The sequence below is a fragment of the Ascidiella aspersa genome, chromosome 4, assembly GCF_963924565.1.
Source record: "Ascidiella aspersa chromosome 4, kaAscAspe10.2, whole genome shotgun sequence".
Taxonomy (NCBI): domain Eukaryota; kingdom Metazoa; phylum Chordata; class Ascidiacea; order Phlebobranchia; family Ascidiidae; genus Ascidiella; species Ascidiella aspersa.
The window spans coordinates 7,563,768-7,623,043 of NC_139450.1; the positions used below are offsets into that span (position 1 = coordinate 7,563,768).

At 38.8% G+C, this 59,276-nt stretch overlaps 3 protein-coding genes and 1 non-coding gene across 4 annotated transcripts in view; 2 read left to right on the top strand and 2 right to left on the bottom strand.

Moving 5' to 3' along the window:
- LOC146146936 (uncharacterized) overlaps nucleotides 1-17 on the bottom strand; it is a 25,053-nt gene extending 25,036 nt beyond the window's left edge. Inside the window, exon 1 of the mRNA XM_083387879.1 lies at nucleotides 1-17. This exon is cut by the window's left edge and continues 41 nt beyond it. The gene's annotated coding sequence lies outside the window, so the exon portion shown is untranslated.
- Nucleotides 18-23,579: 23,562 nt separating this feature from the next.
- LOC146146937 (uncharacterized) lies at nucleotides 23,580-47,426 on the top strand. The gene is made up of 16 exons (XM_083387711.1): nucleotides 23,580-23,736; nucleotides 25,440-25,568; nucleotides 26,354-26,460; nucleotides 28,399-28,546; nucleotides 30,333-30,567; nucleotides 31,513-31,746; nucleotides 32,349-32,473; nucleotides 34,144-34,288; nucleotides 34,949-35,133; nucleotides 36,019-36,190; nucleotides 37,483-37,603; nucleotides 37,820-38,070; nucleotides 38,746-38,887; nucleotides 40,148-40,252; nucleotides 41,209-41,396; nucleotides 47,037-47,426. The coding sequence occupies exons 1-16, from the start codon at nucleotides 23,647-23,649 to the stop codon at nucleotides 47,096-47,098; spliced, it is 2,439 nt and encodes an 812-aa protein (XP_083243837.1). The 5' UTR covers nucleotides 23,580-23,646; the 3' UTR covers nucleotides 47,099-47,426.
- Nucleotides 47,427-48,924: 1,498 nt separating this feature from the next.
- LOC146146938 (MORN repeat-containing protein 5-like) lies at nucleotides 48,925-53,158 on the top strand. Its single transcript, XM_083387880.1, has 4 exons — nucleotides 48,925-49,069; nucleotides 50,304-50,470; nucleotides 51,781-51,949; nucleotides 52,974-53,158. The coding sequence occupies exons 1-4, from the start codon at nucleotides 48,925-48,927 to the stop codon at nucleotides 53,156-53,158; spliced, it is 666 nt and encodes a 221-aa protein (XP_083244006.1).
- Nucleotides 51,298-51,372, bottom strand: Trnaa-ggc (transfer RNA alanine (anticodon GGC)). Its single transcript has one exon. It is a non-coding gene; the product is annotated as a tRNA-Ala (tRNA).
- Nucleotides 53,159-59,276: the final 6,118 nt, after the last annotated feature.

Sequence of the window (59,276 nt, forward strand, 5' to 3'; positions counted from 1 at the left end):
ACCAGCATAGAGGCGGGGTATTTCTCCGGTGTAAAGCCACCAAGATGTGCCAACAACGTATACACGCCAGTCGTAGACGGCGGCATCTGCCCACCGAGCCTGTAGCTGCTTCTCAACGGCAACGAAAGCTACATAGGCCAGACGCGGTGCCGGTTTCGGAGATGGGGGCAGACAATGAACGACGGTGGTAAGGACAGCCTTTTAACAGCGCGTCTCGCATTCTGGCGCAAAAATCCATAGCATCCATCTTTGTGGCAGATGCTATTCGGGTACACAGTACGTGCGGTTTTACAGGGAAATGTCATTTTGTCGGTTCGTCCTGCCGTTAAAAAAATCACGGGTAGTAACGGGGTTGACAAAAAATCAGAACAATTGGCATTTTTTGCATATGTGTTTTTACTAACGCTTATTGGTAACAGGTTGTCCTGCATCCCCGCACAAAACTTTTGTTTTTACTTTCAAATCGACGAATCATAATATTCAAAAGCCAATTTAGAAAAAAACGTGAACAATTTAGGCCTGTCAAAAGTTCGTGATTGCTGCAATTGAAAATGAAAGATCAGTTTGCTTTCGCTATCAATTATAGCATAATGAAAAACCGAAGTTAGGATAATTTCGTCAGTTGTCGGAATTCCAATTTGGTAAACTATATTTTAAATCGAAAACGTTTTTGTGTCCAGCTAAGCGTTTAATTTAAGGATTATATAATTGGTTGAGTGTTTAATAGAGAGGTTTCCTGAGTTCTTAGATCCTACGCCAATAATTGTTTGCAACTAAGAAAGCCAGATATTGCTGCGCGCCCAAAAAACATACGGGATGGGTTTTCTAAATCTGCAAAACTATTAGCTCAATTCATACGAAGCCTGGCTAAGGAGCATACGTTTCATTTCAGGTGATAAAATCCGCTTTACAATACACCCCACTTGCCCCACGCTACTAACCCCTGCTCACCCTATGCCAAGTTTTGAGCACGCGCCCTGTAGTCGGTAAGGAAGGTGACCAATAAAATGTAAATTAGGTTTAGGACATCCTATGCTTCACATTTCCCTAAAAACATCCTATGCTTCGCATTTCCCTAAAGGAGGATATGAAGCCACGGGTCAGGTCCCTCACTTAAATTGCTGAACGTTAAAAGGTACCAGCGACCGTCACTCGAATAATATTCCGTCGTAGAACAATTGTTAGCCAAGCTGGCGCTGTTGCTCCTTAAGCACAATTTTTCCTTTCCTCCGTGCCGTGTTCGCATCTCAAGTAAAACAAATAATCATTGGCCGTTGAAACAACTCAATGCCAGAGTTTAAAAATATTATGTCAAACACTGATCAGGGTTTAGACAAAAGCGCCTAATTTTTTTACAGGCTGTCTGAAATTTTGCGAAGCGATATATCTCTAACAGGTTTATTTTTGTTATGAGCACTGTTATTCAGATGAGCTAGCTCGCGATAACTTCATACCGCGTCGGTGTATGACGTAACCATTTAACGTAATTTTCTGAGAGGTGCGACATTGGCCAAAACTTAAAACGAGTTGATGCCGAAACCTTGGACGGCGCATCACTTCATCGCGTCACGTGCCATTTTTTCGGATCAAAAGATCAAAAAGGATTAAAGGCAAGGGCCGCGTGACCACATTGACAAGGATGTCCGGGAGAGAGCTTTACAAGCAACCAGGGCGGCTCTGTCCATAAATCTCCTGTATTTTGTTTGCCAAGAACCCTAAGGACTGAACGCACAGAAATGTTAAAAAGTGAACAGAACTTTCGAAACATACCTTTCATTCTGTACATGTCGCTTCGGGGCGGTTTCGCACACTAAGCACAAATGCTGCTTGTTCAAAAAATGCAAGGCATCATTTTCACCAGTGCCGAAGCCGAAGCATTTCACAAATCCTAGGCTCACAAGTTCGCGACTGAGCTTCGCGTTTTTATTACTCCGCGCTTTTTTTTTTGCACACGCGGTCGTTCATTCACAGAAAACGCCAATAAAAGGCGCCTTAAAACGCCAGTGCACCAATTCGCCGGGCTTTCAAGTTAAAAGGAGGAAAGAGCGCGGCGCCGTGGCCAGATTACCGTTTTTATGGCTTTTTAAAATTCCTAGCTTTGCGTTGCACAAGCACAGCCAGCTAAAATATTTTGTTACTTTTTCGGTACAACTGCGCACCACCATGACAGCAGCATGTTTTTACCCAACTTCTACTAGATCGGAACACACAAATAAATTAATAAAAATAAATATACATTGCCTACTAAAGACAAGATTTAGTATAAATGTGGACCGTTGCACTTTTAAAATAAAGTTAGACAAAATTTTAAACTTAGTATGTGTATGCACAACAGAATCTATCCCTCCAACAGAACACATAATGAATAATAAAATTGACAATTCAATAATCTCAACTTTTTTATATTTCTATCGTTTAGCCATAACAACGTTCAAGTTAATAAAGTTCGACAAAAAAATTGGTCTTACAGATAAAAAAGTTTGAGACTCCTGGACTAGAACAGTGGTCTCAACCAGGGTGCCGTTATATTGCTTAAGGGTGCCGAGAGATCTTTTATACTCTAATTTTGACCCGAATATCAAGCTTCTTATTCTATCTGTTTGTGTACGACTGGCGTGCAATAAATCGAAAATTTTTCCTGCATTGTGACAGTTTACGTGTGTTGCTTTAACTTAGTATAGTGTGACACCGAACGGCACACTAATGAGCGAAATTATAGTCGGGAGGGAGCCATTAATATATCACGCCAAAACGGTGGGAAGCCACTGCAATATAGAATGACACGTGTATAGCACAGTTAAAAAAACACTGTCGTAGAGCTATGGAGCCTGGGGTGCGAAATCTTACACCAGAATAGGACGATATATACGCCAAAAACGATTTTTGTTTTTGGTAAATTCACTACGCCGGTGATATTCCACGCGAAATGACGACAATGGCGTGATCTTGCGCAAGCATTCATCGCCAAAGATCTCTGGCGGGAAAGCACTAGCAAGCAATCGGCCTAGGGGGCTTCTGTTACACGGGCGCACATAAAGAGGCAAAGGTGGAAAGGATGCGACCCACGGCATGGCATAGGTGACAGGGCCGATGCGCAAATAGAGGCAATTGGCCGGTAATTGCTCGTGAAAAGCGTCCGCTTCCATCCTGAACGCCATTAGGCTAGCGCTCGTATATACGTGCGTACCAGGCACATAGGGAACGCCTTTCATGTCGGCGCGCACGCAAATTCGTCCTACATCAAACGGGCCTCTCAATGTCACTCCACATCACACAAACGACGGGCTCCGTTTATCCCTTTGCCTTGCAATTGCGAGGGGCCTCTTTTCTCTATCCCTTTTTTCATTCTCTTTCGGTAGGCTTCGAAATGTAGGATTCTGTTTTTGCTCGACCAGCACGATGGGTTAGAATATTAATGCGATGGGTTGTAATTTTGTGGACAAAAAACACATTATCAATTCACAAACTCAGAGACACTCGCTAAGGATTCGGGCTGCATGCTGTACAGTTTTACTCCAATACCCCACTGATCACGAAGGTTCAACATGGTGTCTATTTTCTTACTTCGGTAATTAAAACTTCACACCATGATTGATTCGATAGCTTCAAAACAGTGTAGTTTTATTTCTTCTTAACCAACGTGCAAGACTATATACGCCAGTACTGCGAATTTCAACATTTTTGCCACTTTATATGGACATTTGCTGTCATTGCTTCCTAGAGAAGCTAACCACGATTTCCCTTTGCAGAGTGCAATTAACGATACCTCATGCTGTCGGCGCCTGTCTTGAACGCAAATCGACGATGGCCTTTAGCGGAACAGAGATATAGTGCGACCTCTAAAACTGACTTGCCCACTCATCTTCGGTGAAATGGCAACAATCGATTTTGCTTGCAGGCGTGACGGCGCTACATTTACCGGCTGACATAGCAATCGTGAAATGGCGTATTTTAACTTTTAACGGGTTGTTAATTTGCGTTTTATCACTTTAGTTTAAGCTTAACCAAGCAAGTGCGCTGAACAGCCCGAACGCCACCCACTTGCTTACACAACACAACAGAAATAGATATGTAAATATAGGACAGCAATCGGTCTGACCAACGCAAATTATAAACGCGGCGCATAAACCAAACGCTTATGAGAAAATGAATTCTCACTTTACCCAACCTTAGCGGCAACGGTATACCACGCAATTCTGCATCAGCTGTAACGGGGCTTCAAATTACTGCATACAGTCTCGCACTTCAGTCAGCAATTGCCTGCTGCCTTTCTGCTGACCTTATGGCTCAGCAATTTGAATGTACTGTACGTACGCCCGTCGCCCGTGGAAATTCTGCCGCCCGCCGATTGGAAGCCTTCTGCCTTTTTTTCCCGAAATCGCTTGGGATTTGAAGCATTACGTCATGGCGCCAATGCGCGCATTGCTGCTGTATAAATAAAGTGCCTCGTCAGGGCGGCCAAAAATTGGAGTTAGAATTGATGCTTTTTACTCGCCATTAAAGCAGTTTTATGCATTTCAAAGCGGCGTGTGCATTTTAATGCGTATGCGTCAGATCGTTTCACGCTAAACGCTGCCATTTTATCCTTTTAAGTTCGGCTCGTTTTAATCCATGACAAAGGCCTATTAAAGCTGCGTGCTGTATATCTCATGGTGCTGCTTTTATTGTGCTAAAAATAAGGCTTTCTCAACGGTGGTTCTTGTCTCCTGGACGAAAAGGAGCAGTCTTTGAAGGCCACGAGCATATATTATTTGAATTATCAGGTTTTTGTTATGACTTTAGTGGCCTCTCTTATAACGTTCTATGCAATATCAATCGTTAACACATGGGAGCCATACAGCATTTAGAGCTTATGTTAAGGAGGCACCACTCATAAATGCTTAGGGTAACCACTGGGTCTATAGTAGGGAAGTTCGATAATATTGGATCGGTGGTTGGTTTTGGAACGGATCCCGATACTTTTTGTCTAAACTAAAGGATATTTTAGGTAAAATGGCCAAATATAACAAATTGATTTAATTATTATTTGCCAACGTAATATTTCTCGGCTGTTGAGCCAATTTGCTTTTGTACGAAGTAAACGTCGTTAGTTTTGACGAACAAATAAAATATACAATAAAAAATATAAAAAAATTACAGGGCGAATACCGACACTTAGCACTTGGCAGAAGATTTTAGCTTTGATCCGATATTATAAGACACCCCTTTTTTATTCTTTGTAAATGGTCGTATTTGTCTAATTCTAAATAGGGTAATCAGGTGGCACTGTATAAAAACAAGCTGTATTGATTCTCGACAAGCTTTTGTACAACCGTTCTTTATCAAGTCAAAGTAGGTTTTCCACTTTTCCTATATTGTTGTTATTGAGTGCGCACGAAACGCCGAATTTGCAAATCGCGTTCTTGCAACTTCTGTTTGTCGTTGCAATCAGTTGCGTGACGTCAGGCCTGTCCCGTGACTGTCGAACAGAAAGTCCCTAATCCGCAAACTGCGGTGCGACACTTTCTCGCGGCGTCCGCACTAATTTCGCGAAGCCAACAAATCCGCAGCGATCACGGGACATTGCGTGATCGTATACAGAGGAAATCCATCAGCACAGAAAAACACAACACAACAGTCATCCGTCAATAGCAACATCTGTCAGTTTTCGACTGTTAACTCTGGGGTAGCTTTCACTCGATTACCCCTGGAAATGCGTTGCACAGCGGGTAAAAAGCACAAGTTAATTGCAGAAACCTGCCTATACGCGATTTGTACCTCAATCAACCTTATCTAGCCTGTTTATCAAAGCTTAATGTTGACATGTATACATGGGGCACAAGGGTCCAAACCCGGTTTCGCGTGCTAGACTTAAACAAAAAAGATACCCCTTTTTCAGACACGAAAACACACTCATAAACATTATAAAACTGTTATGTTTACCTTTCTATTATCGCACAGACAAACGGTAATGGTACGATAATAAATAGTTAACCTGGAACAAAGTTTAAAAAAGCATAACAAAGAACAGCACCAAAGTTTACCGGAAATTTACAGAAAAAATGCGTGCCATGTTATGTGTGAAGGGTAATAAATTGCGACCGATGGCTCAATATTTGATATTCGTGACATGAAAACGCACGTACTATTAATAGCTTTGCAGCTGAAAGCGACAGGTTTTTGCATCAGCGAATGATTAAAATTAATAAAACCATTATAAGCTCTTTGAATATATATCTGCCTTTAATTTCGTGTAGAAAATATACGGGGCAATCAAATTTACTCTGCGATGAATCGTGGCTCATGCGGGATGAGATCTATTTTTTAGAAGAACAAAGCAAAAATAGACGAACGTTACACAGTCAAACTCATCACGCTTATATTGTTTTAAGAGTTCGGTAGACCAATGCGTGACTCCCAATACGATGGTCGCGATGCAAAAAACGTTATTAAAATTGCGCCAGCAAATGCATTAACTATACAATTTTGGCAGAAATTGCATTCCGTAGAGAGTTTAAGTGCCTTGAAAAAATTCACTTCAATGGCAAAACTTAAGCAAAACGATTCGCGGAAATGTAGGTAGTTAATGTAAGTACAGCTGGAATAGCCTTACGGGCATTGCGCATTAGATCATTCGATCGGGATGTGCTTAAATGTGCGTATATATGCTAAAATTATTGCAGCCGTCTTTCAGAAAGGCGCCCAGTTATATATTTAACTTTGTTCTGACCATGCGACATAACGCTGCCCTTTGTGTAAGTTTAAGCAGCTCAACGCTAAAGGGTGTAAAATATCATCAATGGTGACACTGTACATATCTTGATGAAAAGCAAGATTGCAACCGGGCTCATATTGGAAACGCAAATTCGTGATTTTTTAAGATGGTTTACCACCAGACCTAAAGTGCGAAAGACCTGTTGCTTGATATGGACTCCTTTGTAGCCATTCGCCTTTGAGTGGACTACCGTTAAAATTCAAACGGGATGAAAAGTAGAGAGACGTGCAAAATCATCGCTTTAAATGTAACCTTGACGTCTTACGAAATTGTCATTTAAACTCGACAATAAACGCTCAAAATAACAAATGACGGTTTACCTACTTCTGTATGGACTTTAATATTCCTGCCCGGGCTCAAAATGTTGTGGTTAATGAAAACAGAACCTTACTCTTTCAACGCTACCCTAGAGGGAGAATTAAATTTCGCGTTGCCACATATAACGATGATATCAGTTTATAGCCATTTTCCCAAGCTTTCCAGGTGGCCTTTCCTCTGTGGATTGGTCGTTATTCTACTTGGTTGATCAACAGTTAAGGGGTGGTTTTTAACGACATGAAGACAGCGTCAACAACTGGTAAATGTATATGGGCGCAATTTCCAGCCTTTTGTACCTTTAGTTAAACGCGGCTGGTAAATGCTGGGCTGACGTGTTAAATATTGTTTTATTTGGGTGCAAAATCTAACTGAACGATTGACGTCTGTATAGAGCACATTTGTAAGGTCAAAAAGTGACTTTTCATAGGCTACGTTATTCGGGGAAATTGTATTCACGGAAAGCACGCGGAAATTCTCGGATTCAATCAAAAATCAACCAATCACGATTTTTTCAATTGATAGGACATTGGCGCTTAAATCAACGAATTTAGAAAACTACTGTTGAATCAACAACAGTTTGCGTTTTGGGATAACAGTAAAAATGTTTTGTTAGTGAGGTTTTAACCCCTAAGTCATTAGGTCATTATGCACTACTGCCAATAGTGAGAAAAGCAATAGTAAGCAATTTTTCGGCAAAACTAGTGGTACTTTACCTTTTAAATATATATTCAACGACAAACAAATTATGCATTACTTTTCAAAACCTTTCAATAGGGTAACAATATTACAGCACCCACAGTTTCCTTTTTTGTTAACCCCTCCAAAAAGCTAACAATTCACGACGAGTCAATTTTAGACAACAAAGTCTATCAGGTCAACGTGAAATCGAAAACGTGTGGGAAAAGGTACCGAAAATAAACCACGATATATCCTACGCTAAGCTTCACAGCATTTCGCGCCCTTCACAATGGGAAGGCACGCGAATTCAACAATAGAAGTGCAAAGCCCGCATTCGGGAAACGCAAGCCATCCATCATCTCTTGTAATATATGGAGGTCGCCCTGTTGGCATTGCAATGCTCGCTAGATCGAGCGGGCCAATAGGTAGTGAATCATGGTTTGTTCGCCGTGCATTAGTCTTTGCTGCGGCGAATAGATCAGACAGAATAGTCATGCACGTTGGAAATTTTCATTATTGCAATGACTCGAGAAAATGACTTGACTAATTGGTAAGTCATTCCATTCACAGTAAATTCCCTCGTTTGATTTATTTGTTAGTGATGTGTAAACGTTCTCGCTATCCTTGAAACTGTTATACAGTTACGACACATGAATTCAAGTATCTTTTACATTCAAATAAAGCTTCAAGTGCACTTTATTTCCTTGCAAGAAAATGCCGAACTTTAAAAAATAATTTGAAATAAGTTAAATAGGTTTGAACAAAATATTTTGAAGCCATTATTAAAACGCACATTCTCGATGCATTTCCAATATATATATATATATTAGTGAAATATATAAAATCTATATCCTTACCTTAGTGTACAGATCTGTTCCGATTCCAGACCCATAACTTGTGTGTGTCACCGAAGTCGTTATATCAGCTTCTGAAAAAAGTTATTTAATCGCGCTTTTAAAATTAACATTCGCAAAAAAAAAATTACAGCAGAAATATAGCAATGCTGGCTAGGGTCAGACAATTTGTGTAAATGTTAAAAAAAATATATAAATACAAACAATGTCATAATTAGTACAAAGAAACGAATAAAAGAGTCTTGGCAGAAGAAACGAAAATAGGAAAGTATTGCTCCACTATACTGTAACTTCATAATATTTGAGGTTGCTCGCAAGATTCAAAGCGCAAAGTGGCAAACAATTTGTAATCAAACTACAGAAATTAACATGTTAAACGATTATTAAAATCATATCAGAGATGTGGATATTCATAGCTATTATGTGGTCTTAAAAAAAATGCAAAAATATTGATACTGGCATTTAAAAAGTAGCAAATATATCCCTTTCTATATCAACTGAAAAAAATATTTCAAACATATGTTAAATATTTAAATTAGGGATCCTAAACAACTATATATTGTATAAATAATAAAAATTGTATTCACCGTGCGTTACATCAGGCACCGATACCAGCTTTTCCGCAACCTTATAACTTACGGAAGGATGGGGATCGAGTGTTTTCTTCGCATTACAGAAGTAAGCGAGAAGCAGAAAGACTAAAAAAAAACGAAATATTTTTTGCTTGAAACTAAACGATTTGCGACCATATATACGGTTTCTGTGCAGTAAAGACTTAAACCAGGGGTGTCCAACTCAAACATGCCGGCGTGCCAATTTTTTATCTTATAACTTCTTTCCGTGCCAAAGTTTCGTAACCCAACCAATTCTTTTTAATCATAAAAGCGTTTTTTTACCAAAAATAAAAACGTTTATTTAAACTTGAAAAAAAACTGTCTAGTAGAAATGCGCATCACTACATCAAAGTGTCTCTCGGTGAGCTCACTTTTGTTTCTTCACACCAAGCTATATAATATTATGTGAATGCTAGCCTCCACTACTATATCAAAAGTAATTGTTGGTTGTCGTGATTGCCGCGATTGTTTTATATTGTGAACAAACAATGGCAATTGGCTGTATAACAAACTTAATATTTTTCTGGCAATTGGCTGAATAACAAATTGAGCTTTTTGGGCAATTGGCTAAATAACAATTTTAGTATTTTTTAGGGAGGGCTAGTGTGCCATTTTTTATTAGGTGCCGCTTGTTGGACACCCCTGACTTAAACATTCGATTTTCTTATAATAAGGCCCACTAATGTGTCTGTTTAAATCAGGGAAAGATTTCGTTTCATATGGATATAAAACTACAGTTGGCTTGTAAACAAACGACAAATTGTCTTCCATTACGTTAGTGTTGTAAACTAGTTATTTTGAAGTAACTCAAGTTCCATTCAAATCATTTGCAAAATGACTTAAGTTTAGGTCAAGTTTGGAGCATAATGGTTTGAGGTTGTAGTAAGGCGTAATAAGAAGATCAAAGCCCATACAGAAGTAGGTATAATTTTGAACGTTTAGAATAACTCTGATGTTGAAAATGAATAAAGAGTTATTCGAAACGTCCAAAATGATACCTACTTCTGTATGGGCTTCGATATTCTTATTACGTTTTAGGTCAAGTCTTTTTCCAAATGCAACTAGTCGGTCATGTTAGTATACAAGCAAGTCAATTTCAAATCAAGTCATTAACATAAAAATAAATAAAAAACACAATTGGTAAACCCGTACGATTACGAGCAATAACGCAACTAAAAAACGCAGTATAAAACAAGAATATTATTTTCAGTGCAAAAATTGAGAAAAATAAGCTAATTTTATTACAAATATATTCAGCGAAATTTCCTAATTTTAAAAACTACTTGGGTCTAAGCAAATCATTTGTCTGAAAGACTTAAGTCAAGTCAATTTATTATGGTTAAAACATTTAGTCACTTCATTTGAAAACAGTGATTCAAGTATAGTCAAGTCATTGACTTTAGCCATTACAACACTGCATGTTGGCAGACTTTTTTTAGGTTTACACTACAACGAGATATAGTGAATAAGGTTTGCTGTTATGAGGATTAGCTAATCAAGTGGTTTATTTTTTAAATACTGACGGACGAACAACTATTTACTTTTTAAAATGAACCACATCCCCCTATGTGAACGAATACATGTCAGTAAAAGCATTACTAGGCATCGCAATCACTGGAAAACTGAGTATTAGCTTTTCTTTAACCAGCTTATGTATTTTGGATAAAGTTTTTTATTACAAACACAGTTTTTGTTTACTTTTACGGACACTTGAAGTCCCAACATGAACCTCAATTAAAAACAACTTTCCCTATATTTTTGGAAAAGACATACACTCAAATCAAAAACCCAATAAAAATACAAAAACGCTAAATGCAGCGTATTGTATACCGAGGTGCGCACGACAGAGCCTGGACGACGGTCGGCCCTCCTGCTTATCAATAATGCACGCTTTAATAAATCTAAAGTGCGCTACGCTCGGCGATGGGGCAGCGACGAAGGCGCAGGGTTACTTGGGTTACCGTGCACAGGGGCGGATTTCAGAGGGGGGGTAAGCTGGACAACCCCTAAAAACTGTATATTTTAGGCAACATTTAAACTCTATATACATAGTATATTTTATGATAAACTAAACTATAAACGCTATTCTATCCATATGAATATTTTTATGTGCCTATAACACACGCATCCTTAATTTAAAGGTTCTGCTAATTCAAACCTATAGTATTAAATAGATATGACAAGGTAGCTACAAAGAACTAGAATAATTACGTCACACATTTTTAGTTTTTTTGTCCCCTAATTAACAAGTAATTTTCGGCCAATATAATTATTAATCCCTATTATATATATGCGAAACTCTTTTATATCTTTAAAATTGAAAGGTCTGCTAGTTCAAACCAAATATTAATAAAAAACCCTTCTGATAATTATATTTTTCCTCCAACGTTTAGCAACAGTTTATAGCCAAACATGCTGCGCACGAGATCGCTCGAGTACAGCAGGTCTTTTTAATATCAATAGCTCTACGTCAGGGGTCGGCAACATTTCGTACACAGTGTGCCAGTTTGTGAACAATTTTAAAATATCAACAACTCGCGTGCCGAACATTTGTTTGGTTTTGCACTGCCAACCAGGGCTGCGGAGTCGGTTAAAAACAGCCCGAGCTTGACTCCGGCCCCATGCGCAATTTAATCGAGTCCCTAGTCCTGCTCAGACTCTCCAGCCTGTATTTCACCCATTTACGTAAAAAACTTAAAGTCAAGACAATGTGCCACGATGTTCTATTCAACTCTAACAATTTACAGTTTGCTGCCTTCGAAATTCGGTACTGCACATGCGCACATGTCGGACTCGTACTCGAAAATTTCATAAGTTAAATTCTGTCAAGATTCTGTAAAGGAAAAAAGGCTTTTCGCATTGGGCACACAACAAATTTCTCGTGCTCGACACATTGATTTTTATCGAGCTGATATTGACAAACGTGTTGTAGGGGCATTTGCTCCACAGTTGTAAAGTTGTGATGTCAATGGCAAATAAATGTGTCAAGCGCAAAAAGTTAACTATTGCGTTATCGTGTTTCAGAAGATGTGTCGACTGACGAAACACAATACAACGGCAATATTGCAAAAACATTATAGATTCGCGCAGAAAAGTTGTACCCCAGTTGCTAGCAATAACAGAGTTTGTACAGCCCTGTAGGAGTGGTGTACAACCCAAACGGAACCATTAGAATCATTGCGAAATATTTAAATATTAACTTAGAGCTCGCGCCCCCCTAAGAATTGCTTGTCCCCCCAAGGGGGGCGCGATCCCCGGTTAACAACCGCTGCCTAGTCCCTAAGCCTGCTGAAAAAATAAACGCAATACTGTGCCCGCTATTTTAGAATGTTAACTATCAGTTTCGCTTTTATCTTGGTCTCTTAGTTGCACAAACACACACGTGCTTTCATTTAAAGTTGAATGCCCTGCTTTAACGCGGTAAACATCACGCCACATTCATTGTGACGTAATACGAACGGTTAGTAGTAAACAACAACGCCCACAAAAAATAATGTTAAATAAAACAGTTAAAACACTAATTTGTGACACGAACACTGCCGAATCATTTGGCGTGCCACTTCTGGCACGCGCGCCAGGGGTTGCCGACCCCTGCTCTACGTTCTATACGACGTAGCTATGTAACGAAACTTTGTGACGCCATCATTGTATATTTCCTGACTACAATCACCCCCAAACAAAATTTATGGATTCACTTCTGTTGCTGGTTTTATTATTTAACATAAAAGGCCGACCGAGCGATAGAATGACGTAATCCACATGATTTTCATTCATTATGGATTCACTTCTGTTGCTGGTTTTATTATTTATCATAAAAGGCCGACCGAGCGATAGAATGACGTAATCCAAGTGTCTATGGAGTATAGAATAGCGAACCGTTAAGAGACCTTTAACCTTTACCGATTTAAGATATGATCAAATAAATATTGCCATTGATTGGACCTTCGACTCAATCGATCATGGTTTAGACAGCACTTTGAGGTGGTTGAAATGATGGTTTTAAATATTTTATTAGACTGTTGTTTGTTTGTTTTAACTAGATAAAACAGCCAAACGAGGAAGCGCTAGAGACAGCCAAATGTTATTTAGTTTATAATATACTGGGTGGTCAACACATAAATTAAATTGTGGGCTCAGTTAAAATAACTAAACAATTTTTATTGTAGGTCGTAAACCAGAAGCATGACACTTTTTAAAGGTGTTTTTTATCGTTGTAAGAAAAATGTCCTAGTTGAAGAGAAATTGGTTGTGTATAACTTTACGAACACTGTGTAATAGGTACATTATAAGGCTAAACAGGTGCATTAAAGGTCAGGCCAAACCGCTTTACATGTCCTCCCTGTTAATCACATGCAGAGAAAAGAAGAAATGAAAGCTTCTTTCTTCAAGTATATATAATCAAGGTTTAGGTCGGAGACTTCCAATAAAAAAGCTTCATATAAAGATGCAATTAAAAGATGCAAAAAAGCTTCATATAAAGATACAATGGTGCAAAAATACGTCGTAATTCAGTTTAAGTTGTCCAAAGTTTAATTTTCGAGGGTGCTTTGTGGACGCGACGACTTTGGGTTAACAACATTTTACAATAATCATCCAAACAAAAATGTTTGCATTTGAGTATTTAAAATAGGAAAAAATACAGTTTTTGGAGGGGCAATGTTTTTTTTAAGGTGTTTTGGGGGACCGAAACGTTCCCCCAAATTTCTCCAGTGGTTTCCAAAATTTTGGACTTGCAACTTTTTGGTATTTAACTGAAACACTTGCGGTCTCTTGAAACTACTTAGCGGTCACCCAAACCAAACCTTAAAAAAAAACCTGGGCATGGCTATCATTCCCCCCCTCCTCCCTTTGGATCGGCCTCCGGTCAAATGAATGAAATTTATGAAATTGAAGCATCCAACAGCAAAGGCAAAAGTGAAATGGAAACGCCCAAAGGCATTTAAATTGCATACTTAATGTCAAGTAATTTGAACTTCGCTACTCCGATACTGTGTTGCTGGTTTCGGTGCCGATCCGATACCAAACTAATATAGAAATTTCAGTCATAATTTGCGTTCCTAAGCAGCTATTCTACTTTTAACGAAAAACTTACCCCCGAAATAGAAAACAACTGGCTGTAACTACTTTATATACTTAACGCTAAGATTTTATCCAAATAACCTGGAAAACAATACCTTTAAGCGTTTTAATTTTATTTGTGTTGCTTGTTTGAGCGTAGTAATGACATCATTCGGTATAGGATCCGTTCGCTATAGTTTTTGTCGGAAATATTGCATATTGGAATAAAATATGAAGTATATCCCTAATCATAAAAAATATAGTATGTGATCGCCATCTATATATACTATAATCCTAGTTTTTGCAAGTACCGAAAATACTACTTTGCATCGGTCGGCTTACAATGCCAGAGAAACCCGAAACCAAAACCTAAATGAAAATCGCAGTGAGAAACAAGTATTGAGTTTATCTGTGCAAGTTTTGAACTGACGTCATTACTACCTATTTGTAATAGCGCAGCTAAAAAGGTACACCTAGATGCGGGATCGATTAGGATACTTTGCGTTAGAGGTTTTAGCGCTCGATATGTCGTGATCTTTAGTTTTTACCTGCTATCTCCGTCTCACATTGAGTTTTGGCGCATTTTAGTCATTGAGAGCGACCTTTTAGTGTTCACGAGATGTCGGGTGTGGCTATATTTAAACGAATTTCGCAAATTAGATTCGGTACTTCTAGTAACCCCTGTCTTTTTTGCACATCGAGAAGGTATATCTATTTTTTATCGCAATTGAATGGTATTATAAATTAATTTGACAGCAACTGTATTTTATATTTTGTAGAGTTTATAAAGTCACACGGCGCAAGATACCATTAGGATGCGCGAAGACTTTTGGAGTAGTATGCACAGAAACTAAGTTAGCAAATATGAGGGGGGTGGTGTTCCCCCTGGTGATCACAGCAAACCAACATTTTTGCTATCACTTATTGCACTTTCGTTTCTGCTTTATATTAACTACAAAAAAAAAATTGTTATAGACCACGTCATACCTTTATGAATTTTACCCCAAAGTCGTCACATTTGATGAATTTTACCCCAAGGCCGTTACTTATCCCAGCTATTCAAAGCCCCTGATTTAGTGGGAGATTGGCGTCAGGGCAAAGTCCTCGGTTTAAAAGCATTTAGAAGCGCGTATCGATTCGACCTGCACCTACCTATCAGCTGTTCACCTGCATCCAGGCTCGAATATAAATATCCGGTCGTTAATTATTCACGTCTTCCTCCAACCCCCGTAACGCAGCTCGCATCCCATTTCGCCGTTTCAACCCGGGCCCTGTTGCGATTTGCGCATTACGTAATCGCTTCCGAGTGACGTCATTGCAAGTTTCGGCGACCAACCAAAAGTGGGGGTAGCGGTCCGACGCAAAACGATCTTGTTGTTGCTGTGTTAAATCAGCTGTGATTTCGCAGGTTTGTAGTTCTAAATCCTTTTGAGCTTCACTCAAAAATATATAAGTCTGATGTGTAACGAAATTAATTGGCGCATTTAAAAGACAAATCCTGAATTTAAGGAGCTTTTACAATTACAGGGATACCCAATAGTATAGGATCGGAGCCAATAGCAAGTGGATAGTATCGGTGCTCGTCATATACTAGGCTGGAATCGGTGCCAATTTGATACTAAATTGACATTGGTATTGGCGCCAAAACTGTGCCATAAGTAAGCGATTTTACTTTAAAGAGTAAATGTGTCAAATTATAGTAAGTTAGCAAGTTGAGATAAAGCTAAACTCGTTAACACCACGACAAATATTTGGCCTTGGAATAACCTGCAAACCATTACCTTTGAACGTTTTAATTTCCGTTTTTCATGCTTGGGATTATCAATTGCGGCATTCGGTTTCGGATCGCAATAATTTTTGTTTAATATATCGGGTATCAGTGTCAGAATAACATGTTAAGTAGCGAACATCCCCATTCACAACCCTATACTTTATTTCGTCAAATTACAAGTATAATTTGTTTTTAACATTGGGGCATAATGGGTTAAGTCTTGCATTTCTAAATCTGTTTAAAACGCCCAAAAGTGTTACACATGCAATACTAAAAATCTTCGTACATTGTGTTCTGTAAATCGTCGTAATTTGGTTTACCAGCAGCGCGAATAGAAATTCAGGGTAAAATTTTTAATTCCTGATTGAACAAGATTTAAAATTGCAGAGACTTTATTTTATTGGTGTTAACGCTGTGCTTTGTAGGAACATATTTCAAAATTGAAAGACGTGATAAATGGAAGAGAAAAATGTTTAATTTTTTTTGCGAGGCGTTCCTCAAAGTTCCGTCGCTCGACCATACATCGATAAACGGTTTTAAACAACTTAAATGATTTTTACTTCCCAGGGAGTTTGTTAACTTTGCTACAACGCAAATCAAAAATCCAAATCGTTCGTTCAAATCAGCGACATTATGCATTTTTACGTCACAACGATACAGGTGTTTTCGGTGCCTCTGCATCACACACAAGGCTGGAAACCAAGGGTGGAATAAAACAGCAAATCACGTCAAGAACACAATAAAACCAAACAAAGAAACTCTGGATCACGTGACCACAACATCGGGCGTGGTCGTCACGTGACGCGATCATGTGACGTCACCGCACGGGACGTTGACGGAAGAGCTGCTCTCTGCCGCCGCCAAAGTTTAGGCGGATTTCCAGCGCTCGAAATAGTTTTTCGCTCGAATCGCTTCCCGCAAAACGAACTCGGCTCGAAACGATGACATTTCGATTTCGAGCGCTTGTTATGCATTCTGGTCGTTTTGCTGTGAAAACAAGTGACGTAATGTGCTTGTTTATGCGCGCCAGACGTATGTCGCCCCCTGAATTCGAGTTCACGCCAATATTTACAGACGGAATTGGACATTTTCGTGGTTTGTTTGGCCCAATTAGAGATGTTCGATGCTTGGAATTTTATTCCGGTACCGAATCTTTTTGGGCGAACAGTTCGACCGTACGATTTGTTTCTAAAGGTTATCAATGCTTAATAACAATATGGAATAATTTAAACGTTGAACTGTAGATTTTGAAGATTGTAAAGGAACCGACAAATGTGAAAGTGATTTATTTAAAAATAAGTAGAAAACGTTGGATTAAAATAGTGGATGCGCTGGATTAAAATAGTGGATATAATGCACAAAATTGGTATGAGATCGGCACCGGAATCGGGAAAATTTCGATACTGACATCGGGTATCCCCTGTTCAAAATATTACAGTTTAAAAAACAAAAGGCTGTCTATTGTAATAACAAAACATTATGAACACGATAAGGAAAACTCGCAACACCACGTGCTATTTTGTAACCGTCATTTGTGTGCGGAACCAGTCAAATTACAACTATACAACCTTGACATGAACCGTGTCAACCAGTAAAGTTGCACCCCAAGTATGTCAGTGTCATGACTCTTGACTTGGTTAAGAAAAGCATGTATATATCAGTAGAGGTACGCCCTACCAGTAAAAATGTCTAAATCTTTTTTCATCAGACTATCAAGCCAACTTTTTAAAATATATACACTCATTTCAGTTGTACATTCGTGCATGACATTAAACGATACCCTCAGGTTTCCTATGGTTATTATTTTTGGATGTCTGGTTGTAACCATGTGACGTCATCTCTGAACATTTTCACGCCTTCCGTTAAGAACATTATTCTACTTCTACCTCTGGTATGTATATATATATATGTTTGTTCAGGTATATATTTTGTATAAACATCCAGTTGCTGCTCAAGCGGTGTTGAATTGGTTGGAGAAACATGACATTTGGACGCGCCTTAACCGCCTCCATTACACAGTTTAAAGAGCGGAAAATACCACTTCCACGCTCCTACTGTTATTTTGTGACTTCTTAAAAACTGCAAGGAATTTTTTGTCAGTGCTGTTGCTAATTTTGCACAATAAATTAATTATTTTACGCTTTTGTGTACCTAAGTCAGCAGCGCGTGGTCTCTACTGCTCTCTGGCGGCAGACAATAAAATGGTTCTATCGCATTAACTACGCGCCAAAACTTAAAAATTTTTCGCAGCACAGAAACAACAGGATTCAATAAAATCCAAGCAATTATAAATAAACTAAATGGAAGCAATTTACAAATTATGCTATGTAGTATAGTCACCGCTTTAAGGTGCACACTGCACAGTACATATATTTGCGCAATTAACCTTAATGTTTTAGACTCAACTATCTATCGAAGTTTAACAATAAACGTGGACAGGGTGTATAAGCGTTGAAAAATCACATAAACAAGGGGGGTTCAGTATGAATAAAATTACTATTCGTTCGAACTTTGGAATAACTTATCCTGATTTTGGTTTGCATACAGGATAAAACGAGTACATATAGACCAGGGGTTCTTAAACTGGGGTCCATGGACCCCTTGGGGGTCCGTGAGCTGATATTAGGGGTTCCATGAACGCCTAATTAAAGAACTAGTGTATACTTAAAGTAAATAATTTTTAAAAGAAAACACTTTAATTCAAAATTAAACGGTTTTGCACTGAATGTATAGTTAGACTCATTTACCTTTCACATTTTTCGAACCGAAATAACAGAGTCATGAAGTCTATTTGTATTGTGACGTCAATTTATGACGTCATTTTGGAGTATTTCTTGTCTAACGGGGTCCATGCAAAGCAAAAAAAAATTTAGGGGTCCGCGGTAAAAAAAGTCTAAGAACCCCTGATATAGACAAACAAATACATAGACAGAAGTAAGGTTTGGACATTTCAAGTGTCATAGTGGCATTTGTTTAGTTTTATCCAACAGATTATTTTAATGGCAAGTTTTAACACGGGTCATTCTTTTAATACAGGGGTGGGCAATTATATTCTACCCCAGGCCACATGAGAAACAAAAAAGGTTTGAGAATGCTGGGCCAAATATGGGATCTGAAATACATCATTATATTATGAAGGGTAATCGTTAAAAAATGTAAAACACAATGTTTTTACCAGCCGACGAGAGTTGGACAATTAGACTTTTTAAGTTGTATTTCAATAACATTGTTATGTATCATATAATTGGTTTAAAAAAATGATAAAAAAACTTGTATGACAAATAAGACGGGGGGCGGATTAAATTTAATGCCGTGCTGGACTGCGAGCCTTAGTTTGCATAAGTCTGTTTTAAGACATGTAATAAAAAAGAGATACCGCACAATAAAGTCCATATTATTCTATTGTAGTGTACAATCTTTGAACAACTTACCGATTAGGTGGGAAGAATTGAAGAATTTCATACTTTCCGGGAACATAAAATATAAGTCCAATTTTTTTTCTTTTAACTGTAAACTCAACTTTTCAGCTATACTGTTACTTTCATTCAACTCTATATAGACATAAATGGTGAAATTGTCTTTTAGTGTAGGCCTAACTGACAATTGCTTACAGACAGTACAGTTTGTTGTAGCCGTTTGTAAAACTGCAATTTATTGCGTTGGCCTTTGTCCTAATTAAATCTGACACCTTCGCGCGAAAGTTGATCACATTTATTAGTATAGACCAGAATACTTTAGAACGGGGATGGGCAACCATTTTTAAAGTATCAGACCAAATGCCAAATCTCAACAGGTGGTAATAAGTTATCACTAACAATTTTAATTTAAACATGATTGTAGTAATTGTTTTTTTTTTTATGATTTAATAATAACTCTACATCCCACATCAACGTTCTTACATTTAAAAACAACTGCTATGATTTTGGTAACAACCAAAATACACACGTGGGGCTTGGGTTCTCATAAATTAGTAAAAACACTCAAAAAACGATAAATTCATATAAATTAGCAAAACACCCTAAACGATTACTATTGCGTAATTCAGGGGCGTGATTCTTTAAGGGTCTAAGCGTGGTCGCTATAAATGTTTTCAAAACTCAGACAGCAGCTACAGGATTGCTACAGTTTGTAAAAATTATGAGTCACTTGATTTAATTTGTCGGTTCGGATCTAATTCAATTATTTTAGCTAATATCGCTGCTAAACAAAAACTCGTTCAAATAAAAATTAAACACCTGCTTACATAACAGCCTTAGCTCAAATTAAGCTAAAATTAGATGATTTTTTTGGGTTCAGTAAAACACAGAAAGATTACATGACGGCCTTAGCTCACATTAAGCTAAAGTTAGACGTTTTTTTTTGGATTCGTTGAAACACAGAAAGCTCAGTCCCAAACCGCAATCACAACAAATTTCAGTTTCTCTGGGTAGTGTCCTCACCACTCGGTCTCACAAATACCGAAAACAGTTTTGGTTGTGGTTTTATTAAAAGCGAGGTACGCTTGTCGCCAGATGACGAGAAACAGGTGCACTGGTTCTTGTCGAAAGATAAGACCAGAGACGCTTTCAATGGGGCACCAGGCCATGCCCCTCCTCCTAAGTATATACGTTTTCCTAGCTTAGCTACGTAAATGTAAAATAAATTAGAAAAACTTGTTTAATTTTCTACTGTTTTAAAAGAAAACATTTTAGAATAAAGCCATTGTACATCCCAAACTTCGCCTGGTAGAATTATGAACATTGCAATATAACGGTTAGCATAAATCAATTTCTGTGCATATTTGCGCACGAGTTCGTCCGATAACAGCAGTTTTCTCAAGTTAACTTGCTTTATAACGAAGATAACTTTTGTGACACAGTTTTGTAATGTCGTTTCTGACAATTACAAGCCCTCCCGCCCCCCAAACAAAAATTATGCAACCCTTAATAGGCGGGTTTTTCAGCAAAGCGAATTCTTGCCTGCAACATACTGTAGTCCAGTGGTTCTCAACCGGGGTGCCGCGGCACTCTAGGCCTAGGGTGCCATTCTTAACGCTCAAGGGTGCCGAGAGATATTTCAAATTCTTTGGGATTCCAAGTTTTTCTTTATTAGTAAGCTTCTTAAAACAATTTTTTGAGTACGATTAAAGCGCAACAAACCAGGAAGTTTTCCAACCTTGTACACGGTTGATGTGCCTTGTTTCAACCTAGTTTGTAGTGACGATGGCAACCAATTTGGAGAAATATCTATAGTAATGGTAGCACGAACTATTTATAATTCATATGGGGTGCCGCAAGATAAAAAGGTTTGGGACCACTACTGTACTCTGTGGACACCAAAACCGAAAACTATTCCTTTCCACAATCACTTTGAAATTACTGCCTTGCTAGACCAAACATCAGTAGCCCAATGTTGCGACGGCCCTAGTCAAATCTACTTAAAGCCAAGATAGAAATATCAAAGAATAAAGATTAGACTACAGAAAATTATCCACATTTAATTAGGAACATTGATTAAGGGCTGAGCAAATAACTGTCCTTTTTTGTAGTTTCACCGCAAACGGAGTATGCTTTTACGAATATTGTATAGTTAGTGCGAAAAAATTCTTTATTTTTGAACGTTGGCCGTTTTGTTCAATTTAGGTAAAAAAATGTGCCAATGTAATAGAACGAATCGCCATTACTTTTCGCATAAATTTTATTTGATGATAAATTTCGTGCATCCGGCTCTTTGTTTGATCGACGTAATAATCATTTGTGTGCTTTACACAGCAAACGTTAAGGCTATAACCAAATGGTATAGTTTTTAGAAAACTATAAGGCAACAAATGTGCAGAATTTAAGAACAATAAGTATATTAAAAATAATTCGATAAGTAAATAGACAGTACAAAAAAACAGGTTAGTTCGAAATTATTAAACTCCACTTAAAAGCAGAAAAACGACCTATTTTTTCCTTAGTTAGTTGTAAGTTGGTTTTGGTTGGTAAATCTGTTTCAAATCATTAACTGATAAGTTGATATAAATCTAGTGATCGGTATGTGTTAAGTTTTGCCTGTTAAAGCCGTATCCTCAAAAGTTAACAAGCGTCAACATGTTTTACTGCTTTTGCGACTAAAGGTTTTTTGAGTGTAGGGCTTAAAACAAATGAGGATTTTAATTGGTATTTGAACGTTTAACACAGCATTTAACGTTTAGTAACCACGAGTTCATCTGATAAGTGTTTCAAAACATTTTATTTAACATGCAGACTGTAAAACAAAACTATATTAGCCTTTCTTGTATGCCGTAGAAACAAAATTTAGCTATAGTTCCCTGCGAGCTAATTAGTTTCTTAAATCGTATGAAAATGACAATCCAGACCAAAGTACTAAATAAACTGCGACATGACAGCAAAAAGCACCCGAGGCAATATTCACGCAGTGATGTCGTGTATAACTCGCTCGACAGTTCTTATTCCTCAGTCGGTAGCTTTTGAGAAAGGTGCTGTGTATGAGGACCAAGCCATTGTATTATTGCGTTACTTGCATGAGCTTGTTTTTGTGATACTACCACAAGACATCAGAAATTCAGTTTTTTTTGTCTTCTCAGAGTGCGCAGTCGCTCTCATTTGAATTGGAAGTCCAGCCAGTTACAAGACAGATGGTATTTAATTTCACGTTAAAAACAATTGATTTGCGTTTTCAAAAGTTGAAATAAGTATTGTTTAAAGCTATTTAGAATTATCAATATTTAGAATAGCTTAAAAGTTGCTCAAAACCAAGTCTAATAATTCAGTTTGTGAGAAGTTTATTATGCATTGAGGTTTCTCTTGTTACGGATATTTTAAATACTATACCAGTGGTTCCCAGCCTTTCTTTTGTCGGGACCTCTTTTAAGTTTTCGGCAACCTAAGCGACTCATTAACTTCGCTACACAATATTCTAGATTACAATCATTTACAATTTGAAGAAAATGTTTACATTTCTAGACAATAGTTTCAAAACTTGGCAAGAATGTACAAATTTACGCCATAAGCGTAAAATTACGTGCGTCATCACCTTTTTTATTTCTAAGAAGAAAAATTTAATGTGCGCTTTTGATATAATTTAAAACAAATTTGACTTTCCGTAAAATTTAAAATTGACTTCCCGTAAGCTCAAAAGTAACTAAGAGTTTGATTTACTTAGATTAGGAAGACATTTTATAACACTATTGTTTTACGCATGTTTTTAAAATGTCCTGTTTGTCGAACCAAAACTGTTCAAAGGTGTTGTTCAATAGTGACGTAATCAACAAGACTGTTTCAGTGGAACAAATGCCATAAAGATAATTTTTCACATTGACGGTTACTAGGTCGTTTCTGGTACTGCTAAATTTTTAGCCTATATTGTTGTTGTTTTTGTTGTTCATTTCTCGTTTAAGAAATGTAACTATGCGTAATAGGCTACTTAAAGAAAAATCTTCAGCTGGCCAATGTCTATTTTTCTATATTTAGCTATTCAATGTCTATTGTGTGTCTTGATGTTGGTAAGCAACTGAGAATTTTCAACAGGCTTTGTCTAGGAGGGTTGTACTTAACTGAAGAACTTTTTAACAGAGTTTTCTAAATCACATAAACTGACAATTTTAGCAGAAATACAATGAAGAAGTTTATTTTAGCATATCTATTTGGGATTATTTATTTCTGCTCCTTCATTTCCACAAAAGCTGCCATGGACCCAGTTTTCTTCGTAAGTATTTTATGTCTATAATATTATTGCACGTTTCAAAAGACAAAAGCAAGAATCTTTTCAGTATTTAGGAATTATTCGAGAAACAATTTCGTCTGTGAGGGTGACAATCAAAACAAACGCAAAAACAAAGTTTAAGTTTTGAAGTGTTATTCATCAAACCAGAAAAAGTTACAATCGTGTCAGTGCTGGTATCATGCGGATTTACGTCTATTGAAATATGCTCACTCAATAACCATTGGTTTATCACCACATAAAGCCACAAAACCGAATAAAGTTTAATTGTCTTCTTACCTATGTCCCCATTGTATCTTCGTAGGAGATTTTCTTTGTGCATTGCATAGAAGTCTTAAACGCACGTCACACCGCGCAAGTTTTGGGTGAGGTTGGGGTTAGTCAGATACCCCAGCAAACGTTAAGTTCCAGCTGGCATTATTAGGGTTCAAAATAAATTTATCTCAATTAGGTAGATTTTTAGCACTATACAATCCCCGCCAAGAATATACCCACAGTGTTGTACTGACTTCAGTCATTGTTTTTAAAAGACTTGATTTGACTTAAGTCGGCTTGAGAAAATGACTTAACTTTACTTAAGTTATTTGGTCAAATAACTTTACTTGGACTTAAGTCATTAAGTCAAATGACTCGAGTTGTAATTAAGTGTTGTCATTTAACATTGTATTATAAAATTAGGATATTGGGCAACTTTTGATTTGGACTTAAATTTGACTTTTTTTTTAAATATAGCTTGACTTGGACTTAAGTTATTTCACAAATGACTTAACTGGGAATTAAGTCATTTTTAAATGACTTATTTACAACACCAGGGAGTCGAACCGTTTGACTTTTCCGGTTCAGGTTCGGTTCGGGTTCAAGGATTTTTTCGGAATCCGGTTCAGTTCCGGTTTCGGTTCGGAGAAATTTAAAAGTTCCGGTTCAGCTCCGGTTCGACCATCGCTATTTCAAAACCGGTTCATAAAGTTCCGGTTCAGATACAATATAATTTGCGTTAAATCTCAAAATGTGGGTCGATAAATGTAGAAAATAATCTTTGAATTGTAAGTCATTTACTCTGAGTTACGTGACGTATTAAAAACACAGTAACTCATTATTGAAATATCTAAAAAAAAAAATCTGCGTTTTATTTATTCAATATTCATATTTTTTCATAAAATTTTGAGCATGGCGTAAGTTGACTCTGTAAAATAGAAGTTGTGGCGTCATGCAGGAGCGAACCGCTTTTATTTACAGGTTTGGGTTCGGTTAAGGTTCAGGTACTTTCTAATTATTCGGTTCAGTTCCGGTTCGGCTCCTTAAAATCTTATAAAAACCGGTTCAGGTTCGGTTACGGTTCGGAAAAAATTGACCCAAAACCGCTTCATAAAGTTCCGGTTCGGTTCCGGTTCGACTCCCTGCTGTATACCCATTAATGTGAGGAAAAATGTTAAACAGTGTTGTAAACAAGTAATGATAAAATGACTTTAGCCTGAGTCAAGTCATTGCCAAAATAACTTCAGTCCAGTTGTTGGTAAAAGTGGTTTGCCTAACCTAAACAGAGGCCAAGTCAGGCCATTTGTTAGATTTAGAACTTCTGAAGTCAAATCGGATCGTTTTGCCCCAAATAGGATATACATACAGTAGATTTGGGTCAAGTGAGTCAAACCGTCAAAACACTACACTTAAACCTCGATCTTGCTTTGCAGTTTGAACAGGACCCATGGCAGAACCAGACGCACGTTGGCTACGTCGGTCACTTTAAGATCCCGGTCAACGTTGAGCTGCGTAAATGGTGGATAGCACTCATCTACACGCACAAAGTCACCGAGTTTGATGCAAGTGCTGGTAGTTTTGTTTTAGTTGTTGAAAGGACCAATAAATATAGTCGGCTTCACTGGGCAACTTATACTTTACCGACTGAAATAAAATGTCATTTCGAGACATGTGCTGCCAATAGTACTGTTAGGACCTTTTAGAATTTTGTTTATTTTACGCATTCAACTTTTCGTGCCGATTTAAGCTGAACTTTTAAAGTTAATGCATAATTTTACAAAAACAATTATGCGTTGTTCTGAGAAAAATTAGAAAACCGTATACTTTTAGTTAATATTTTTGTTTGAGTTGTGCAAAGGGTCAATGAATAGAGTTAGAAGGCAAATTGTATTTAACCGACTGACATAAAAAAAAAACTGTTTCGAAGAAAATAATGTCAATGCTACATTTAGGACGTTATACATCCATAAATTTTCAACAATTTATGCTTTGTTTTATTAAAAAGTCGGAAAGTCTTTACATTAAGACTAGGCTATTGTTTTCGCCGGTCGAAAATCACAGTACAAATTTTAAAAAAATATTAGATAATAAGCCGTTGTTGGATAAAAGCGTGGACCCCCAGGATATATAACGACGTACTGCAAAAAACAAACAAGTTAGGAATGACTGAATAAAAAATCGCATTTTGGAATCAAAAAACGGACTTTTTCCAACATGTCTAATGTTGCTTAAAACGAATATACTGTTTGAGATGTAATTCAAAGACAGGCGTTTTTTCTTGGAATTTATCTCATTTTTAATAAAGCGATATAGCCGAAATTTAACACTCGCTGTAATGTGATCCCAGGCTTGGCAGGCGCGCTACTGGAAGTCAAGCGATGATGGAAAGATTGTCTTCGTCAAGAACAAATCGTGGAACGGAAGGCAGAGACCAGGAGGAGTGTTGGATCAAAGGTCAGTTTCAAAATTAAAGCTTATACTTTGGAGCATACAATGGTTGGAAGTTGTAGTGAAACAAGAACACCCGAGTTGTTCATTTTCAATATCTTTGTTGAACTTCTATGTTGAAAATGAATCAAGAGTTAAACGTTCAAAATTATACCTATACTTCTGTATGGGCGGTGATATTCTTACTGAAGCTTATACTCTTTAAGTACTCATCAACGATGGACGACAGGTTGTAGGACTAGACCCTATAGGGCAGGGGTCGGCAACCTTTTTCTAGTCGCGGGCCAAAACCAAACTCAGAAAGGTCTCTGCGGGCCGCAATAAGTGTATACTAAGAATGGTGTTATTAAAATGTTAGAGCAACTGTAAATCAGGCGAGCCTCAGGTCTTTTTTGTACTTAAAAACGTGTTTAATTATATTTAAGAAGGTAGTAAAGTGCTGACGGAAAGCGCGAAAAAAAGCTTTTATTTTGGTATTCCGGCATTTCTTTTAAATTTCTTGCAAGCTCTGTTTTATTACATTGCCGAAAAAAAAATAAAAAAAATAAAAAAATATATGTCCAATATTTTTGTATACGTGTTCCGTTTTTCGCGACACACGACAGCATCAAAACGTAAACAAATCGGATGTAGAATGATCATTCGTGCAAAGCGCGAAAATTTTTCGAACTTACGTAGTTAAAATGTATGTGAAATTGATTCGTGTCTAATTTGTCAAAGAGGCGGCGGGCCGGATGAACTACATCGGCGGGCCGCGGGCCGTAGGTTGCCGACCCCTGCCCTAGGGGTCTCCTGTTTGCTGTAGCTGGTACCAGGGCTTTGGAGTAAAAACTCAAAAAAAAAACAGTCAAGCCAAACTAAAAACCAGACAAACCAAACTCCCCAGTACGACTAAGGCCGAAAAAATAAACTCGAATCCGACTCTCTAGTCCAGATTCGACTTTACAGCATAGTCTCCCTATTTCAAACAGTAATCCTCTCAAAGGGGGGAGCATATTATTCATTCAATTAATACGTGGTTCGAAAATATTCCATTATATGGTATTCCACTTTTACAACATACAGTTTGGGACCTTAAAATTTGGTACTGCACATGCGCACCTATACGACGCGGGACACGGGTAGGCCTACGTAGTCTTACTCGAGTCCCGAGTTCGAGTTCGAGACCGACTCCGACTCCGACTCCGCAGCCCTCGCTAGCTCCCGGAAAAACAGGAGAGTTTAGCGGCCAAGGTTTGTCGTTTAGGAATAAAGAGTTGTTTAAGATACTCGACTCCGCTCAGTAACTAGCATTGTTGTTTTTTATTGCCTTTCACCGAGTCCGCGTTGCTCAGTCTGTGGAGCCACGGCCCTCGGAACGTTCGTTGTTGTAAGTGTGGTTTTATCACATGCTACTTTTGCGAACAATATGGAGCAACGGTGCTATATGGTTAGTTTAAGACTTGTGCACTAACTTGTTTAGTAGATACCCGAAAAACAGTCGAGGTCGCAAGTTGAAATTTAACGGCGGGCAGCTAGACAAACCATTATAAATTATATACTGGTCGACTGATTTCGGTCGAGGTCACTCGATGTTTGAATTTGAGTTTATTTTTTATTATTCAATCAACGAATTTGAAAATCGAAGGCATTAAAATGCCGAGGTCGTACGTAGAACGATTGTTTTGCAGGCCCCAATAAAAATAGAAGTCCTGTAAACTCACACACGAAAGAAAGCATATAAACAAACGTAAAAAATGATTTGAAAAACAAGTAGTGTAAGTTATTTATTTATAAAGACAAAAAAGTGCTTGAAAGTGACATAATTCTGGCTTTGTTATATTTTAATTAAACAAAATCAAATTCTGCTGTTTAGCTTCAAAACTACAATTCATGAATCGTGTTGAGATCTCTGGAGCATGTATCTGATCTTCAACAGTAAGGTTAATTGACTTATTTTGGTAGGTATTTAATCAACTACGAGAAGAAGCCTGGCATTGATTACGATGAAGAGCCAACGATAAGACCTGTGATAGTCTTCCTCGAAAAGGTCTACATTCCCGACCCACTTGAATTCCAGGAAGCTCCCATGAGGGCGATACCGATCAAACAGGTGAGCGTTAACGGTTTAACTTATTTGTAACGTTTTTAGGCCTACTAACTCTTATATATCGGTATAAAGCAGGGGTGTCCAACACGCGGTACGCGTGCAAAATTTGGCATGCGTCCTTATAAAAAAAGGCACGCAAGTCCTCCAAAAATACTGTATTTGTTATACAGCCAATTTCATTGTTTATTCGCAATATAAAACAATAGCGGAAATCACGACAACTAATAATTACTGATATTATAGCATTTTATACTGTAGTGGAGGTTATATAGCTAGCGTTCACATAATTATTGGTGTGAAGAAACAAGAAGCAAAAGTCAGCTCACCGACGGAAACTATAAGAGGCAGTAATGCGCATTTCTACTATACACAGCTTAATGCCAACCTACATTCAGAGTTTAGCTGAAAACAAACGTTTGCCAAGGAGCATTTTTTTTTTTTTTTTTGATTAAATAAACAAATGTTTTTCATCAAAATAAACGATTTTATTTCTTGTAAGAAAGCGCTTTCAACATTAGAAATTTGGCACGGAAAGTAGTTATAGGTTAAAAATTAGCACATCGCCGTGTTTGCGTTGGGAAACCCCTAGTATAAAGGGATGCAAAACCAAACAGTTTTTTCTAGCGCTGTTGGTCGTTTTCTAGATTGATGTTGTTTTACAGCAGTGACTTATATTAACCCATTGTTAGCAGCGGCTCAGAAATACAGCAAAAGGTTTGACGACTCAATTATCTCTCTGCTTTATAAAAAACAAAACAAAAAAAACATTGATATAATAGCATAAATAAGTTCGAATGTAATTCATAAGCGCCACTTTAAGACTTCCATTTCAGGGTTTCTCAATGGTGGCCCCCATCTCCCCCCTAGGGGACACAGAGAACTCATTGGGTAACCCAGGAGCATCTTATACTTCAACTAAGGGTTGTAAACACGTCATTCTGAAATGAAATAAGGGCCACTTAAGTAATTTAAAGTCCCAATCAAATCATTTATAAAATAACTTAAGTTCAACATAAGTCATTTATAAAATAACTTAAGTTCAAGATAAGTCATTTATGAAATAACTTAAGTTCAACATAAGTCATTTATAAAATAACTTAAGTCCAATTCAAGTCATTTTCAACAAATAGCAAGTCCCAGTTCAAGTCATTGATTACGCAAAAGTCGAAGCATTCGAAGAAAAAACTAATAAACGTCTAGAAATGGTGAACACGTTCCATCCTGGGCGACATTTCAAATCATTGAAGTATATTTGCCTGACAATGTAGATTTGCTGCATTGGACCGCAAATCATGGCTAAATTTCTATATTATTTAGGTGTCATATCGGCACCAAAAACACCTTGGTATCGGACTAGTTAACTACCGATACTGTCATTTGGTATCGGGTATCGACTTTGATCCGATGTTATTAGACATCTCTAACAGAAACTTTAAAGAACATTCAATTAAATCAACAGCAACCTGTGAAATCTTTTAAATGTGCGAACACTTTTTGACTCAGCACTTGTTTGTAATATTAACTGACATCCTTATTGGGTACACTATGCACGGATCTGTAATGTAGCTTGATAATGAATTGCAAAGCCAAAAAGGTCGAGTAGATCGACATTATCTTGATTAAGACGTTTCGATACGAGCTTGTATTATCTTCAGTTCATGTAACCGTCACATTAACTAAAGATGATACAAGCTCGTATCGAAAATCAAGATGTTGTCGATCTACTCGACCTTTTTGACTTTGCAATTCATATCAACTGACTTCCTTTTATACTTACTCTACTTTACAGTACAACGGCTTCCCAGACAACTTCATAATGCTTCCTGTGGAAGTAATCGCCACTGAAGCCCCGGTAACCCGAAAGCCCCTGACCAAGGGTCCCGATTCGGGGGAGTTCTGGTGGGTCTACACGGACCCCCCTCCCGTCACCCGCCCTGTGCCAACTGCCAGGCGAAGGAACGTGCCAACGGCGATGACAGTTGCCATACGCGCCACTCCTGGCACTCCAGGTCAAAGGCAATACGGTAAGTGTCACGTATGAGGCGTCCGTCGGTCAAGGCTCAGTTTCTCAAACTGTGCGTCGCAAAGCCCTGGTGCATTGTTTTAAATTTTAAGGGCATCCCACAACAATCCCACTTCGTATCTAAAGTCAGCTGCAGACGAAATGCTTCCAAATAAACTAAAATTATCCCTTGACATGTGCATTCTTAAATCTAAATCATTATTTCGAAAAAGCTAAAGCGATTAATTTTAATTATATGCTACAAACAGACAAATAAATAAATAACAAAACATTGAGACTCCGGACAAGTTGGGTCGCAAGTCGAAAAACCTTCTTAAATTCGTAAAAAAAAAAGTTTGAGAACCACTGGGTTAAGGGGGTGGCCAACCAGTCGTATATTAATAACTTATTCATGTTAACAGCAATTTTTTTTACAATAGACCAATTTTGAGGTGTCGGTATAAACCAGGCTGCGTAGTCGGACAAGGGACTCAAAACACTTGTAAAACCACACGATTCCCGAGTCCGACGTGCGCATGCCCGAGCCACATTTTAAAACTGATATGGCCGCGAACTGTAAATTGTAAAGGTGGAATAACATACGATGATTTTTTCCGACCATTGGTCGATGAACTTTATGACACCCCTAAGAGTGGATTTCGGAATATCCACGTTATTTTAGTCACGTAAATTGTGAAATATAGGCTGTAAGGTCGAACAAAGACTCATTTGGACAGAGTCGGACTCGGCTTTGGTTTATATTTTTTTGCCGGAGTTAAACTTCGGTTATTTTAGCCGACTTAGGATCCCTGAACAACCTGGTCCGACTGCGATGCACAAATCCCTAACAAGTTGTTCGACTCGTTCGGCCCGGAGTCCGGCTCCGACTCCACAGCCCTGTATATATAACATCAAACTCCAAACTAGTTTTTCATTCGAATTCCTAACATGCATTTACTTCATTCAGCGCTGCCTTGTCACGAGAGCCTGGCGCACCGACAGAACCGCTGCGTACAACTTGGCAAGCCAAAAGACGCCTGCTTCGAACCGCAGTGCTCGAGTTACGACGTGGCTCGCTACAGCGCGGTGCAGTGCTGGAAATACCAGGGTTCGTGCTGGTGCGTCGATTCCAGGACCGGAGCTCGCAGCTCGGATCAGGTGGTTAGGTTCAAGTTCATGCACAAGCTTTCCTGTATCGGCGGTGAGTTATTTCCTACTGTTGATCAGTGTTGTAAACAAGTCATTTTGAAATGACTTAAGTCACAGTCAAGGCATTTGTAAAATAAGTTGAGGGTATTTAAAAACACAAAAACAAGCCAAGTTCAAGTCGAGTCATAATTAGAACAAATCAGACTCACATGTCAAGTCCTTGTTATAAAAATATAACTTTTAACTATTTCGATTGGTAAAGTGGTCCATGATGAACAAAAACCGGACTGTGTCCCCAACGGCTATTTCAGTAAACCTGTTTGTTTATTTTTCAAATCTACCCAGGTGATACAGTGATTACTTTTGGTCGTCCTTTTTAGGGTGATCGAAATTTTATGAAAAGTATTGTTCTACTGTTCAATTTGTTGGTTTTAGACAATTTGAAATAGCATAAATATGCATATATACAATATATTAATTTTGCTGAAACGTCTTTTAAAACTATAAAACTAGATTTTTTTTTGTTTATTTAAAAAAGTATATAATAAAGAAAATATGAATGCTATTTCAAGGTTAATTAGATTCGCTTTACTTCCCAAACCGATGAAATAAAACTGTAAAAATTCTAACTCATGGGCAACCGTTCTCCGACAGGATCTGCAACCACGACCACGCCCACCACAATAAAGACCACGCCCCCTCCTGTGACCCTCGCTTCGGGGTCGGCAGCGTTGAAAAGGCCCCCGTTCGTACCAAGGAACAACTACGACTATAACGAGGTAAGGAAAATAAATTGCAAACTCAATATCAGGCTGCTGAGTCGGTTAAAAACAACCCGAGTTAGACTCCAGAGTCCAAAATCCGACTCTGGCTTCATTATGGTGATTTTGAGTCCCGAGTCCTGCTTCAACTCTACAGACCGTATTTAACCTATTTACGTTACTTGTGAATTTTTAGCACTCCAATCATACAAACGTGAATTTTCAGCACTCCAATCATAGGGCTGACATATAAGTTATCGTCACCATGCGTGGTTGGCACATATTCTAGCAAATGCTATTGCATCCTTACAGTTCACAATTTCCAGCGTCATCAGTTTCAAAATTTGGTTTTGCGCATGCGCACGGCGGACTCAGGACTGGGGTAGTTTCACGTTGTCTCACTCAAGTCCTGAGTTCGACACCAGCAAAAAAAAAACGACTCCGTCGAGTCCCAAATCCCGTGTCCGTCTCCGACTCACAGCACAGCTCAATATATAACGAGGCGAAAGGTAACGTTTGGCCATCCGCCATATTGATGAAAAAAATAAAACAAGTTGTCAAATTATTTCTGGAAAGCACAAATAAATTAATTTCTGGTAACCACTTTCTGGTAAGGTTTTCTGAAAAGCACGTCCCTGAAATTGACTTTTCATGTAGAGTTAATGATACCTGAAGTCCTCAACCTACCTTACAAAATCGTTAAAAAAGCTTTAGTGCACAATTTTTTTTATTTGCACAAAGTTTATATCCTACTGACAAATATCCTTTATTCTAACTTTTAAGTTACAGTCTGCGAAATGTTAAACAGCCCATATAGCATAGTTTATAAATCGGGTCAAACCTGCTGTGACAATTGTTCTGTGGAATTTTGATCCAAATCTGAAACAGCATCGGGTTCAAAAATGAAAGCATCGGGTAGTAAACTGTTTTCCGAAATATAGCAAAAAAATTAAATCGTCTGCTCTCCTTAAATTGCATTTTCGGTGTTGAAATGACTTTGATCGACAATTTTTAAACGTGAGCACACAATAAGGACTACAAATTAACAATATCTGAAGAAGAAGAAGAATCTATAATTCCATAGTACATAATATAGTTTTGGTGTTGGCGTTTCGGCGCCCTAGGTTGAACGACGTCTTTGGGGACACCGCTGTTTTGGCAGAGGACTGTTTTCCCTTTTGGGGGTGGGTGGGTTTGAAATTAGGTTAGAATCGTTGGTGATGTATTTAGGGGTGTTAGGTAAAACGTTGTATAGGCATTATTCTGGCCATTGTAGGTTTGTTTCGACATATTTCGGTCTTATTCCGACTTGGCGTTATTACGACTATTAGGTCGTCGGACAATTTCTCATGCAACTTGAGAATAAATTAAACTTTTTATTAGCCCTATTTCGGTCTTACTCCGAAACGTAAAAACAAGGCAAGCTGCAAAAAATAAATAACTAAATTAGTTCAATTGAAAGTCAACAAAATGATGATTTAAACATTTCCACTTAAACTAGTTAAAAGTCCCTCTTTCGTAACAAGAACCGACGTTGGTGTTTTTCTAATTTTCGGCCATTTAAACGGTTTGCACATATAAGTTGTTTTTTTAGGTATTCAGATAAATGGCTTCGAATTTAAGATGCAAAGACGTCATATTCGACGATCCGGCACAACTAAAAAAACCATTGACCAAAAACTTTGCAGATCATCAGGAACTCGCTGCTTTTTTTCGAGGCGCAACGCTCGGGCAATCTCGATCGAAACAACAGGATTCTATGGCGGTCCAGCTCACACACCGCTGATGGAAAGGATTGCGGCAAAGTCGACTTGTCAGGAGGCTATTATTTATGTGAGTCGCATTCACCAATTGTTATAAGAATTATGTATTTCGCAGAGTAAAATCTTATTTAATTACTACCAGGGATGTCCGATAATATCGATTTGGAGACGATACCTGATAACAATTTCAAGTTTGGGTACTCGTACGATACATGTCAACTGATATCGCTGCCAATCAGATACCAAATTAATATAGGAATTTTAAAATAACCTCGGAACGTTTTAATTTTTTAATTTAATTTCGCGTGTTTAAGCATAGTAATGACGTCATTTGGTATTGGCACGGATCGCGATACTTTTTGCGCAAAGTGTCGAGCATCAATATAGACATGAAATGTAAAGTATCGGACATCCATTATAATGTCAATTTTTCGGACGTCGTACGCTTGACAGTTAATTTTGTTCAACGTTGCCTGTTTACCATTGTATAAAAAGTGAAACGTTAGAAGGTAGAAAGGGATATTTCTTTTTGAGGCAAATCAGTTAAATGCTATATTGTTTAGTTTTAGGCGTGTTTTTATGTTGGAAAAAAACTAAGCAAACTCTGTTTTTTATGTTAATCGACTTATTATGTGTTGCATATACCTTGAACTAGTTTTGGACGTACATGATTACGAGCAGTCACATTAAAGTAGATCACAATGAAACCAATCTATTTTTTATCATGCAGCCGGCGACTACGTGAAATTCGGCTTCCCGACTGCGTCCGCTCTCACCATGCTCGCTTGGGGTTTTCTCGAGTTTCCCGACTCATATGTGAGCGCGGTGGAGACTGGACACCTCAAGCAGGCACTTAAGTGGGGAACCGACTACCTCCTCAAGACTCACCGCACCAAGTACAGCCTTGTCGGACAGGTACGAATTGCTATGTGAAAGCGCCGCTGCTTTACTTCCAAATATGTCGCAACTAACTTAATAGTGACTTCGTGACTTGAAGGTGCTGATTCAAGTTAAATGCAAGCCTCTTTTTGAACAAATCTCTGTGAATTTTACATCTTGGACCCAAATTGCTCGATTTTTCTTTCAGTCTTTCGGACAAATTAACTGACTTAAATTGATGTCGACAAATCCCATTGGTTTTCAAAATGACTTAACGTGGTATTGAGTGATTTAGACTCATTTGGTTAAATACTGGATCAGTTGACCTGGTATCGATATCGGAATCGGCTCTTATGTTGCAATCTTTAAACGTAACTGAAAAAGCCATGTAATTTCGCATCGGAGCCGATAGCCACGGTACAATGCCGATCTCATACATAATCGATATATAGTCATTTCAGTTGAGGTTCGCGATGCACTGTAGCGATTTTAATTCGCAAACTTTATACAATATATTGCGTTAACACCCAAATATAACTAAACCTCTAAGTCTGAACGCTTAAGAAAAGTTTGATGACCAAAAGTCTCGTTTTCATTTAATTTAATGTTTCATGGTGATTTGCTTAATTAATCGTTGTGTAATAAAAATACTCATTGTGCAATATTAGAACAATTCAGCCCGATATAATGTTTGTGCTCTTCTAAAAAGGCCCGATATCACATCGAAAAATAGATAGTTGGAAAATTGGTGTTGTTTTGCTCATTTTACTGCATTAGCAAATAAGCCTTCGTTTGGCGCTTCGAAAAATTATTTTCTTGCATGAAGTATCCCGTTGCTCCAACAGGTTGAAAAACCTATGACGTACCGGTAACCAATACTTGAATCTGTCAAAATCAAGCTTCAAATTATTTGCTCCTTAGGTTGGCAACCCGGAGCGGGAAAACGCATTCTGGACTCGGCCAGAGCACATGAGGATCCCCAGGCCTTGCTTCAACATCACCAGCAAGAGTCCTGGATCCGACCTCGCAGGGGAGACTGCTGCTGCAATGGCCGCCACTGCCAAGGTTTGGTTGGCAACTGGAAGCTCTATGCGTGAGTTTATCTCCACTGGTAATTGGTAACTGTTATAGGAGGTTATAATCAAGTACGAGTAGCAAAGTGGTAGCGCAAGCAGGGCCAAATCATGCCTTTTAGAGGTCCTAAACTTTTATATTTTGGTGCCCTATATGAGTCATTCAAAATATAAACACAGAGTATAAATATAGAGAGGTTCAAGATGATACTTAAGAAAGAAAAATAAGCTAAAATGTATTTTAACTGGGACATTATTGAGGTCTAAGTCGTCTGACCAACTCGAATTGTGTCGTTAAACACTGAGGCACCATTTAAAATTGTTTTCCTTTGTGCCCTATGCACATGCGTATTTTGCTTAATGGTTCAGCCCTGAGGAGAAGAGTATATATGGTAGACCTTTGCCAAGTTCTTCGTTATGTAGGAGGAAAAACTGAATCAAGAGTCACTATTACCAACTATTGTCTGTAACTTTGACATGTTCTTCTTTCAGTTGAGTTTGAGTAGCAAGTGGTAGCACCAATATTTAGTATCTAATATTACGAGTTTAGTTTGTAAGATTTCAGTTATGTCTCGCCAAAAGTAACCATAACAGTAAGCTAAGTTCATAAAATAGTGAGTACATTTTGGTAAAAGTTAAGCTTGATAATGCCTCACTGAAATCTGAGGAATAACTGCTCCCAAAAGTGGATTAGTCAATCGCGCATGTTTACTTTAATAAAGCTTTGATCTAATAAGTACAGCAACTAAAAACACCACTATTGGGTATAAATTCACATACGTTTAATTCAACAGTATTTCGTTTAGGTCTGCTGACGAAAAAGTGTACCTAGAATAAGTATCAATTACTGAATTGTAACATCAAATATGATACAGTCAAGTCTGAGGAATAGCGCATCAGTAGAGACTATACAAATTATTCAATAGAGACTATACAAATTAAGTCCAACAACTATTGCACCAACGAGAGATTTATCTCGATATTGCAAACCTTGTGTATCGATAAGCGGTTAATAATATTGGAGTAGGCCTATAACTTTGTAATTTATATATGAATTTCTAACGTGGTCATGTATATTTTTTAAGGTTAAAAGTTTTACAAAGAGTAGCAAACCCTTTACCATTTCGTAATTTATATAATTTCGTCAAAAGCCTAAAAATTGGATTCTCTTCTTGTATTTAGTACAAATCACGGTTTACAATCCAAAGTTAAACTTCACGATCTGAAAAACTTACGTCCATAATAATAAACCTTGTATTTTTCGGCAAATCAAGTCTTTAAAAGGTGTGCAACTTTTCTTGTTTATTTTAAGGTGATCCCTACGTCATCACTCTGCTGAGTCACGCTCGGGACCTATATGACTTCGCACTAAAGTTTCGCGGAATTTACTCGAATTCGATGCGTGCGGCTCGAGACTTCTACCCTTCGTCGGGGTGAGTTTAAAACAAATAACATAACCGGTTAAAACGTAATAAAATCGACATTTCGCAGTTTACAGACGTTTTAGCAATATTTTTTGCACTGATGATGGCATGATGCCCATCTACTCGACCGTTTTGACTTTGCAATTCTTTATCAAGCTAGAGTTGTATTGTGCATGAGTAGAATAATGTTATATTTATATTAAAATAACACAAATAACTCCACAGATACGGGGACGAGATAGTGTGGGCTGCCCTTTGGCTCTACCAGGCCACTGGCGAGTTGCGCTACCTAGCGGACGCGGGCCGACTGTACCGCGAGTTCGACCTGGACAAGAAACAGGGGGACGTGTCCTGGGACAACAAGGTGGTCCCTGTCCAGATCCTGATGGCCAAGAACGCCATGAAGGCCGGGGCGCCCAACGCCGGTCAAGCCTTTCTTAATTCGGTGGTCGGCTTCTGTAACTTTAAGTTGCCAGGTGGGTGGATGTTAAGGTTTTGGGGTGTTTTCTTGTTTTTTAGTTTGTCATTTGATTGGCCTGATTTGAAATATGTTAGGTTGAAATGATCTTGTTGTTGGTATTAAAGCTTTCGTACGTGTGCAAGTCACCTTTCGAACCGCATATATAACCATTGTTTTTCACACTTATTTTTTGTGTCAAAAATTAAATGAAAAAATGAAAAGTTTTTAAGTCATTTGAAATAAAAATTTATTTTTTTATTTCTAATCATTTATTGCTTTTAAATATTGGCCAGGGGCACTTTCAATACCATTGTTAGGTTGTGTTCCATGAAAAAAACAGCAATTCGAGCAATAAACAAAACAATTTTTGCCATTTCATTAATTTTTAATAAATCTCAAAGCCAAAAAGTGCGAGTAAACCGACATGATCTTTATAACGAGGTTTCGATACGAACTTGCAACATGTGATACAAGTACTTATCGAAACGTCTTTAGACTCTTTATCAAGATGATGTCGATTTACTCGACCTTTTTGGCTTTGAGATGTATTATTAAGCTATATTACATATCCGTGCATAGTAAACCTCTTCACTTTCAGTTGTTAAAAAATAGGATTAAGAAGTCACGTTTGTGTTTTAAGGAAAACACACACGACACAAAGATGGTCAACGTTGTTATTTTTGCATTTCAGGCGGTGGTTCGAGATACACACCTCAGGGACTCCTGTTTGTCAACGAGTGGGGAACAAACAGATACGCAATGAACTCGGCCTTCGTCTGTCTTGTGGCATCTAAAATGCCCGAGCTGGACAGCGTAAAAAAGCGAAAATACAGGTTCGGAATGTGCTGATACTCAAACCATGCCTTCTAAAATTGAGGAAGTCACCTTATATTTTATGATAATATTAAGAGCGAAACTTTTTTACATCTCTAAGGTCAAACAAATTTAAACTCACTGCTAAAAAATAATAGTCAGTCAATATAGAATTAAAAATGTCTATCTAAGTTATTTTCAACAGACAACAAGGCAAGTATCAGTTAGTATTTATAATTATTCACCAGCAATCCAAATCAGCATTAAATAAAATGTACGTTTAACACTTTGAAAGAGTTCTGAAGTCCACTCAATTCATAACAGCACATCATAAAAAAAATTATCGTTATTATTTATTATTACTGTGAAAATCTCTCTTGTGACTTTGTATAAATCATTTTTCAATTTGCGAGAAAGCAGGGGCACAAAGTGTTGAGAGTCCATTACCGTGCAGCTGACTGGAAGGTCCATTGGACCTTCGCTGCTCCGGCCGTATCGCGCGTGAATTTGTTTTTTGTTATAGCTTACTTGTGTATTTTAATTTAAGCGCTAACGGAAAAATAAACATTACTTACATTAAAGGTGGTCACCACTCATAACGTATTAAAACCAGGGCTGCGGAGTCGGGCTCGGGACTCGACGAAGTCGGTTTATTTTGCTGTAGTCGGACTCGGGACTCGAGTAAGACCACGTAAAATACTCGAGTCCCGAATCCGACGTACGCATGCGAAGTACCAAAATTCGAAACTGATAAGGCAGCAAACTGTTAATTATAAAAGTGTGATAGCAAATGGTAAAATATTTTCCAACCATGTATGTTTAATGGATCAGTTATATGACGGTGACTGGATGAAAGCCACCATTTAGCCGGAGTCGGACTCGAGACTCGTGAGTCCGGCTCGGGTTAATTTTTTATCTGGAGTCGGTCTCGGGAGTTATACTAGAGTTATTTTAAACCGGCTCCCCAGTCCTGGTTAAAACCACTGGTCTAAAGACTTCTATAGGTCTATTCCAATAGTAAAAAGTGTGAAATTTCAAAGAATCCGTTTTGTTGTCGGTCATCTTCTGCATTTAAAACGGTACTTCGATAGGAACTACTGATATTTTTTTCTAATAATAAGAAAACGGTACTCGGATGGGAAGCACTGACATTTTTTCTTATTAGGTATTTATCCGTTTTTTTTCTAATTTTTTAATTATCCAAGAGCGATTTGCTTTTATTGTGGCTTTGCTTTTTTAAGCATCATTTGTAATCTTTCGTTTTCACGTGTAACGCGCAGGAAGTTCGCAGAAGACCAGATGGACTACATCCTGGGCAAGACCGGTAAAAGCTTCGTGGTAGGATACGGCTCGTACTACCCGGATAGACCACACCACAGATCCAGGTCAGTAAATTCGCTCCATGGCAATGTCATTACGCTGAAAATTAACTTTACAGTATATCGCAACGCGCTGACAATACCTCTCGTGTTGGGGCATGGGTTGGGTTCAGCTCAAGCCTACCATATTTTCTTGCTTTTGTATACGCTTAAGTCAGCGGACGCCTAATTTGATTTTTATAAAGCTGGATAACTGAAGATTTTGACGATTCCAATCCAACTCGTTTCTCAAATTTTGGAGAAGGAAATAACTGAATTATATAAATACTTCTTGCAAAACAAGCCTTAAGGGCTAAAATGCCTAGTATAGTTGTTTACCAAAAATATCCACCGAAAGGATTTGTTTGCCAGGCAGTTATTTTTTCCATAGTGGCGATTTTGCTTGCAAACAAATCGTATTTTTGTGGCTAACGAGGAAGCCTGGTATATTATCACACATTATCATCGGCCATCTTAAATTTAAAAGTGGCCGACATTAGTTACATATTATATACATGTCACCATTTTAAAGTAATTTAATCAGGCCACAAGTTGCTTCTTTTTACACAAGGTCAACTATTAAGTTATCCTCGTAGTTTCAGTACCGAAGGATGTATTTTAGTGGGGAAAGTAGAATAATTTTTTAGAGGAACGATAAAACATTTTCTTAATGAAACGCATGATATTTTCAGACAAAGTTACGTCATACCGAATAGTCAAAAATAAAAAAACCTTCGGGTGTAACTTTCCTAAAAAGTAACCTTCGGTAACCTAAGGGTATCGCTCGATGTAAAGCAGAAATATACAGCTAGGCCTGTCGAGAATAGAAATTCTTTTTTTATTGACGTGAAGAACCTAAAAACATTGTTTTTCTTTTTTGCCGTTCCGGCGGCAATTATTTTACTAAAACGCCGTTTCCGGCTTACTTTCAGCGCCGACATTGAAATATTTCGCACATTTAAAACCCGCGCGCTTTCTTGCAGTTCGTGTTCGATGGCGGGCGCATGCGGGTGGGATTTCTACAACAAAGACTCTCCGAACCCCCAGGTGCTGGTCGGGGCCATGGTGGGCGGACCGGACGAGCTGGACGGCTGGCAGAACGACCGGACCGACTACAAATCGAACGGCGTCTCGCTGGACCACAACGCCGGGCTTCAGAACACTGCCGCAGGTAATAGATAAACAACGAACTGTAAAGTGCAAGTGTGAGGCGGTATATGTATGTACATACATAATATTTCGCTATTAAAGCATCATAAGTATCCAAACACATACCACAATATGCTTTAATAGCAAAATATATTTATCATATTATAACATCTAAACAAACTGATTTTCGGTTTACTAAGTTCTGTACTTGGTTTAATCTTTATCATTGATGTGCAGCCAGACTCGTTTGTTTTCACCATTCGGATTCAGGCAGATTTGTTTTTCGAAATTAATTTTGATTACACAGTGCTGTCATGCATATAGCAGTAAAATAGGTAATAATGTAGTGAAGCGTAGAGGGGTGGTGTTGTAGGGAGCTATAGGAAGGCTGCTGACCCTATAGACGAGGGCCGACGGCTGCCTAAGTCTCTTACAAGTTCTTAATCCGACTCCAAAGGAGCAGGCCGCTAGAATACCTGTCCTTAACTTCTTGTACTCTAAGCAAAGACAATCCACTCAGTAGATAGTTGCTCTTAGAGTATATTCACAAATCTCAGAAATACAGCGATAAACAGAGCGGTGATTCAAGCCGCTAATCAGTAAGACGTATAAAGTAGAATGAATTGTCAAATGCGGAAAAGCAATTCGCGAGGCGCGGCGGTCACACATCAGTGGACAATGGTCACGTGTATAGTGACGTAAAAGTAGGCTAAATGCTACAGAATTCCCCTTCCAATGAACAAGCCAGACGTAGGAAGGGTTGTTCATTAAAGAAAAAAAGAGATCTCAAAGATTGATATTAGGATTTGGTTTGGGTGCATGTCCGAAAGTTGTGGGACATGAAGAGAAATAGCATGCAAAAATGGCGAGCGAAAAACAAGCGTGGCGTTATAAGAAAACAATATATTTACAACTCAAGAGAGCAACGTTTTATGGGTGTTTTTATAATTTTTTTGGGGGGCGAATTTTTAAAAGATTTTTCTCCGTGATATATTTGTACACAAACGATTGAAAATGCAATACAGGAAACAATTAATGTTTGGCCGGGCTCTTTCAAGCTGCGGCAACTCAAATGAACAGCTGAAGGCTGTCTGTTTTGTAAACAAAGTTTGAACGATTAGTTTTCTTGGTCGCTCGGACCCTTTGCGACACAAATAAATTTCAGGCGTACATTGATGAAATGCGATACATCGAATTATAGATACATGGCGATAAATTTCATGCACAATTCTGTAAGCTTAGCGTTTGGCTTTAAAGTTATTTTTAGCAAACGTTGATTTAGGCCTCTGTGTCGCTGTTCGCGCTGTCAGAAATCGAATTTGTGAACGGTCTTGCCGCCGACTGTAGGTTAGGGGTGGGGGTTTGGGTAGGGTTATTTGTGTTGTTTTGTAAGGGTGGCATATTCGGGTCTCTCCTAGCAATATTGCGTAGGCGACTGCGCCACTCTGAGATGCGAATCCGCATGTTCGCCATTCGTTGTTCGAACGGGTTGTTTGGGAAACGCTGTTGAAGCCTTTCTGATAGAGCTGCGATGGTCAGTTTCATTCCCCAAATGCACGCTTGAATTACAAGGAAGCAAATTATTCCCTGTATCCAAGGGCTTGATATAGATGATATCATGCTTATCAGCGCGTTGTCTAGAACTTTTGCAAGGTAGCTGAGTTTTGCGCCTGTTCCGCCTGACGACGTGGTGTTTGCCAGGTCGGTGAAGTAAGCTTTCATTGTTTCAGCAATATGACGTGATTCCTCTATGGAGTTCACGAGAGTGCTGAGGTCGGTTGAACTCGAAGACATTGAAGCAAAAGTGTGGAGCGTGTCCACGTAGTCTTGAGCTGTGAAGTTCAACGCAATTTTTGCGAAATGCATTATTAGCGTTGTCGTTGGGGCGTTTTCGTATTCCAACGTGTAGTTCTTGAAGATGTAAAGAACTCCTTGTATGACAAATTTTTGTACTCTGTTCGGAACGTAATCTTCGAGGGCTTCCACTTGGTCGTATGCAAAGCCATCGTAACCTAGCTGTGCTGTTCGAGTGGTACCATCGGGGTGACGATAACTTATCAGCGGACGCCTCGCGAACCTGTCAGAGAATTGATCAGTTTCCCATCTATTGTTCGGCAAGAAAGTTGGCTGATTGTGTCCGAATTTGATAGTCCCGCTGAGTTCGTGTCCTTCATGGTTGAAAGAACCTCGCTGGGGTAGACGCGTGAAAGCATCTTTAATGTCATAGTTGCACTTCGTTTTATCTGACACTCGAGCAAATTGATTTCGCTTACTATTCGTGTCAGCTGTGATTCGACGTTGTCCTGTAGGTTATTGAGCGCTCGACCCACAGGAGAGTATCGATCCAGTGTAAAGTTTTGTGGGGGTTGAAAGTCTTTCGTTGGGATTTTGCAGCGTTGTGCGGCGAAAATTAGTCCGCCCAGGTCACAGAAAGCTGTGGGAACTCGAAGGCATCTCAATGTGTTTTCATCACACAGGTTCCACGTGTGTAACGAAATGGCGAGGCTTCGGAATTCCAAACGGAAAAGCTTCTTTTGAGTATTGAAGTGGAGAAGCATCTTTTCTTCTCCGATGGTGGTTAGTTTCGGGCATCCGATGTTTTGCGGAACTTCCCAAATGAACCGATGTGTTCCAGATAAGCAATTGCCTTTTGCAACGTGGCAATCTTGTAGTGAAGTTAGTGTGCTGCTTATCCTTTTCTTTATTGGGTCGTATAAAATTGTCACTTGTGTCAAAATTGCGTTCTGTACTGTTCCGGTGGATTTGATTGGCCAGACGTATCGGAAATTTGGTTTGTTATTTGTCAACCACTGGTTGGGCGTTTTCTGCGTTAGATGTCCAAATTTAGTCTGTTTTGTTCTTGACCATTCTTGACAAAGATTCCTGCTTGGTGCTGCTTTGAAAGCGGTGTGTTGTTCTTTGGTCTTGGCGCCAAAGAAATACAAGACAGTTGAGTAGGTTGTTATTGTTTGTTGACAGCTGGAGGTAGTTAGTGGTTGAAGATGCAAGTCCGGATTGTAAACTTTTGCTGAGCCAATGGTTGATTGACCCTGTTTCGTGATAGACGCATTGCTCTGGCGTCTTAATGACGTAATCTTGTGAGATTTGAGCCTTATTGCAAAGGCGTAGATTTGTTAGCTGTATGGGGGTTGCTAACGGCAAAAACAATATATACAATATCAACAGTAGGAACGAAAAATTAGTCTGTTTGCGTGATGCGTTAATCACGGTATCTGGCTGGGAGGCGGATGTTTCGTCCTCTTGCAGTAGTCCGTTCCGTCTCAGGTGGCGTTTCAGTGTCTTCATCTTCGGAGACATCTGTTGAAACATCGTTAGGTGACGGTTGTGTTGGAACAGTTAGAATAGCGTAGGCGGTTTTCAAGCGGTCAATGGAAACGTTATCAGGTTTTCCATTTTTGTCAAGCTTGAAGTACTTGTTGCTTCTGTCAAGAACTTTGTATGGCCCGTCATAGAGTGGGGCCAGGCTTGGTTTTGAAGCGTCGTTTCTCACGTAGACGTGTTTGCAGGTCATCAATGCCTTGTCGACGTAATTGGGCCTTTTATTTCGCGGCCGTGTCGGCTTGTATCGCTGTTTGTCCATGTAGGAGCGAATTTTGCAAAGAATACTTCCTGATGTTGCCTCGCTTTCTGGCGACGTAGTGGCAAAAACGTCATTGGGCAATTTCAGTCTTTGGCCGTAGAGAAGTTCTGCTGGCGAGCACTGTAAATCCTCTTTCCACGTTGATCGTAATTGCAGCATAATGAGCGGCAGGTTGTAGTACCAGTCCTCTGCTGAAGTCTGTGCTCTTAGACACGATTTTAGCTGTCTGTGAAATCTTTCGATTTGGCCGTTGCTTTGTGGATGAAACGAGGTGGTTGTATTGTGTTGTATCCCCAAATATTCCATCATTTCCTTCCACTGGTGTGATGTGAACTGAGATCCACGGTCTGTGGTCAAAGTGTTGCATATTCCATATCTTGAAATCCAGGTGTATAGAAAAGCTTCTAACACAGTTTCGGTTGTTATGTCTTTTAGAGGTGAAACTTCGGTATAACGAGAAAAACGATCCGTCATGGTTAGAATGTACCTGTAACCGTTGCTGTTGTTTAACGGTCCCACTATGTCGGCGTGCACACATTCGAATCTCCTCTCAACTGGTTGGAATCGTCCAATTGGAGTGAAATTGTGCCGTGTCACTTTGCAAGTCGCGCATTCGTGACATTGTCTGGTCCAGATGCGAACGTGCTTTTTCATATGTGGCCATACATAGCGTTTTGCAATCAGTTCGATGGTGGGTTTGATTCCTGGGTGGGTCACGGAGTGTAGAATCCGGAAGACGTGATGTCTGAACCCTTGCGGAATGTATATTCTTGGCACAGAGCTGGAAGTGTCACACCATAATTCCGTCTTCATGGTTGGTGGAGTGAGTTTTTGTAGTGACATGCCAGTGCCGTTGTCCTATAGGGCTTTCAATTCTGGGTCTTCTTCTTGCGCTTGTGCGATGGCTTTCCAGTCGATCGCTTCCGTGTTGAGTTGAATGTGATTGAGCGCGTTTCTAGACAAGTGGTCGGCTACGACGTTATCCTTTCCTGCTACATGCTCCATGGATGTGGCGAATTCGGCGATGAAGACCAAGTGTCTCGCTTCTCGCGGAATTATGCGATCCGCATTCGATGTGAAAGCGTGAACGAGAGGCAGATGGTCGGTGAAAATCGTTGTTTCTCTCTCTCCAATGTAATATATGAAGTGTTTCACCGCAAGGTAAATGCCAAGTAATTCGCGTCCAAACGCGGAACTGTCGTCTCTCTAATTGTCGAGATTTTTAGTCCGTTTTTTTGCCTGCTTTTGATTGCAATGTTCTGTCTTCAGATATCTTCCGAAGAACAAGGGGGTCACCAGTGAAGCGTAGAGGGGTGGTGTTGTAGGGAGCTATAGGAAAGCTGCTGACCCTATAGACGAGGGCCGACGGCTGCCTAAGTCTCTTACAAGTTCTTAATCCGACTCCAAAGGAGCAGGCCCCTAGAATACCTGTCCTTAACTTCTTGTACTCTAAGCAAAGACAATCCACTCAGTAGATAGTTGCTCTTAGAGTATATTCACAAATCTCAGAAATACAGCGATAAACAGAGCGGTGATTCAAGCCGCTAATCAGTAAGACGTATAAAGTAGAATGAATTGTCAAATGCGGAAAAGCAATTCGCGAGGCGCGGTGGTCACACATCAGTGGACAATGGTCACGTGTATAGTGACGTAAAAGTAGGCTAAATGCTACAGTAGTGCTTTTTGTTTTATGTTTTTATTTGTTTTTTCTAAACGAATTATTCATTTATTGTGGCTGATACTTGTGTATCATTTTATTGCAAATTGTTCCGACATTCTGCGCCATTCAACCACATACAGGCCGCTTTAACGACCTACAAATAACACTACTAAACACTGCTTTTATAAAACGTGACTTACAACAGCTTTAGTGGTCGATAATCAATTCCGACAGACATAATTTACATAAACTGTTGCTACTGCGTCATTTATCCTGAGGAAAGCTACGCAAATAAGTCGTCAAAACGTTGAAGTCATATAATTATCAGAGGAACTGTTTTTAGATTCTGATATATTTTATTTTTTATTTCACAAATAACTGAGCTTGTCATTTGATTTCAGGTCTTCGACACTTTCAGCTCGAGTACGACGCTTGGCTGAGACAGGAGCGTAGCAATTCGTGAAACTTTTGCAAATGATACCCCTTCCAAAGAGCTTGAATTAGTTTAACAAAATGCTTTTCAATGTTGAGCCCGTCATTTTTTGCCGAACGTTTCTAATCTGCAAAACGCGCGAAGTTCCCATCAATCGTCTACTTTTATCTTATATTTATTTCTGCTGCTTTCAGTGGTATGCTGTAATATTTTTTGTGGTATACAGTTGCACTTTAAGATGACACAATTTTAGATAAATGTATTTTCAGAATATTCGCACAAGTTTTATCGCCAATTTTTTGCTGTGCAATTTCGCCACGTCATCTCATCTCGCAACATATCGCACTATTTAGGAATAAACTTGAACCTGCAAAATGCATATACATGCTACAATGGGACCAACCAATTTGGAAATCGCACTGACCAGCGATAACGGCTAAAATCATTGTAACACCACATCAGAAATTAGGCGAAAGGCAACATCACCGTGATTTATAACAGCGCTTTATACTGGTGCGCCTCGGTCAACTGGAAAAAAATATCGTACAATTTAAAACACGTGTTTTTTGTTATGTTTTACTTTCTCTTTTGTCTTAAAAAGCAACTATGAGGCTTGCAAAATACCAACTTTAAAGAAAAATACCGGTATAAAGAAATACCGGTCTTAAAGAACACTGGTCTATAACACGTTTTGGCTTTATGGTTTTACCGGACGTTTTGTTCACATATATTGAAGAGCGTAAGTAACGCGCGTCCTAAATGAGCGGCCCGGCAAGACTGTAACAAATAGATAAAAATCGCTCTTCGGGTGTAAAAAAAAGTTGTAGGCCGACGTTTAAAGGTCAAAATACATAATCGGGCAATTCGGCGTTTATCAGCTTGTCTCACATACAGTTTTAAGCAGATTGCCGGGAACAAGTCCATTTTTGTTTATGGTGTTATGGGATTGGTTGATCGTTTAATGAACCATCTTTCGTGATAGTCTCAGGTTTAAAAAATAACAATTAGCCCAAACAACGCCGGGTAAAAGTTCAACCACATGCTCTGCTAAATCCGACTTAGATCTTTGTGAGGACATCACACTGAGTTTCAGCTTCCTAGTCCAACGAAAGTGTTTAGTTTCCCCTTACAGGTTCCAAATGGGATTTCATTAACCATTTCTTGATGTTTCTCCGCTTGAAGTTACGGTAGTTGTTTTGGTTTGAGTATCAGCTGCACAAGTAAACATCGAGGCTGCCCGAAACTCGATTCAATTTTTCACCTAGACCTATAATGTAAGATTGTAAGGAATCATAGCCAGACCTTTCGATTCTCGTTTACCCTTTTACATTTTTTGTGTTGTTTTGGTTGTTTAAACTTTAGATAACCAATCAGTGTATTCGATTTTCTCATGGCCTTTCTAATATGTTAAATTTTTTTCGATCGGTCAACGTTGCTATTGCAGATTTTCAAAGCTCGTTGGATCGGATCGGCACCGATATCTCAAAGTTAAGACTAGAACCGATATTACTACTTTTGCTATTGGTTACGAATCGAAGATATCGGACATGTGGGGGCAATATTTGTATTAAAACTTACAGAAGAATTATTTGTTTTGAGCTGCATTGCAAAATGATTGCACATCACTTCTGTGACGTAATAAGTGTGACGCAAAAAGTGTATAACACGTAACGTGACGTAACATGCTCGTCTACCGTTGGCCTGGCTTAAACATGAAACAAAATCTTTCAAAAGTCATCAAATCCTATTTTCTTGCCAACAAATTTGCATAAAAGAACGTAGTGTGACGTAACAGATACCGAAACCTTTGTTGGTAAACTGTGTTCAATTTTGCCAAAAAATTACGAAAAATTAAAATGGAGGACGTTAAGTTGACTCACCGTTGGGCGAATTATTGTGGCGAGATCAACGATGGCCGCATGGAAGGAAAGGGAACCTATTGGTTTGACACCGAGACGAAATATGAGGGAGAGTTTAAAGACGGAATGTTTCACGGCAAAGGTCAGAAAACGTTTTCCAAGAAGTTTATTTGATATTTTTAATCCGCACAAAGAGTGTTCCGTTAGCATGGTTTATGTAATCTTTTCTATGACAATTATTACACGGATTTATTTCATTCGTCATTACGTTTTTTTTTTGTATTCAATCACAAATGATGCATTTCAACATTTTTATAGCCTACCATTTTTAACAATGATCCAATTGGTGAAATTTACGTCATTATAGAGTAGACAGACATAAATAACAAAGGCTTATCATAGCAAAAGGAGTGTGTGTTAGGATGAAAGGCGACTGAGGCACAAATGACGTATTACAAAATTTCACTTTTTCTAAGGTCCTGAAAATTATACTTGCTTACGATAGCGGACATTGGGGGCTTTTTAAAGATGATGAAAGTTCGATTGAACGTTATAACGTAGATTGGTTTTAAATAATAAGAAGAGTTGACAAAGTTACACCTGGGTTATTGTATCAGATCAAAATGACTGCCTTGATAAGGTGTCGTTTTTTGCGTTTATTCTACAAATTTTTGAAGGTACCGGTACACTTAAAAAAGCAAGTCCTGCGTCAAACTGGTTGAGGGGCACTGTAAATAAATAATTGGCGAGCAACATTTTTGTAAAACGGCCAATGGGACACAGCCGAAGCCTACATAGGTTTTCATTATTTTTATATTATATCTATTTTATATTTAGCAATATTTTTTTACTTATTTAAACATGACTTTCAGATTGTACTGTTAACACATTGTGTTCAAATTCAGAGCTTTGGCACAACCGTGCTTCATCAGGTTCAAGTAGAAATACCCCTAAAAATAACGAAAATAAGCATCCAAAGGGCACCAGTGCATAAAGCCTCACTTTCTAACAACGGATCCCTCCCCCACAAACAAGATTTTATTTTATTATATGTGTGACACGCAGTGGTTCTAACTTTTTCAGCTTGCTGCACACTAAGAACAAAAAATGCGACAATCTTTCCAAAAAAAAAACACAATAACATTACAACTTAAGATGCACCCTAAATAAACGGCAAGCCAATAGGTATATCCCATTATAATGCCATCTACAATATCACGGTTAGTATCTATCCAAGTCTTACATGCTTGGCTGTATGCCAAATCGTTATACGTTTTCCAAACTTTAAAACATGGCGTGCACTTAAGTATCCCGAGGCACACAGTTCTACAATCACTGCTTTAACTAATGCACCTCTTGTGCCTGTTACGTTATAGGCACACTCTATTTCCAAGACGGTGGCCAATACGTTACCATCTGGTCGAACGGACGAGATCTAGGGGGGACATTTCGTTTTAAGGATGGCCTTGAATTCGACGGTAATGACGATACCCTGTCGGGCTGGGATTACGCCAATCGCATCATGGACAGAAGGTTTTACCAGGTTTGCTGGAAGTACTTTTGTTTTATTATAGCTTGGTTGTGGTCCGGGGCCCACTAGACCCAGCCATAGTTCGCTAAATAGCTCTTAGGACCTATAAAGAAGTGGTGAAGTTAAGGCGAAAGGGTCCGGAACGGCGCACCGGTAGAATAATTTTCACAGGTAATCGGTAAAAATATGTTTTTTACCAGGCTATCCCGCCATCTCTTTCAATGTATTCAAACATTGATTTCGGTTGTTTTTAGGGAATCCTGGTTTAAGGCACTTAACGCCATCGGCGCATTTGCCTTTCCGCAGGACTGGATGTATGCATTAGGGATGTCCGATAATATCGGATCGGTGCCGATATCAAAATAATATATACATGAATTTCACCCCTGATTTGAGATCCATCGCTGCGGTTCTACTTTCAAAGGTTAATTTATTGAACAAGCAATAGCCTATTGGGATACCAAAACTTTGGGATACCTGGCAAATTTTGACCTAAAAATCTGAAAACAAATTTACGTCGGACGTTTCGTAGCGACCTATTTAGCATTTTTTCGATCACGTAATGACGTCATTTGGTATCGGATCAGATCGCGTTACTTTTATCGAATCGGATTACGATACTGTGTCAGGTATCGGCCATCCCTAATATGCATATGGGCTAAAAATGCCTCACTACAGACGGGAAAATTTTGTTTTCAAATTAAAAGGGTTCCACATTTTAGATTTTAGTCCAAGTTGAATTTTAAACACATAACAATAACTAGTACACCGAAAAGCCATTGCAGACTCACCGAATCTGTCGATCAATGATGCAAGCACAGCAGACTAGAAAAACAACTAGCCTGCAGTGAGGTTCGAACTCACGACCTCCGGTCAAGCCGGGACCGTCGCTCTACCAACTGAGCTATGCAGGCTCAGAAGGGAACGAGTCGAGAAACAACCATACGCCAATGCTTGCTCAATCTGCTGGTACAGGCAACTTCATAATGAAGGGGATCGCCAGTATCATATCATTATACAATGAAACATATGTACACACATATATGTGTGCTTACAACTGAGATCTAGCCCTTCTGAAGCTGCTTTTTGACGAACGATAACGGCTTACGTATTATTAGTACACCGAAAAGCCATTGCAACAATAACTAGCCACGCTTTTAACCTGTGTGAATATTCCGCGGTCAACCTAAATACATTTTTTGCAAATGAGCTAAAACAGCAAAGCATGGTTGGTGGGGTAATGGAGGTAACCACTAGCGCAAGGGTTTGGTCCTCTGAAAAATTCTGAAGCAAACGTCTCAACCGAATAACGCAACGCGCAGGAACGAATCGAAGGTTTGCGGCCTGTAGACCGTTGCATGTTGGCACCCCAGAGCAAGGAAAGCGGTCAGCCTTTCCACTTTATACCGAAGGGATGCTACGACACGGGAGACGGTTACTACAACCCGGCCAGCAAAATGGTACTCGGCTATCAAGAGCTTCCCGAAACAGGTAAGCTTACTGAATACATATATACGAGGGCTCGAATCGCAAAAATAACATATTGGCCTGCTACGTTTGTCTCGTTTTAAAAGTTGGATCGAGAATCACGATACAATAGCAGTGTTGTAAACAAGTCATTTTGAAATAACTTAAGTTCCAGTCAAGTCATTCGTAAAATAACTCAAGTCCAAGTTAAGTCTTTTTGAATAAACAACAAGTCAAGCCCCAGTCCAAGTAATCGGTTGCCCAAGTCAAGTCTCAGTCAAGTCATAATTCATTTAAAAATAATGACTTAAGTGCACTTAAGTCAAGTTATTGACTTAATTCATTACAACACTGTACAATAGTATACACAGAATGGTATATGTAGGATTTCCTTGGTTGGGCAAAACACAGTGTTGTAAACAAGTCTATTTACAATGACTTAAGTCCCAGTCGAGTTATTTAAAAAGTAACTTAAGTCCAAGTCAAGTCTTTTGCCAGAAGACTTAAGCCAAGTTAAGTCATTTTGGTCGAAAGACTTCAAGTCAAGTGACCTGTACTACTTCGAAACTGGTGGTTGTCTCTCGGTAATTTTACCAAAGGAGTATGTGGTATTCTTGCTGGTTGAAAAAATGCTTTATGGAATGCTTTCTGTTCTTAATTGACTTGACTTGAGTCGTTAACACAAATGTCCTGACTTGTCATTCAGTGAAATAACTTAAAATAAGTGTTTTCATTAAATAATTTTTAAGAAAATTGGCTTTCCAATTTTTGCATGTAAAACAATTCGCTTGCTATCTATTGCGTTTTTGCTATTTTTTGACATGTGTATGAATGGGATCGCGGGCCGCGTATTAGAGGCTTCTGTCTGAGTTACTTAACTTGGACTTCAGTTATCTTACAAATAACGTCACTGGGACTTAAATCCTTTCTAAATAATTTGTTTACAACACTGCTAAAATCAGTGGACCTAACCAAGGCAGGGAAATATGGTTTAATTCATTTTTTTCACGAAAAAGGCGTTGCTGACTGATTGATTCATTTGTTACAGAGGCGAACTGCTTCATCCGCAACGTCACCGATGACCAGCATGACTGGATCGTGGCGCACTGCCGCAATGGCGACGACCAGTTCGTCGGCTGCCAGCGTCGCGTTGACTACAGTGACGTAATAAAGACCAGTAAACGGGCGGGAGCGGCGGCGATGCAGAAACAGGGAAAGTCCGGGAGGAAGTAGCTGGTTCGCTTTTGGTGATTTTGATTTTGTTCGTGGTGGAAAAGTGTGGATTTTTTTTGTTTTTTTGAATACAATGTGGCAATTTCCTATTGCGATCGTGTGCTTATCAAATAACAGGAGTCAATACTTGTTTCTGTTGTAATGACTTCCGTAAATGACTTACTGGAGCAGGTTAAATCACGGGCGGATCAAGAAGTGTTATTTTGAGGAGGGGTATAGAAAATGTTTCCTACTCGGGAAAGCGAAAAACTCCTTTAGTTTACATCGTTTATGTTAGTAAAACTTTCAGTTTTAGTTTTGGGCTAAATCAATTTTTTTTTAAATGAGCTAAGATATCAGGCAAAAAGTTGCACTTACTAATTAAAATTCGCCTAAAATAAGATAGTGACTTAATTACAAAACTGATAAAAGTTTTAATTGCATAGAGAACTCATTGGGCTTATACAAAATTAATATTGAACTGTGATATAAAGCACACCAATCGGTTATTTAAATTTTGTGCTGTTTTATCACCAATTTAGCAGATTATAGTGAATGGTTTTTACTTGGTTATCAAGTAAAATCAAAAATAAAAATTCAACAAAAAGAGTAGGACCACATTCCACTATGTTCCATGTTTGCTAATCCTGTTTAAAAGGGTGTGTCCAATGCAACCGATGTCTTTTAAAGTGGGATATAGCCCACCTCGCACCAATTAACATATGCCAAGCCAACAACGATTTTTTTCTAAAGGGCTTTCGAACTTAGTAGAAAAGCAGCTAAACCCTTGGTATACACCAGTGCTCGGCAACCATTTGTTACTTGGGACAAGCGAAAAAACAAAATCGGCGACACACTCAACAAATAACTCTATATAGACATATGAACCACCGAATGTTGAATAAACCGAAGGCGCAAAAAAATTGCTATTAGGCCTACATTTCTACATCTTTGAATTTTTCTGTGTTAAGGTCCTTCTGAAATACCTTATACCGGTCAAATTCGGCGTTATTACCTTTCCCTGCGATAGGCAGAGAACATTGTGAGTTCCGCTTAATTATTAAAAAAGTACCTTTAAAAATGGAATAAAACTTTCGGGGACACCGCGGCACACCAGTTGCGGAGCACTGATATAGACCGTTAGGTATCTTTAGATCACCAGTTTAAAAAGCACAATTTACAGTGCACTTTATTTTACCAGACTTCAGACAAAAATCAAAAGTAATGCAAAGCATTATTCATAAATGAGCTGAAATCAGTGCAATACCAAACTACAAGAAACGTTTCTTTAACAGGGTTTGCCAATTAAAAAGTGTTTCAAAGGTCTGGTTTAAACAATAGAAAGAAGGTGCAGGTCTATCGCAAGATAGAGGCCCAGTGTTTCTTGTGCAGCATTGTCCAAACACCTCCGCTAAGATTCGATTTTAAACGATTGGGATGACGCACTTCCTTGCTTGCGTTTCTCGGTCATTTTTTTAAGTCCGATTAGCTTACCAAAACCTTTAAGATGGTGTATAACGATGCTGTTCAATTTTTCGGGTGTACAACTCTGGATGCCAACTAAATGGTTTTCTTGAGTTGCTGATATTTGTTGGTCTTTCTATATTTTCCCAGGGCTATATTTCATAAGGGCAAAGGTCAAACTCTGAAAAGTCAACGTTTTACATTGAATTGCGATTTTTTTTTATTACCGCGGGTTTTTTTTAATTTATTATCGGAACAATTTGGCCGGTCGTATCCTTGCGCTATTTTAATTAATATATGACCTTTTAGGGATAATAAACAAACTAGGAAAGATGTAGAGAAACTAGTCAATTCCCCCTTGCTTTTCAACGAGACAAACATAATTAAATAAAGCTTCGTCAAAGCGATCCTTTGTGAGAATGGTTTGTAGCTGGCAGCGCTTTTCAACTGGATAGCCTCCAAGACATTTTAGGTGGACCATCTACCCTTTTTTACAAAAGTTTTTGGATTTTGACCGGGGGTAAATAAAGCTAAATCATACTGTTTGAATAGGCAATTTTATTTATTTTTTTATAGGACGTCATATGATGTTTTTTTACGAAGGCATGTATACCAGAGTTGATTTGGTGAAACTGTGAAAGCACTCAATAGCATCTGTACTTCGTGTTATCTTGGAGACAACAAACCTTATTGTGGTCCACCACATCAATATTAGCAAATAGGGTCGGCTATTCGTAAAAAAATGTTAAAAATATGCCGGGGAAAGAGCAACGTTGAATGGCACCGTTGATTAAACTTCACTGATTAAAAGTGATTGACATCGGGACTAATTGGCAGGGTAATGTTGTGGACACGAGGCCATTGCCGCCCAAACTAGGCCAAACAAAAAAACAAGTACGCAGTTAGTTATTGAAAACATAAAAAAAAAACGTTTTTAAAACAATTGCTGTTGAGTTACAATGGTCAAATGCCTACATATTTGTAAGCATCCATTCGTAAAAATACCAAAAAATGTACTTAATCGTTAGGCGCTACCAGATGGAGTTTTCCGTCTAGTTCCCACTGACAGCCTTACATCAAGTCGTAGGTGCTATTTCAATTAAAAATTCGAGGCGGCTGCATACAGGCGTTAACCATTTGAGCGTTGGTGGGAGGCAGTTAATGCGTTTAACCTAGTTTCTGACTTTCAGCTAAAAGTAGTGAACAATCGACAAACCCTATTTCTGTGATGAAAAAATAAAGGTTAAGAATGTGGGATAAGTACGGGGCAGGACTGGACGAGTTAAAGTCTCTATCTTTCCGAATTTTGCGGCTAAACAGCAGTGCGAAAGGGTGGCGCTCGACGTAAAGCGACGAGACCCTTTTAATAATTTACGATGCGGTAGCTCGGTGCAGGCGCGGGCGTACTTTGGCAGACTCAATTGTTATCGCATTGCTTTTCCACTGCTGCACGCCGATCGATTTGGGCCGCGGCTTTACCTGGGAGGTACTTGAATTAGCACGAAGGCTGGCGGGGCTTGGCCGGTTGTGGCTGCAGCTAGACGCAAAATCGACCCGACATCGTGATTTGAGAGATTAATCATGGATATCCGACGACCAACGCGTAGAGTCTTCTTGTAATCCGGTCTATCATGGCGTATATAGGGATTTGTAGCTTGCACAAAAAGTACCACGTTGATAAGAAGGGCACGTCAAGTGCGATAACCTTTAACTTTTAAATCTGATTTTTTTCGCTGCGGTTCCGCCCGCTTGACTGCTGACAACGTTATGGCTCAAAGGCGGCTGGGTTCAAGTTTTTCCTACTTTTATATGTTTTTCCTCCTTTCAAATGCATTTTCCACATATTTTGTAAGATATTCCACACTTTATAGGTTTAACCTGAGAGTGTGGATTAATTCGCCGTATATAGAAACTCTGAATGATAACAATTGACTTTTATAAGTGATGCTTTGATTTACTTCTCAGTCACATTAACAGCAGCTGATACCGGCTGGTATCGACACGTCTTAATCAAGATGATGTCGATCTACTCGACCATTTTGGCTTGGCAATTCATTGTCAAGTTTAGTTTTAACTTTTCCAAGACTAGTTCACAAGCTTCATCTAAACGAACAAACTCACAGAATGTAAAAAAAAATGTGCGTGGAAGTTTTAGGCGTTCTATTATATAGTCTGCCAAACGGCATAGACCCAGACGTACACAGCATACCATGCCAAATCCCAACGACAAACTCTTTATATCGTTCAAACATACAGGGACAATATGATAACAGCAACTTGAGCATTAAACTGAATTTTTGCCTTGAAAAAACAATTGAGTCGAAATTTATCCCGATTGCTCAACCAGAGCATCATTTTGATCCTAAAATCGTGCGTCAAAAACAACACACTTCCTCGACCTTAAAAATTTAGCGAAACTGTCACCGCGTTTCGAAATCAATAATATAGGTTGGCCCTTTATTGCTTTCTGTTCGAAGACGCGCTGCACCTAGCTCGCGTTACGGATACGGGAGTTACAAAATTTGTTCCCTAAAAACGGACGTTACTGCAGATAAAGCACGCCGAACCACGTTATACATGATTGTACGTTACATTTTACGTACATTTGGGAAAACCTTATCCTACGGACAGTTCCATGACCATGAGCTGGTATATCCGTAACCAATTCAGTGGAAATTTGGTTACAAATAATTCCTAAAATCTAAGTATGATAAAAGGCTGAAAGTGAAGTAATAGTTTTGGACGATTGCAGCACTAACTCCTATTGCAAAACGGAACACGAAATAAGTGATTTGCCACACGTCAATTAAAACACAAGCTACTGCGGGTTTTTGTATAGCAATCAGGGCCAGTAGTACCGGTGGCAGCTTGATATAGGCCGCACCAACTGGGAGCAGAGAGTAATGATTGGCGGGCGCTGGAGGAATGGTGAAGAGCAGTAGGGGGAGAAAAGCGCATTACGACGGCCAGCAAGACAAATCGATCGGGGCGACAGGCGGCAATCGATGGCCACTGCGGCTCTAAGTGGGCAGCGTTGGCGAGCGAGTAACCAGGCGATTTACTGTGGAAGCAGTAAGGGTCGGTACGTTCCTGTGTCCATAGAACTTTTTGCTCAAACGGAGACTTTTTTGGGAGGGGGGGTCCTGCGGACTTTTTCGTTTCGATCAATTTCCCAAGGCAAATTTTATCGGACTGGAGGTGGCACAACGAGTTTTAAGGGGAGTTAAAGTGCACCGATATAATGTGAATTAAACTAGTACTTTTTGTGCACCTTATATGCAGATGTAATGAACAAAACCCCAAAAATGTACGTTGCTTACAAATAGGGATGTCGGATAATATCGGATCGGAGCGTTTGCATGAGTACTTGTCCCATACTAGGACGGTATCGGTGCCGATCCGACATCAAATTGTCATGAGAATTCAGCGATTATTTACGAACCTAATAAAAATAAACTTTGGACGTTAAATTTCTTCTTATAACATGATTGAGCATTAAGTATCGGATAGCGATATTTTTTGTCCAACATATCGGGCATCGGAATTAAATGTCAAGTATCGACAACCCTACTAACATATCCAGGTCGAAGTAGACACCAAGATTATTCTGGTTTCAGTGTCATTCACCTCGACGAAGGCGGCTTGTATAGGTTGCCGAAACGTTGGTTAACAATTACAATTACCAGAGGAGCTGTTTTTCATTTATATTATTTTTGTTTGTTGCGATTTGGGCGACTGGGAAGTATTTCCAAGCTAAGTAGCTATTTTTTGGACAAACCGAAGGTGCGACTTTAATGGCCTAAACCCGTGGTCGGCAAACGCCGGTCCGCGAGGAGTTGGTTACCGGTCCGTAGCAGGGTTGTAAGATTAAAATTTTGTTGAAAAACGAACTTAAATATCCTTATTTTGAGAAGCTGGTAAGAATATAGGAATTGGTAAATATGTTATACCAGTGTAATTTAAGAAAAAAACGTAAAGGCCTAAAAGTTTTATTGAAATGAGCCGCGGGCTGGGTTAAACTAATTTGTTTGGCTGGCCGGATGCCGCTCGCGGGAAGTTCAATAATTCTTAGATGGGAGCATCTCTTTGCGGCAAAACAAGCATTAAGTTGGCATTGAAAGTTGTAATAAGTTTCCTTTCCAGAACATGTATTGTTTTTTCAAGGCCGGTCCGCGACAAAATTTTAGTTTTAAACCGGTCCGCAGTGCAAAAAAGGTTGCCGACACCTGGCCTAAACGATTCCATGAATACAAGCGGTTTAAAATTTGTCAACTTTTCGCTTTGGCATTACCAGATTGCCAGTCTATCTCAAGTTTTCAACCTATAGGTAACCGTTTAATGAGGTTGGGTCGCCGGCTTCAGTAGTTAACAGATTTATGGAGACTAACAGTAGTTCATACAGTTAGATTTTATTACGAACGGTCCATGGGACTTTTTTTTTTAATTTGGGTGAAATACGAAGATATGACTGAATTTAGTTCAATTCGAATTTATTTATGCTTTTTGTGTTACGTTTTGTTAAAAAAATGTGTAGTGAATAGAATTGGGTGGCCAAAGTTCCACTGTTATACTTACGCTTAATGTTCAATCGCCGCGAAAAAAGGTTAAGAAACACTGGAGGACTAGGGTCATTATATCAGTCTGCATTTCATAGCCCTTTGGGCAAGGGAGGCGT

Coding starts and splice junctions, on each gene's coding strand:
- LOC146146937 (XM_083387711.1), top strand. CDS start 23,647: ATGAAGAAGTTTATTTTAGCATATCTATTTGGGATTATTTATTTCTGC. Junction 28,547..30,332: donor GGGCGATACCGATCAAACAG/GTGAGCGTTAAC, acceptor TCTACTTTACAG/TACAACGGCTTCCCAGACAA. Junction 36,191..37,482: donor GGCAACTGGAAGCTCTATGC/GTGAGTTTATCT, acceptor GTTTATTTTAAG/GTGATCCCTACGTCATCACT.
- LOC146146938 (XM_083387880.1), top strand. CDS start 48,925: ATGGAGGACGTTAAGTTGACTCACCGTTGGGCGAATTATTGTGGCGAG. Junction 49,070..50,303: donor CGGAATGTTTCACGGCAAAG/GTCAGAAAACGT, acceptor GTTACGTTATAG/GCACACTCTATTTCCAAGAC. Junction 51,950..52,973: donor TCAAGAGCTTCCCGAAACAG/GTAAGCTTACTG, acceptor CATTTGTTACAG/AGGCGAACTGCTTCATCCGC.